The sequence below is a fragment of the Strongylocentrotus purpuratus genome, unplaced genomic scaffold (assembly GCF_000002235.5).
Source record: "Strongylocentrotus purpuratus isolate Spur 01 unplaced genomic scaffold, Spur_5.0 spur5_contig_837, whole genome shotgun sequence".
Taxonomy (NCBI): domain Eukaryota; kingdom Metazoa; phylum Echinodermata; class Echinoidea; order Camarodonta; family Strongylocentrotidae; genus Strongylocentrotus; species Strongylocentrotus purpuratus.
Genome location: NW_022145543.1, coordinates 228609 through 289556, shown reverse-complemented (window position 1 = coordinate 289556; position 60948 = coordinate 228609). Strand labels below are relative to the sequence as shown.

The window sequence follows — 60948 nt, the reverse complement described above, 5'->3', positions numbered from 1 at the left end:
CACAATTAACCTATATACTGGCAGGTTTTACAACACATGATCCTCTACAACAAGTGCTCTGCATTCAAAATTTTATTTAGACTTTAACCGTAGACCAAATCCTAACTTTAAACCTAACCTAAATTCCCAATTACAACACGAACCCTAACCTTAGAGGAAGTAGAGCCAAGAGTAATTGTTGGTGGAGCGTATATCTGAGCTCTCCAGGAAGCCAACAAACATCACAACTGCACACATTCAACAGCACGTCTAACAAATTTATCCGAGATATTTATGGTATCATCTATTTGGAGCCAGAAGGACGTTTACTCTGTGTTAAAGTATATGAGTTATTGCCCTTTTGGCTCAAACAGATGATATGTGTGGTATGATATGTCACATAAAAAAAAAAATGTTAAAAAACACTTCTTTCCAGTTTATGAAACTACAAGAGATCTCGGTATTCATCACACCAATTTCAACAATCTACAAGGCAGGCAAAAACTAATGTCGAAATAATCATTTAAAATTGTAATCTTCTTTTAATAATAATTATAACATGTAAGTTTTTTTTCAGAGGCATTAACAAACAATGTTATAACATAAGATAATTCAGAATTTGAGATTTTGATACAGTTTAAAACTTCTGAACATGGTAGAAACATTCTAGGATGATTTTATGTGTTGCCTTGTTTCTGAAAAATTTATTTCCTCTAATATTGCATTATCCACAAGTGGGTAGGAATTTTTTTAAGAATTACTGCTTTTTCATCGATCCATTCATAATTCATGAGATTATACAATTTCACAAATAGGAGAAAATCTGGAGACACCAACCTCCACCCTAAAAGCTAGAAATAATATTGTGGAATACCATGCCAAGGTACATGTACATGTAGAAAGGAAATAAGAGTAATACAAAAGACACTTTGTCTACCGCTGAAAGCACAACTGCACAATGATCCCAAACCTGCAAGACCTTTCCTGATGCTCAGTATTAATCCATCTTACATGTTCATCTATAATTGTAAGTAAGATCTTCAAAAGTATTTTGTAACATTTACTGTTGTCCTAGCTCTCTATTGGCTACAAGTGCAGAGACATTAACAGATAACATTATAGCATAAGATAATTCACAATTTGAGATTTTGATACAGTTTACATGGTAGAAAGATTCTTGGACGATTGGATGAAAGCACAACTGCACAATGATCGCAAATATGCAAGACTTCTCTTGATACTCAGTATAAATCCATCTTACATTTTCATCTATAATTTTAAGGTAAGATCTTCAAAAATATACCATGGGATTTAATGTTGTCCTAGCTCTCTATTGGACACAAGGGCAATGCTGTGCTTAATAATTCAGTGCAAGGACAACAGCACTAAGGCATCAAGAAATGTATTAGGTGTGTTGGAAATATATCTTATTTTTAGTATTGTTCATGAGTCATAACTACAAGTTGACACAGTGCAGAAGTGGAACATTTGTAGCACACAATGGATTTCCTTCATATGGTAAAGATATCTTGATTTCCAATGACATCATCAAAACAATAAAATGAGACCACTCTTTCATACATGCAGAGCGCACACAATGTTCAATAAAATTTGTACACCTCTCATCAAACTTTGTAAATTGTATGGGCTGACTTGCAGATTAGCATCATCATAAAGTCAAAGCAATGAGGAATATTTAGAAGGGGAAGGTGTAAAGATCTTAACCCACTGAGTATGGTTTAGTTTAGGTACCACCAACACTTTTCATAGCTATCTGAGGCTCAGTATTGAACAAGTTAAAATCCATATACAATGGAGGAAATGTTCACATCCGCAGGATACAGTCATGCGCATGTTAGAGCAATACATACTTCCTGTATGCTTTACAGCATTTTCAACTTGACAGCACATAGAGCAATTCCTGCCTGCGTGAACTCTCTACGCTTCGCACACCTCATAGACAAAATAATCAAAGATTTCATACATACAAAAAAGATGATTCCATTTCTTCAGACATGTACATAAATCCTAATTTCTCGTCCATTTTCATTGTGTCCTTCAATAATTTGATCAGTATTCATCATGTGATTTCATGTAGACTGGCTTAGCCTGCTTGCGTAGCCTAACTTGGGCTTTCTTGTCTTTGCTCATAGAGGGAGGCAGTCCACCATAAGGAATGTTCACAGGCCTGGGGTATGGTGTCCTGTAATGCAAAGCTAGGAGAAAGATGAATGAAAAGAAATTTGAAGAAAAAAATGAATAGTCAAGTGAATCAGTCATTCAAAAGGAAAAGCAGCAAGATAAATTTGCATGTTGATTCTTAAGAGTATGTAAGTGAGTCTGAAAATAGATATTGGTAACAACAATACAGTTTTATATGACAAGTTTTATACGAAAGTTTTATATGATTGAGAAGCAGACAACTATTGAGATATGGGACTTGGAAGAAAGTGGGAGCTGGAGAGAGAGAGAGAGAGATAGAGGGGGGGGGGGGGAGAGAAAGAGAAAGAGAGAGAGAGAGAGAGAGAGAGGGGAATTCAGAATTCAGATAGTGAAATAAATAAGGGTGTGTGTGTGTCGCGGGAGTCGGATGTACACTGCAAATGCTTCCTGGAAACTGCCTACATCAACATCCTGGGATGTCTTTATCTGGAATTTCTTCATGAATTTAGGAATTTCACCCTTCCTTCTCATGGCAGATTGAATTTTGTGTTCTTTTGGACCAATTCTGTCAACTGAAATCTAAGCTAGATTTTGCCACTCATTCCATTAAGAGTGCCATCGAAATCTGTAGTCCCACAGCAAGACTCTGATGTCTACAGCTTTCACATGGGCTACAGTCATACATGTACAGACATGTACAGGGAACCACCTAGCTTCTAGTTCTACACTGTACAACTGGCAACCATGGTCAATACTGTAATGTATGATTATTATTACATTCCTTTCTCCACTATGAGTTGATTGCATTAACATGCCCAAGAAACCTAAATTTCCATGTGCTTCATGTGGGGAAAATGTGTCTTGGAAGTCAAGGGCATTCAGTGTGAAGGTGAATATAAACAGTTGTTCCATGCCGAGTGTTTTAACTTTAACTCTACAGCCTACAGTGCCCTAGGCACCAGCTCAATTGTGTGGATCTGCAACATCTGTGGAGTACACAATATCAGCAGGTCAGATCTACTCCTTCCCAGTGCCTTCAGTAGCAACCTCAGCAGCCAAAATCTGTCATTTGAACCACACTGACATTGAAACATGCACTACAAATCCTGACAGCAAGGATGAAGGCGAAAGTGATGACTCACTATGCCTTGGATCACCAAAGTTCTCCCCCTCACCCAGAACATCAAAAAAGAAACCCAACAACCCAACAAAGCCAAAGGCAAAAGTCTTAACAATACTCAACGTAAACTGCCAGAGTATTCGCGGTAAGAAGCAGTCATTCGCAATTCTTATACATCAACACAATCCAGATGTAGTAATAGGGACAGAATCCTGGCTGACAGAAGACAAACGCAGTACTAGTGAAGTGATCCCCACTGATTACTACAACATTGAAAGAAGGGATAGACCCAACGATCCCCATGGCGGTGTATTTCTTGCGATCAGGAAGGATCTTTTGGCATCCAGAGAAATTGAACTAGAAACTGACTGCGAGCTCATTTGGTGCAAGATCAGCATGCCAGGAGCCAAGACTCTCCATGTTGCTGCCTTCTACAGGCCCCATGAGGGAGATGAAGAGAGCCTTACAGAGCTAGAAAGATCCTTGTCAAGACTGAGCCCCACCCGCTCTGTTGTAATAGGCGGTGATTTCAACTTACCGGGATGGGATTGGAGAAACCAACAAGTCGGCAATTGCAGATATCCCAATCTCCACCGCAGCCTGGGATCTCTCCTTGATGACCACGGTCTCACCCAAGTAGTTACTGAACCAACCAGATACTAGAACACACTTGACTTACTCCTTGTCAGCAATCCGACTGTAGTCAGTGAGGTTACCGTTGTCCCAGGAGTGTCTGACCATGATTGCCCTCTCGTCAAGCTAGATGTGAGACTAACCTTACCTGATGCAGAGGAAAGTATTACTCTACAGCAAAGCTCAGTGGGAGAAGTTTGGTGAGAGCATGGAAGCAGTCAGAGATGAGATAGAAGCTAAACTACCATATGCCTCTGTGAATGAACTATGGCTCATCTTCAAGACTGGCATCGAGAAGGGCATCAATGACTTCATTCCTCAAAAGCTGACTCCACACAAAGCCAACTTACCATGGGTGACAAGTAGCATCAGACGACTCATCAAGAAACGTGACAGACTGAGCAACGAGTGCAAACACCTCCGGAAGAGAGAGGGCCTCGTTCCATATGCTCTGGAAGAGCAGCTCCGTGATCTCAAAAGAACACTCCAATTCGCACTCAGGAAAGCTTACTGGAACTATGTCGAGTCCATCTTTACTGTTGAAGATGATGACGAAGGACCAGGGAAGTAAAACTGCATGAAGAGATTCTGGCAATTCATCAAGAATAACAGAACTGACAGTGCTGGAATTGCAGAACTCAAATCTGACGGCGTGCTATTCAGTGAACCTGCTGAGAAAGCTGATGCCCTGAATAGACAGTTCAAGAAGGTTTTTACACAGGAAATTCCAATTCCTCCTCATCTGTTGCCAGATACTTCTGAACACAAATCGATGCATGACATAGTGATAATCGTGAAGGGTATCGAGATGATGCTTAAGAAACTCAAACCACATAAAGCGTCAGGGCCCGATGGGATCACCCCACGCATCCTGAAGCAGCTATCCAGAGTCATCGCTCCCATCTTACGCATCATCTACAGACTCTCGTATGACACCGGCAAGATACCAGATGACTGGCACAAAGCAAGTGAGGTGCCTGTCTACAAGAAAGGCGACAGAACCGATCCTAGCAACTATCGCCCAATCTCTCTCACATGTATCTGCTGCAAGATGATGGAGCACATCCTTGCAAGTAGCATCATGAGGCATGGCGATGAAAAGGACATCCTCCACCCCCTCCAACATGGGTTCCGACCAAAGAGATCCTGCGAGCAACAACTACTGGGATTCGTTAGTGACCTCCACAAGAACATGGAGCTAGGTCTGCAAACTGATGTCCTTGTCATGGACTTCAGCAAAGCCTTTGACAAGGTCGGTCACCAGAGACTAATGCACAAGCTGGACCACTATGGAGTGAGAGGCAAAAGCACCAGGTGGATCACCAACTTTCATCACAATCGGACCCAGCAAGTTGTTCTAGAAGGCCATGCATCACCTGAGGTCGACGTCGACTCAGGAGTACCTCAAGGCTCTGTCCTCGGACCCTCTCTATTCCTGTACTACATCAACGGCCTACCAGACAAGCTCACCTCTCCAGTATGTCTCTTCGCAGACGACGCCATCATCTACCTAGCGATCAAGGGCAGACAAGACCCTCTTGAACTACAGGAGGACCTTAATAGGCTTGCTGAATGGTTCTCTGAATGGATGATGGAGCTCAATACGGACAAGTGCAAGACCATCACAGTGTCCAGGAAGAAGAGCCAGATACGACACCAGTACATCCTGAACAACACACCACTGGAAGCAGTCTCATCAACCAAGTACCTTGGCATCACAAGCACATCTGACTTGAAATGGGACAAACACATGACAAGCATATGCCAGAAAGCAAACAACACCCTTGCCTTCCTCAGACGAAATCTCCGGATCAACTCACCAAAACTGAAGAGTACTGCCTACAAAGCTCTAGTAAGACCACTCATTGAGTACAGTTCTACAGTTTGGGATCCCTCCTCTGCAAACCCCATCCATCAAATAGAAATGGTACAAAGATGGGCCGCTAGATTCACCCTCAATCGGTACAACACCTCTAGCGTGACCTCCATGCTCCAACAACTTGACTGGATCACACTCAAGCAACGCAGAGAAAATTACAGACTAATGATGATGTACAAGCTCCACAACAACCTGGTAGCACTCGACAAAGCATCCTACATCAACCCTGTCACAAGACCCTCCAGGACTGCCCATGCACATAGCTACCAAGTCCCCGTTCAAGAACTGAGCAACATAAGCAGTCCTTCTTCCCCAGGACTGTGAGGAGTTGGAACAACCTGCCATCAGAAACAGTATGTGCCTCATCCGTCAATGCCTTCCGTCAATGCCTGACGGGAGACAGCAACTAAGTCCAGGAAATTTTTACTTGCACCATGTAAATAGCATTGCACCATGCACCTTGCTCTCGTATTAAGCACACACACACTCATCAGTCTTCAAGAATCTTCAACTGTGAAGGAGGTAGACTTAACCCAAAGAAGAAGAAGAACAAACATAGAGATATACACAAAGACAAAGATACTTTAGAGTTTGACAATTGTAAAGGAAACAAAAGAGGCTGGAGGAAGGCTGAAATGCTTATTCCCTCAGGCCAGTTGCACCTACCCATGGTTAGTCTGGACTCTCCTTCTTGAATGCAAAGTTTGATCTCCTCAACATCTGTCAGCTGTTAATCAAAGGAAAAGAATTACAAAAAAAAAACATTACTACTTATATATCAATAACATATGATGTAGATTTTGCCAAATTCATTTTTTACATTGAGTGTTTTTTTTTTTTTTTTAATAATAATAATAATCCGGTTTTTTACATAGCGCTCAATGAATAAGTTTTGACTCATCTTCAGCTCAATCTTTACTGGGTTAGTTATGGGCTTATTGGAGAGGGTGTGCAAATTTGTCTATTGTGTAGGACTGCTTATGGTTATGCCACAGTGGGTTTTAACTTAAAAAAAAAAAAAGGGGGGGGGGGAGGGTTTCAATACAATGCTGTTTTCATCACTGATTTCAATGAAAAATGCTAAATAAATCTATAACATACAATAAGTACACTGCCACCTGGTGCAATGAGGTTACACATGATCAGGAATTAATTCATCAAATATTTGTGTGTGTGTGTAAATTTAGGTACTATACGTCTACTGGTAATGTGATTCAGCTTCTAGAATTTTAAAAGACCTGATTGTGATCAAATGTGGCTAAGACAAGTACATAGGAGCATCAATAGATCTTAAAGGGAAGGGAAAGGGCAATTGTATAATTAACAGTACATTTAACTACCAGTTACCCCCCTCCATTCTCCCTGACAAAAAACTATTAAAGGCAGAGACATGATTCCTTGTAATCCCATACTTGTCTATTTTTCCTGAAGAGTTCTTTGGTTTCAGTCTTGATGTATTCCCTCTCGGATTTGGTGTCACTGAGTACTCCAGAGCTGGCCTCCCATTTCAGAGCTGTTCTCAGTAAGCTTTTATACAGGGATAGAGATTGGGATCTCAAACTGATGGCAGCCATTTTGGTAGACTTAATTCTCAAAGAGCTTGGGTCATATTGGATTCTCTTTTGACTTTGCGATTTTGCTAAAAAGTTAAAGAAAAAATCAAGGAAATCATGATTAAACTACATGCACCACACACACTTCATGTGTAAACAGAATTTAACATCTGTTATAATACTTTAACATGACCTACGGTAGTTTAATTGTTTCTGGGCTTTTCGTGAAATAGGAAACCACCATTCACTCCATCCAAGTCATGTACAGTACTTGAGGCTTCAGCTCAGCTCTTCATTTTGTCACACACATTATAGTCCCACTCCATAGCTAGACTCTACACACAATTAAGTGTGTGCAGGCAAATGATTCATTTCCAACACCACGATACAGCCCATTTCTGTCACAAAATTAAGGCAACCCCTCCAAATCCTGAACATCTTTAATAAAAAACAAGCGTTCAACAAAACTTAGACAAGCTCTCTCTCTAAAAAAAAAAACCTGTTCATTGTTTTTAATCAGTCTTACAATACCATGATATGAATACAGTACAATTTGATATCACCATGATTACAGGAGGTCAAAATCAGACTTTTGAAGTATAGTTATAGACCCATACAGCTCCAATTACTGATTACCTGACAGTGAATTTCAAAGTTCCTAAAGCCAAACATGTAGGTCTATGTCATGACTCATGTCAAACAGCCAATGCAACCCAAACAAATTGAAAACAAGTTAGTTTCACCAAATTAGAGTTAGGCCTATAGTATAGACTTGATCCCGACATGACTTAGACCCTACGTCATTTAATGAAATTATGAGCTCTGCTGACCAGTGTAAAAATCATAAATTCATAATTGTAAAACATCTCATCAAAGTTGACATATTACCAGATGAAGAATAATGCATCAGATCATCAGCGCCACAGCACAGTACAGGCACAGCTCAGTTCGCATTCGTCGCCTTGAGCTTCACCTATCCAGCTAACTAGCTAGCTTCAGCCAGCCATCAGCTCCGGCGTACGTAGCATGCCAGCGAGCAGAAAGCGCGCGCGCGGCGTTTACTTTTTATAACCGAGAAATGGCGACCGCAGGGATGACTGTTGAAGATGAGACAGAGATGGAATTGGCCCAAAAGGGCCACATTAAAGAAGAATTTACTGAATTTAAAACAGTGAAAAACTTGTTTCAGAGCCTTCCCAACATATACAATGATCAGATTGGTGTGGAGTTAGCTCTGGAGCAGTTTACTGGTAAGTCTTTTCAAAAGGAAAATATAAGCTTATGTGAACCAACACGGAATTTAGTATGTGGGAGCGTACTGTAATCCTGGGTGTAGTAGAGCCAGAGGAGGGGGTAGAGGAGAGGCTGGGGGGGGGGGGGGGGAGGTGCGCCGGTGCGGGGTTCAAGCTGGCTAAATAATGTCATGAAACTTCGAAAGGGAGCCCACTGCCATGGTAAAAAAAGCAATGTACCTAACATTTCCTGTGACAAGAATTTTTGGTAATTCTTAAGATTCTGCCCTAGTCGAGGCTAGATCCTCTAACAGTTAGGGACCTACTCTAGATCTAGACCTACTTGAGTCAAAATTCCACTTTCCAGAACATCTTAAAATTTGGAAAATGTAAAATGACTAAAAAAGATACTCAAATGATCAAATATACCTTTTGGATGCAGACAAACTTGTCCAAGGTCAACATTAAAGCTCATGTCTAATTTAAGGCATTGTTTCCAGACAATACCATCCTTTTTCTAACCTTCTTCGAGGTATCGCGATATACCTTGGAGTCATACCTTGGAAGTAGGCATAAAGTTATACAAAACTTATTTGCCCCTTGGTGTCTGTTAGTGAGTTACTTTTGAATTTGGCGTATAGATATAGATTTCTTGCTTGCTTACTTACTTGCTTAGCTTACTTGCTTAATGCGGTGGTCACATCCCGCCGTACTTGCAAGTGCGTGCTGTCTACGTGCAAAAACGTGGGCAAAATTTGGGTATCCGTACGTGATGAGTACCGCCTCCGTACGGATTTGGGAGCACGCAGACACCCCGTAGCACTTTTAGTGCATGAGGAACTTTCGCTGCGTTCGGGGTGCGTTCGGGCTACCGATTCACCCCAGTGCGTGTGACGTGCGTGCCCGGTACTGCCAACGAGCGCACAACGCACTGACTCCGTGCGTCTTTTAAAGGCGCACGTAATAAGTGCGTGGTCCGTGCTTACTCGCCACTTCCCCAGTTCATCTATCCAATGAGGACGCAGAACTCGCGTGGACCGTACCGAGTAAGCACTTACAACGCACGTTGTTCGCACTGATTTATGCAGTATATAGTCTCTTCGGTGGAATGGGCGACATCTTGAGGCAGCAACAGCTGGAACTTCTTGAGAACATCGAAATGTCGTCCTATATAAACACAGAGTTCATCGCACGTGCACGCACTTACAACATGCGAGTGAGTAAGGACACCGTACGTGAGCAGCACTTGTAAGTACGGCCTCCGTACGATTACGTGGCAACCGCACGGAAACCGTACGTTGTAAGCACGCTGTAAGCACGTACAACGCACTTACCACGTGCGTAACGTACGATGCACGCAACCGTTCACGGCCAGGCGTGGCGTGCGGGCCACGTACTTACACAGTGCGTGTGACGCGCGTTGCCGGTACTCCCTCCCTGCCTTTTCCACTCCCTACGTTTTCAGAAAAATGTGGCGGCCGTGGCCTCACCAAAAACCGTACGGACTAAAAACACGCACGGTGGGATGTGACCAACGCTTAAGTCGGGTCAACTGCCTGAGCTGTGATGGCCTTCCACACATTCCTGTCCAGCATGGCTGCTTTTACCTCTGACAGTTCAAGTCCCGTATCCTTCTTGAGTAGGTCTGTATAGTTAAGATGAGGTCTTCCAGGTTTCTTCTTCCTGTGTTTAGGTTTCCAGAGTAAAAGCTGAGATATTGGTTCATTGATGTTCCTACAGCTGTGGCCTGCAAAACATAGCCTTCTTTCCCTGATCTTTTCTGATACTTTTGGTAGATTCCCGTACAGCTCCTTATTTGTCATATGCTGACTCCAGTGCATGTTGAATGCTGTCCTAAGAAGTCTGGTGTAGCAACCATCTAATTCTTTTGCAAACTTTGTTGTAACTGCCCATGCTTCGCAGCCGTATAGCAGCACAGAAACAAACTATGGACGTTGCCCAGGTAACAGGCAATAGGTAATGACAAATATGCCCGTTGCCCCAGGTAAAGGGCATAGTTAAATTTTTCTGAGATCCTACCGTAAATCTCTTTGTATAAGGTGCAACTGTGTATAAGGCGCACCCCTACTTTGAAGACAAAACAAAAAACAAATAAAAAAATTGGGGGAAAAAAAATTCTGGAATTTAAAAAATAATTCTGTCATCTTTAGTTTTAACATTTTCTAAAGACAAAATAAATATTTATCTCTTATTTTTAACACCGCATGTTTTTTTTAAAGCGGAAAATTACTTGGAAATGACAACAAGTTTCGATACTGATAGCTGTTGCAAGGCAAGTTCAGACTAGTCAGACAAAATGCGCAGTGCACTTCGTTAGGCGAGGCGTCAAAAATAAATATACCAGCCAGCGGCAGCTAACTGCACTTGTGCGTCCTGGCTGCATTTTTTTAAATTAGCTCAGCCGGCTACCGCTGGCGGTAGGACCCTCAATTAACTCATGATGTCATCATAATGGTCTCCGAACAAAAGCATGCGCCGGCTGCCGCCTTTCGAATGGAAACCGAGCCTCAGATCCCAGCCTGGCGCAAGCCGGCTGGGCTAATAAGTGAAAAATAATTGCCCCAGCCAGGCTTCGGCCGTAATTGCAGCCTCGATGCGCCAATACGTGAGGCGGCAGCCTGCTGGTATCGATATTTTTGACGCCTCGCCTTAGCTGTAATGCATGCCCAAACGAACACAAACAAATAGGCTATACGTGATCGTAACAAGAAATCATTCAAAACTATGAAAGCACAATTGGAAAGACAACTGCTCAAAATTACCATCATCAGATACATAACTTGGACAAAGAATTCAATAGTCATCCAAGAAATGCCACGGAAATTGTGATAATCGAGGAGTAACTGGGTACATTTTTATCGAAAGGGGCCTGTTGCTTGTTATACTGCTTTTTACCGTAGAGGCCAGTACAGTAACTAGCTAGCTGTGCTGGCAACAACAACCCTATGCGGCAAAGTGCTTTGCAACCCATATTTATAACGGCAGTTCGGATTGATTCAGGATGAGCTAGAATATGATTGGTAAAAATTAAATACTTAAGTTTTCAGGTGGATTAATTTAAGAGGTGCGCAAAACTGCAATTTCTTACATACATGTATTTCATTATTTTTTTCGGAGCATTTTGAGGACTCAAAATATCCTGTACCTGTGTATAAGGCGCACCCCGACTTTTGATTTTTGCCGACAGAAAAAAAGTGCGCCTTATACACAGAGATTTACGGTAGTTGGTTTACATGTAAAAAGTTCTACATGCGAGCATGGATACCATACAGTAAAATTCAAACAACTTTCCAGTGAAGATTAACATACAGTTTCTCAGATTATCTGTGATATTTTAACCAATCTTTAATCAAGAAAAGGATAATACGGCCAGAATTCTTTGTAGACTATATTGTGAAAATGGTATATAAAAGATATATGGACTGCTTTCCTGTACCTGTTTTTATACCGGTTCTGAGGGACATTGCATCCTGCTACAGTGTATGACCCCTTGAGCCTATATAGAAACATCTATGTCTCTCAAAGCGGTCAATATATCTATATTATCACTAATAGCCTAGTGTCACCACCAAAATTTGTATTTTATTGTAAAATATCAAATATAAATCACCATTACGTTCAATTCACATTTGAATAAGAATAACAAAACCATGCATATAAAATTCAAATGTAACTTTGTAAAGGACTTAAAAACTGTAAGGAACAACTTTGCAGAAAGTACCTCTCAATCTTTTATGCCGAGCTGTTCATAAAGTTAAATTGCTGCCATCAGACTGGAAACTCAAATATGGTGCAGCGTTTAAGTGGAGAGAGACCTTCTACTTTTTAACTTTCACCTAATCTGCTTTGTCAGGTTTTTCTGCTTTTTTCAAAAGCAACTTGTTATAAAGATTGATTATAAAGATTTGATTACCCTGATGATCACATATGATTACTTGCTTACCGGTACAGTGATTGTGGATGAGTACCAGGAGCAGCCTCATCTGCTGGACCCTTACCTGGAGGAGATGGTCCTGGACTTCCTCTCCATCGGTAGAGACATGAACCTTGACAGGAAGCTCTCCCATCTTGCCTTCAAGTTCCTCTATCTTCTCACGAAGGTGAACTATCATTATTTATTTATTTATTTATTTATAAGTCTTGTTTTAGTAGGGTGGCTCCATCAGTAGTTAGTTGAATACTGTTTTCCGTGGAGGCCCTACATCAATAGACCGTGGAGACCCTACTATCAATAAACTACAGTCAAACCTTTCTTAGTGGCCACCTCTCTATAAAGGCCGTCTGTCTATAGTGGTCATCAATAATACATGTACCTCCCTCTAGAAGGAAATGTGTTTTGAAGAACCTGGCTTAAAGTGCCACCTGTCTTTCGTGGTAATTTTTGTGTTTTCCTTGGGTAATAATAGGCAAGTTTGACTGTATGAAACTGGCATAACAACCCTCTGGTCCTACACAAATAAATCTAGGGTTATGGTCATGTAGATGTATTAAGTGCTGTATAAACCCAGAATATTATTATTATTAATGCAGACATTATTATTTAAACTTAAGACCAATGGTTAAAAGGACCAATTAGATGTAGTATCAACTCAAAATATCCTGTAACAAAATAAATATCTTCAAGATACAGGAGAGAGGTGTCTGTTTTGAAACACTTTATCTTTGATTTCATAGAATCGTCATGGAAGTCACAAAGTAAAATACATATGTAGTTCATCACTTTGCCTGCATTATGTCATCCACTATCTGTATTAGTTTATCTATGACTACCTCTATTTCCATGTGAGACTCTCTTGTTGTGAGTTTTCCCTTTTTTCTTTTAAGTGAGGCATTTTCTGTGTCAATGAGACAAGACTTTACTCATCACATATGTATTGTCAATCCTTAGTATGTGTATCAATCCTAATTTCCTCAGGATAATTCAAGTGATTTATTTTCATAGCAAGACTACATGTATGACTCCTTCCCAAGAATGTATTATTGACCACTGTGCACATGAAATGACCTTTGTTTCCAGGCTCGTGGACCTAAGGTCATCGTTAGACTGCTACCCCATGAGGTCGTGGATCTGGAACCCACCCTTGCTCTCCTGAGTGCTCAAGATCCTAACGATCACGAGGTATGAACAAATTATCAATTTGTGTTTATTTTATCTTTGCTTGAGAAATGTTAAGCCATCTTGTACATGCTGTATCCTGTCATGTCAATTGGTTTCACATTGATGAATGGAAAATATTAACTGCCATATATATGAGAGAGAGAGAGAAAACAACATTGAGTTTCTGTTCATTTTTCATGGAGTAGAATGTAATGTATTGTACCGGTATTGTAATTGAAATGTAATTTAATGTACATAAACATGAATTATGTACAGTATATTCATGTAGTTATAGAGAGATGGAAAGAATCATGCGCTATATATATAAGTCAAATATTATTTCTAATTTTATTATTTCATCTTGATGCAATAGGCCCTCTGTAGTACTGGTAAACGGAAATGAGTGTGTGCTATACACTGTTATATTAAAGTTGAATATTCTTTCCATTTATTATTTCATCTTGATCTAATAGGCTCTCTTCAGGAAACGAATATTAGTCAGAATTTAAATAATCTGGTGAGCTCATGCATACATGTATTGTCAGTTGTAAAAGGGAATGAGTTAACGCCCCTCAGGAGACAATATGACTCGGTCAAGTTGTCGACTCTCTGGTATCCCTGCATTTACAAAATGTCCCTTGTTCAAGTCAGAGCCATTTATCTAGACAGTAACATGTAACCTAGATGTAAGCTGTCAGATTATCATTAAACATTTGTAAAATCCATGTACACAAACACACACATACATACAAATGACATTCATATCTGTCCAGTTGACTCTGCATTTAACTCAAAGTTGCACAAGTTGAATTTTCAATTTTTTGGACCAGACTTTGCAAAACATATGTTATATATACTTCCTATTTGTCAAATTTGCATATTAAAGTCAAGCTACTTTTTGCAATCCCAACAGATTCGACTTACGCAGAGTTAACTGTAGATAGTTCTAATGTAAGACCCTTTTCAAGATAAATCTATTAAAACACTTTGCGCTCTATGTAATGTATTACTACCGGTATACTGTTTTGCTTCTCTACTTTATCCATCACAGACTTGGGAGTCTCGCTACATGCTACTGCTCTGGATGTCCATGATATGCATGATACCATTTGATATGTCCAGACTGGACAGTGGTGTGGCCGGAGCAGGTGACCAGCAGACTAAAAGTCTACCCACCATGGACAGGATACTCAATGTAGCTAAGGTCTGTATGGGTATAAACACCTTGACCCTTCCTGTGTTGAAGGTGTATAATCCAATGTCCTTAAAATCTAGTTTTTTGTTTTGGTTTGTATAATTTTAACTTGTAAAAAAGGGGAAGAAAACCAGCTTAAAGTAATCTAGAATTGTTAATGAAAAAATAGAAGCTTGGGCCAGCAAAATGTTAAAAGTAAACTCCTTTTAAATTACATAAATTGAAATTTGCACCTCTTCTTTAAATATAATAGAGAAAATTTGTTTTCTGTCATTATTCAATTATTGGGCATTTTTAAGTAAAAAATTGTAATTTATTTGTACTTTTGAACACTCCTTGTATGTCTAGTTTGATTCTCTGCATAATAGTTTTCCATCATTACCAGACCTTAGGACTATATTTAAGCTAAGTGTTGATGGCCTGATGATTTTGCCTTTTATTTCATTATTTTATTTAAATGATTTTAAGAAAGACAGGGAAGAGAAAAATTACACTTTCTTGATTTCCTTTACTGCTTCTTTAGATTTATCTTGGGATGAGCGACAAATGCAGAGATGCAGCTGCCTTCATGGTATCAAGGTAATTTATCATAACAATTTCTGTGTTTCCTTTATACTATGATGGTGATTTCAGAATGAGAATTTGCTGCCAGTAAAACGGTATCACTGTTTTATAATGTTTTATAATGTTTTATAATGTTTTATAATGTTTTATAATGTTTTATAATGTTATAATGTTTTGGTCATCTGTCAAACTGAGATCAAGAAAATTTAGAACTGAAGCCATTAAAAATGAACATTTTCTTTGACATGTGATAGGGACTTTATGTATTTCATAATGAAACCTGGCCTTTGCCTCTGCCCTATTATTCAACTCGACTAACCAGGGTCCCATTGCATTAGACCTAGCACTGATGATAATGCTGCTATTAATGGTATCTTCCTTGGAAACCTTAATTTGGTTGGCTGTTGAGTGATGTTGCCATGGTAGTTAATATTGGTGCCAAAGTTGCCATCCGTGGTAAGTTTTATATAACAGGTCACAAGCTATATTTCAAAATCTGAAGAGTTTTGTACTATTTATAGTTGCACCATGCTGCTCAAGATCACATTTGTGCAATCTTGAATTAGTGCTACTTCAGGGCCCTCTTGCACAAAACTTTAACCATTGATGGCAACTACCATGGTAACAGGGCTCAACAGCCAATCAAAATCAAGGTTTCCATGGTAATAACCATTGATGGCAAAGTTACCATCACTGTTAAGTTTTGTGCAACAGGGCCCTGATGTGGTTATTCTCATTATATGATTGGCAAAGGAGCAAAAGTATGCATTCTTGCTTAACGAAAGAAGGTGTGTTCTATGGCTTTCTACTATTGTCATTAATTGATGTAGGTTTCTTACAAGACATGATGTTAAACAGATGAGGTTACCTGAGTTTCTGGACTGGTGTCTGCAGACTGTCACAGAGGAAGGAAAAAGTAAGTTTTCAGTTATGAAAATAATAATAACAACAATGGAATTTTGTGTAGCACTCAATGGAATTGGACATTAATAAAAAAGAAATATGAAAGTCAATATCGTGTCTACATAATTGAGTGGGCCATATCATCCCGGATGTGGTGCATCAATCATTTGATCCTCTGTTTTATACAAAGAAAAACCTTGCCAATGCAGGCCTGTTTAATACTTGTGTAATTAATATGTACATGTGTGTGTTGAGAAAATTTGCTGTAAGATGTCATATCTACCTATCCTGGGGGTGTTTCACGAAGATTCTAAGTTCAAATTATCTATAAGTTGGACTTAACAATTATGAAAAACCATAATCATCTTTGGAAATATTTTTTGATTTAAAAAGTTATTTTAAAAGGCATGAAATGTTGTTCAAATCATTCATATTTTCTGTCAAGGAGATATCATGTTCTTGATGTGGAATTTATGAAAAGTCTAAAATACTTTTTGGAACTTTTTAAGGCTACAAATGGCTCTCTGTAATGTTTAAGTCCAACTTAGAGTTAAGTTCGACTTTTGTGAAACACCCCCCTGATGTTGTATTGAAAGATGCTGATAGGTCACATTTTTTGTCTTACATTCTTTACTTGCAGAAGAAACCATTACATCAATATTCAAAATGGCTGGAGTCTTGTCTGTCCTGGTAAGAAATACAGTGTATTAAACTTGGTTTGATACATCCATGAAATATTAATATTTTCATCATATAAGCCATCACATATAGCACTTGTACTAATGACCCCAAATATCCACAGAACCTTTACACATGGAGATGTTCCACTTGCATTTTAGTATAACCACTGCCAAAGTGATGGAGGTGCTTAATGAATATGGTACCTTTTGTTTGCCCTCTTGAAAAGAATATTTTCACCTGACCATTAATGAATAATTATTACATTACTTTCATGAACACGTAGCCTGTCATTTTACAAGAACACACATGTGCCAAACCAACCATATTAACGTTCGCATCCTACTGGGTACCCATTACACACCTGGCCGGAGAATGGCAAATGTGGATAAATGTCTTGCCAACTGGCACTATTGCCATTCTAGGGCACAAACCGATGACCTATGATTTCTAGTCCAAGTGTTTAAACAACTCCACTTCGACACCTTTACCTATATGTTGTAAGATATCTGGCTTTTGGATCCATGTTGTTCTGTAGAAGAAAAACAAATAGTGTGTGTGTCATGATGAACTCTGTTATTTTTCTCTTTACAGGCTCAATTGTTCAAGCTTGGCAAGAGAAGTGACATCCTTCAATATGGTAAGTTGCAAGTTTTCTCAGGTTTTTCTTAATTTATAAATATATTTATATTGAGAACACATGTACATGTATATCCACCCTTACGTTTTCACTTTCTTACTAGAAGCCATATCTCTATCCATCTAAAAGTATTTCTTTGAAGCTCGTACTTAATTAGTGTAAATTTTCAAATAAAAATCAAGCTGAAAAGGTGCAAAATTCTGTGCTTTTTTTGTTGTTCTTGTTGTAAGCAAAGTAATAAATATGATACAATCTGTTAGAAATTCAAGATCAAATCAGGCTAGAAGCTTAACATGTGACCACTTTTTAATTTTGACATATATAGAGTCAATACATATTTTTTCTTAGAGGGAAACAGTACAGGTTAACACTGTAGACATATGTCCTGTAGAAAGGTGGCCATTAGCCATATGGTTAGCCCTCTGTCTTCATTTAAAAATCAACTCGTGATGGATCCTGCTTTAAAATCAAGTCACATCTTTGGATAGTGATGTTAAATTAAGGGTCTGTCCCTGGAGGGTTCAGATGTAAATATTGATTGTAACATGTTTGTAACTACCCAATTAAGAAATTTGAACACACAGGTGCACCTAGCCACACAGACACAAATTAAAGTAATTGTGCTGTTGCTTCTATTTTGTCTCCAGCTCCAGTTGTTTTGCGAGTGTCGATGGAGTGTGAGCTAAGCAGTCATAACAACACACAGATAAGGAAGCTGTCTATGAAACTGGTGCAGAGACTAGGCCTCACTTTTCTTCCTTCCAGAGTCATGAAATGGAGGTTAGAATCTTTCTTTAATTTCAGTAACTAAATTGGTGATTCTAAAACCAAAGCGATTTTGAAAGATATTTAGAATCTTTCCAAGCAAGGTTCAGGATGATTGGCCCACTGCACTTGTACAAGAAGATTATTATTGTTGTTGGTTATACTCCTTTTGCAAACATTGAATCCAACAGGGGACAGAATAGCCATTATCTAGCAATCGTTGCGAATATTTACCAAAAATAATGGATAAAATACCCAATGTTCTTGTGTATATATATTTTCATACAATAAGAATAATATGAGAGTATCAGTAACATGTTTCTTTCTTTTTTACAACCAAAACTATACCGTACTAGTTTTCCAATTTCAAGTTGAATATACATTTGTGCATTTACATTAGGAGATAACTGATGTCATGATGGCTGTATACAGTAGTTTGTCTGATAGGTTATATCATGTATGAACAAGACGTTTTCTATTCAAGTATGCATTGATTTTTAATGATGGTGACTATGTGTACAGATACCAAAGAGGGAGTCGATCTCTGGCTGAAAACCTGCAGCCTGCCTCAGCTCCTGCTGGCATAGCATCAAAGACGACAGTAAGCAAGGAGGATGATTATGATGATGAGAACTATGACATTCCAGAGGAGACTGAAGATGTAATAGGTGAGTGACCTTTCTTAAAATAGTGAAATATTTTAATGTGCGATGTCTTTCAAATTTGACACTACGAGCACGATTTTGAGAAATATGATGGACCAGTAATTGTGGGTATACATATATATAAAGTAGTTCAATTAAAACGAAAACATAAGTAAACACAATTTTACCATATTTCAGGACATGATTGTGAAATAATAGAATATAAACATAATTTTCAACCTAAAAGCAAGGTTACATTTGCTTAACATACAGGTATGAATTGAAACGAAAATCAGATACAGTTCTCAATTGACTATTACATGTATTATAGGATATAGCCAAGCAAGAGCTTGCAAGAAATCCAACAGATATGAATGTATATGTACAGTTTAATGTCCTTTCTGCTCGTGCTACTTAAAAGTTGAATTATGACATTTTAATTGATGGAAATTCCTAAATTTGTATCAATCAATTATTCATTTTATCGCTCTAAAATTTCTGGTTTCGGCACTCTTATAGATCAAAGCAGATTTTGTTTTTGTTCCTTCTCTGGATTTGTTTAACTTTTCTGCTTTGTGAGACATTATGCATCATTACTTACATGTATGTAAAAAAACATCATTTTAAATATTCATTTGCGAGATTGGTCAAAGCTCAGGTGTAGAGTCAGAGACCTCTCACTATAGACTTCAAACCCGTGATTACAACATAATGTTTGTTGTGAGAGAAAACATTAGAGAAAGATATATCCTATTTTTGGGTGTTATGTAGTGTTTTCTTTTAATTTACTGTATCTGTGGCTCTGTGCCTTAGTCTATCCTTATCCCCTGTTCAATTTTGTACAAACTATTTTGTTGTTTTACTTCTCTCAGAACAACTTCTGACCGGATTGAAGGATAAAGATACAATTGTCAGGTGGTCTGCTGCTAAAGGGTATGTATCTACTTTTATTTTTTTCAAAGAATGTAGTTTTGATAACTTTGAGAGCAAGTATTTTGAATGGAAAATGTTTATCCTTCATTTCTAAAGAAGCATAGTTTAATGAATGTGAGCTATAGAAATTCATCCTGTTCGGTTGAAATTATTAATCAGCAATCTTCAAATGAATCTGTAGCCATTGGGTTACATCTGTTTTTAACCCTCACCACACAATATGAGATAGTCAGGGATTAAAGTTTGTGATATTCAGAGGCGATTCTTAAAACAAAAGTAATTGTATAGGGTCATTGTGTATAAACTCTGTTTGGTTTTATGTCTTTCAGGATCGGTCGTCTTACAGGGAGACTGCCCCAAGAGCTAGCAGATCAGGTCGTAGGATCAGCTTTAGAGTTAATCAGGTATGTCCACATAGATCGTCACCCTTTCTTTTAGGGCTCTCACAGTTATGGAAAAAACCTGGAAAGTCATGGAAAAAAAAATGTTTTAGAAAGTCATGGAAAATGAAGGAAAACAAATCTTCAAAATTCATGACAAGTCATGGATATTGATTATGGGTGTGAGCCATGTGTGGTTATGGTAGTTTTCCATGAAATAATATATACCAGTGCGTAGTATTCCTACGCCGCATGGATGCTGCACCCCATACCATAATGGTACTTATCAGGTCATGGAAAAAAAAGCAAAAAATGGGTCATGAATTTGGTTTCCTTGTATACATCAAATCTTGCGTATCCCTTTTCCAAACTTTTGAAAGCAAAAAATTGGTCATTGATCCATGATTTCATGCAATATTTGTAAACTACAGTCAAAGGGTCTCAAACCTAAAACCTAAAACTAACCTAATTTTCTTTTTCTTTCAGTAACATGCATGGAACATTATGACCCATCAACGATTCAATTTTAAATATCCAATGAGCAATAAAGTTTAGGAGTTCTAAAGAGACAATTTTGTATGAACTATGTAAGGTAGCTTTAAAATGTATCAGCACAAAAATATAAAAAGGCCCAAGGGTGAACAAAATGTTATAATTTGAATAATGACATCTTTTGGTAGTATGAAGTCCAATTACGAATTAAAGAAAGAAGAGATATTGACTACTCCTGTTTTTTTAGAACTAAGGTTCTATCACAAAGCCATAACATTATCGATTTCAACAGTTATGTATTTTGTTTTCTTTCTGGACACGTCTCTTCGTGACACAATATTTTGGTATTAAGCTACCTTTAATAATGCAGCTTTAAACTGTATGCCTGCAAAAGAGATATGCTTCATCCCTTACTTCATACTGTAAATGGACATTTGACAGTATATCACAGATTAAATATCTTTTGTACATTCTGTTTGTGAATCCTATTAATTGTAAACCAGCAAACAAAGAAATACATTTTAATTTCAGTATGAGAGAGTCTGATGGAGCGTGGCATGGTAGCTGTCTAGCCTTGGCTGAGCTCGGCAGGCGAGGGCTGCTTCTACCAGCTAGATTACCAGAAGGTATGTAGACTTTGATTATACCCTCTGCATACAGTATTATCTCGGGTGAAATGCCATTTGGTCTATAACCAGTTTGTCTACTGCCCAATTCCTTTCCTCATGGGCTAATAATCATGTTGTCTACTTATCATTTGGTCTAATGACCATTAAGGCTAACAATCATTTAGTCTTTTATTCATGAAGTCTAATCTCCAATAAGCCTTCTACCTATTTGGTATATTATTTATTAAGTCTAATAGCCAGTTAGTCTAATTCCCAGTTTGTATAATTCAAATGGATGATAATGTTGTGTTATAATAATAATAAATGATAAAAACGTTACTTATAAATACCACTGAAGTCTCTAAGCGCTATTCTCCCAGGGTAGCCTAATCAGTATTAATTATCATACCCCAGGATTACCAGGTACCTCATTAATATGCCTGGGTTGAGAGGGACAAATGTGGGTCGACTACCTTGCCCAAAGATGTAAGCACCAAGCAAGGTTTGAACCCAGGACCTTTCATATGAGAGTCAAGACCCTTCATCAATATCCTAAAGATAGCAAAGAGGAATTAACTGGGGTTTATTCTCAGAACAGGAATGGTCAGAAATAGATTTACAAGATGGAGAGATATCTCCTTGACCTCAACATTGAATCAACATCCTTCTGTTTCTCGGGGGCGTTTCAGAAAACTTGTCATCAGTGACAAATGACAGTTTTTGTTATAAGCTACTGAAATCCTTGCTTCTGATTGGTTATCAGCAGATTTTTCACTGATTTTTGTCATTTGTCATTGAAAAAAAGCTTTGTGAAATCCCCCCTGCAGACTTAGCATACTTCCTATCGTTATTTTCATCAAGTTCCCTTTGCTCTCTCTCTCTTTCTCTGCCATCCTTCAGTCATCCCTGTTGTAAGGAAAGCTCTCGCCTATGATGTCAAGAAAGGGTCTTTCAGTGTAGGTAAGTTGGTGCTATAGACATACACACGTGCTTACAGGAAATATGGATGTTTATACCATGTTACTTTTTAAACAGATTTGATTTTGTGACATTTCATGTTGTCATAAAACACATAGTATTGTAAACGCATATATATTTATATATTTGGATTGGCTTGAGGGTAAAGTATAATGAGTGAGCTTTGAGCACATTTATGTAGTCCATATTCAAGTGCAGTATTGTAAAAGGAAACAAATGTACTTTTTGCACACAAATGAAAAGCCAATGTCCTTCATATTTTGTACTCATAGTCCTCTGTTTGTTTTTAATTTTGATCCAAAGTTGAAGGAGGGGGGTAAATATACATGTATATGCTTTTAAAAAAAAGCAAGTGAGGATATTTGGTAGCTTTTGTGATAATTTGAATTGCTTGTGTGTGTGTCTCCCTCTCTTCCTAGGGGCCCATGTGAGGGATTCAGCTTGCTATGTCTGCTGGTCCTTTGCTAGGGCCTGTGACCCTGACGTCATCACACCATATGTCAATGAGATTGCTGTAGCTCTTTCTAGTTTAACTCCTTTGTCTCCTTCTCTCTCTGTCTTCCTAGGTGCCCATGTGAGGGATTCAGCTTGCTATGTCTGCTGGTCCTTTGCTAGGGCATATGACCCTGACGTCATCACACCATACGTCAATGAGATTGCTGCTGCTTTGCTCATCACAACTGTCTTTGATCGAGAAGTCAACTGCCGGAGAGCAGCATCAGTAAGGAAGAAACAAAATCATTAAAAAAAGTATTCTTGCATGCCAAAACATACTGATCATGATCTATTTTTATGTTTATTATGAGGGGAATAGTTCCTTTGAAGAGAAAAACAAATTCATAACATTTGTTTACATTTATCTGCAGAAAACTATTGGCCAGTGTTTCTTGATAACATGGTAGTCACAAAATGATTTGCAAATTTGAGATTTCTTTATCTAATGATTGTAAAAATTTCATCTGATTATTTGCCAAATCTATTCTAAACTTCAATTCATCTGTTTCTGATATTTCTGCTTTTCTAGACCAAAAGAAACTTTTACAAAGGTATACTTTTCTTTTATAAACATGTTAAAAAATGTATGAACTAGTGATAAAATGTATGAACTAGTTATAATATGTATGAATTAGTTATAAAATGTATGAACTAGTTATGAAATGTATGAACTAGTTATGAAATATATGAACTAGTTATAAAGTGAATGAACTAGTTTAAAAAATGTATGAACTAGATATAAAATGTGTGAACTAGTTATAAAATGTATGAACTAGTTATAAAATCTTTTCTTCCAATAGGCTGCATTCCAGGAGAATGTGGGACGGCAAGGAACGTTTCCTCATGGTATCGACATTGTCACAACAGCAGACTACTTTGCAGTTGGAAACCGCACCAATACATACCTCAATATCAGGTATGATAATGACAGCAATAACATCAAGAACACTTTCAAGCAAATTGAAAAAACACAAAAAGAAGCTGTTTAGCATTTATTTAAGGATGCCAGTTTTCAGGGAATAGCCTGAATTCAGGCACTGGCAAGTTATTTTCAGACCATAGTTTAGGCTTTTTTTGGTACAAAATAGCTCACTCTAGGTTATTTTCAGGCCCCCTCATCGATTCTAGCTGGCATCTCTGTTTATTTCATGAATTTGTGTAAAAACATACTTATTATTTTATGGAAGCCCTTCAGAATTTACTGTTGTAAATGAGATTTTCCTGCGATGAAGTCTCTTTTATTTCCATTTTTTTGTTTTGTTTTTAAATCAGAACTCTTAAAAAAGTTTTTCAGACCTCTTTTAAAGATTTCCAAAGCAACACCACTCATCACTTCTATAAATCTTGTTTTTTCTTCAATGTTAAAAAACGAGTGGTTGATTTGGGCCTAAATCTATTTTAATGAGTTGCTAATTTTTTGTTTTCCTTCTTTTCCTCTTACAGTTCATATCTAGCAGATTTTGAGGAATACACCTTGCCTCTTATTGACCATCTGTACAAAGTCAAGGTCGGACATTGGGACGGGTAAGTTCACAGTTTATTTGAATATTGGCTAGAAGAATTAAATCATAGAGATAATTAAGTATCGTAAAGCCGAATCCCCCTAAGACAAACTGGAAATATTTTGGGATTGGTCAAACATTGGGATATGTAAGTATTTAATCCTTTTGAATACATTCATAGAGAAGATTGAGTGTCATAAAGTTCAAAGTTTATTCACTCAATAATAACAAATATGGACATTTTCATCATTCAAGTATACAGTGAACTCAAACAAAAACATTCAATACAAAACAAATTACTCACAATGTATAAAGTATATAAACACAGAGTACAGAGTAGAAAATAAAATACAAGATAGAAAGCAAGTCGAGTGAGGACCGGCGTTAAAGATATTTTCTTTCTTATAAGATGGGCCTTAGATTCAAGCAAATCTTTTATAAAAGATACTACCCATTACCCACTAGAAACAGATTGTTCCAGTATTAAGGATCATGCATTGAGAGAAGTCAGTAGTCCAAGGGGTAAACATTTTTACATGGTTATGATTAATGAATCATTCATATGAGCAGTATTCCCCATTCTCACAGCTCCTCTGAATAGAATGTCAGCTATCAGTGCTCTAAATTGCTAATAGAGGGCTTTCGCACACAGGACGGAAGGCAAAGACGACGGTTACGCGAGCGAAAAAACAATCTACGCTTGTGCGAACCAGAGTTTTCTCTGTCTTGTTGATTTATACGACCGTACGTGGCCATTATAGCGTTCGTTCCCGAAACACGACGGAAGAGGTGTATCCCCGTAATTTTCCTGTCGTCTTTGCTTCTGTCGTGTTTGCGAAAGCGCTCAATTGTTGCCTGGAGGGATTCCTAATTTGTGTTTTGAAAGGTTGGCAGGTATGGTTGATATCACATTATGCACATTTTCATTTGTCACAACACAGTGCAATACGTGAACTGACCTCACAAGCATTACATGAACTTACCAAGAAGGCACCTGAGTACATGGCAAAAACAGGTGAGTGTCAAAGCAAAACAGTCCTTGTAGTAGGGAAGTTAAGAGTGGCTGCTTTCAACAATGAACGTAAAGTAATTGAAATATTTTTTGAACAGCTGATGTTGAAGTTAAATTGTTTAGATAGTTTAGAAATGCATCATTTTCTTCAAATCCTTGACATGATGTCAGTTTCTCTTTCCATTTTTACTTTCCAAATGAAATACAATAAACATGAACCTACTTCCTTTTTTAGTAACAAACTTGTTAATTTGATTACTCATTATTCCTAAGTATCATTTGAGGGGTCCACAATTGTACCAGCATTGCTTTTTAGTGGACCCCTCTGTTCACAATATGTACTCCTAAATTGTTGTAAATGTTTATAATCGATTTGTAATGATATGTTGGAAAAATAAACAAATTGAATTCAAATTGAATTGAATCGCATTAAATTCATTAAAAAAGACCCCCTAGTCTCCTTCATGAAAAGGCCTCATCAATGTAACATATATTGTTTCAACCATCACTTAACCGATTTGACAGATTTTAAAGGTCATTCACTTTTAATTTAAAATCTTGCTGAATATCACTCAAACAATACTATTTCAAAATTGAGCTTGTCCATTCAAGCACTAGTATTAAAGACACTTTACCTTCTCTTAATGACAGTATTGCCTGACTTGATACCCAAGGCTACTGGCATTGATCTCAACACCAGACACGGTTCACTTCTCGCTGTAGCTGAAGTGACACACGCTCTCTACGAATACGCTGAAAAGGAGTCAAGGTGAGAAAAGTTATTTAATTATCAAGATTTCATATTTTAATTCTGAAGTGTGACGTTGACTGCTAGATGGGAAATGGAATATTGCAGTATCGGATGTTAGCAACAGAATTGTTACTATTATGTTCATTGTGTATGTTTGTGTTAGAATGAAAATGCAATAAAATGGGGGGGCTGTACATGTACACATAGTCTCCTTACCTTGAATATGTATATATTGTAGATTTGTTTATACAAAATAGTGTAGAAGTCTACCATCCTATCAATTACTGTTATTTATCCTTGATATGTTCTATTCTCTTGTTCTCCAATTCAGGTCTTTGGTGGACATCATAGGTTCTTCAAGTGTGGAAGGATTAAAAGCAATCACAAAAAAGGTAATTTATTATTTTCCTCTGAGGTATTCTTTTTTACTCTCATTTATTTGCGAGGGAGCCCTTTTCAGTTTGAACTATGAATGTTGTTCTTGTAATTGCTCAAGCTTTTATTGTTCCCATATGCACACACAGAGAAGTTATTACCCAGAGAATAGGAAAAAAAACAGAAGACAATCGTGAAATGAATATTGGGTTCAGACGACACAGTTCATGTTCAGCTTTGGTCTGTGAAGCAGGTATTGATGTAAAAGTGATTGTGATAATTCCTTAAAGTTAATGCTGATGTAAATCTTAATTAAATTAAAGAGCGCACATAAATTATAGACAAGCATTTACCCCTTCAAATATTTAGGTGCCCTCTGAAAGCACATTTAATTAAGTCCTTATTTCTCCTTGTGTTTCCTTGATATAGATGGAGGAAGGAAGGATGTTTCGTGGTATGACGGGTGAAATCCTGCGTCCAGCTGTCTGCACCCTCATCGGCAAACTCTCCCTGTCAAAGTTACCTTTCCATGGAGATCCCATTATTGGTAAGTTCACTCAAAGGGACTTTCCCCAAAGTATTTTCACTTATGTGTGCTACGTATTCTCGATGACAGAGGAGGTGAACAAGTCACTGTCTGTCTGACTTTCTTCTAGATTTATCAACCAATATTCTTTGAGAAGTTGAGGACTTGAGTGAATGTTGCAGACTATGGATTCTTTCATTTTTGTCTCGCCTGCGTAGCAAAAAGCGAGACATAGGCGCCGCTTTAGGTATTCATATTATATCTGTTGCAATAGTTATTGTGCTACATTTAGTAAATGCTTCAAGTCTTCATTATTTGTACAGTTAGTGAATGTAAAATTACATATTATGGAAAGGTCTATTAAGCAAAGTTATCCCCCTGTATATTCTTTTTGATTGCTTGTTGAATCCAGACCAGTGGCAGACGTTGCTAGATGACAACATTGTGAGGTTACAGAGGACCGAGAGAGATATCCACAGTAAATCAGTAGCAGCAGAGAGGATGCTATGTCAGGAGTACTATCAGGATGCCAATGGCCAGGCAATGCCTGGTATCCAAGGTAACAGCATCTGATGTTGGTCCAACCATGGGGATGGGGCCTTGTTTTACTAGTTAAAGCCCCACTGTACTACTTATAGCTACTTGTACTCTCTATATAGCAAACAATGACTAATTGGTGCATGTTGGTCCCCCATGATCCCCTGTTTCTAATGTTAATTGAGAGCTTATTTGATGAGATAATCACCTGTCAGTGACCTTGCAGGGAGGTCTAGTCCCCCTGGCCAAACTAGTGCAGATGGGTTTAAATGAACTGCAAGGATATACATGTAAGATTGTGAAAATTGCGTTGTGTCATCTACTTTTTCTATCTTCCATTATTTTATTTTTTTATTTTTCATTTCTGTACAATTCAGTGGGGCACAGTGCCTCCAACAGAGTTCAAAAGCAACGTTGAGGGGAAACCTATCATATCATATCATTAACATTCCTTTTCATTTGTTGCAATGTAAAGTATCAGCTTAGTGAATTTCAGAATGTACATCCTGTCTTTTGAGGAAAATGGCCCAAATTAGGAACCACTATTAACTGTGTCTTGAAAGTTCTCTGTTTTATTTTAATGACAGATAAAGTGATAGACCTGTACATCAAAGGTTTGGAAGACCCCAATGAGATGGGTAGGATGGGAGCAGCCTTGGTCCTTGGTGAACTCCCCAGGTTCATGGTCAGAGGAAAGCTGCATCAGGTAACAATTAGAGAAGAAATCTTATACCATCCCTAATTATTCCATAATATATTGTCAGAGTCAAGTAAATCATTATACATATTGATATGCAATATATCATAGTAAATAATTACAAACAAAAAAAATCAACTGTATTTGTAGAAACCTAATAAATCTTACCAGTATTCACACCACTATGCAAACCTCAACCATCGTAGGAACATCTCATGAGGTTCAGCCAAGTTATGATCATGATCTTGTAGTGTCATTCACCATGTGTTAGATCCTTGAAGGTCTCATCAAGTGTTGAATATGACCTTGTATTGTCATTCACCATGTCTTTAGATCCTTGAAGGTCTCATCAAGTGTTGATCATGACCTTGCATTGTCATTCACCATGTCTGTAGGTTATTGAAGGTCTCATCAAGGGTTGAATATGACCTTATATTGTCATTCACCATGTCTTTAGATCCTTGAAGGTCTCATCAAATGTTGATCATGACCTTGCATTGTCATTCACCATGTCTGTAGGTTATTGAAGGTCTCATCAAGTGTTGATCATGACCTTGTATTGTCATTCACCATGTGTGTAGATTATTGAAGGTCTCATCAAGTGTTGATCATGACCTTGCATTGTCATTCACCATGTGTGTAGATTATTGAAGGTCTCATCAAGTGTTGATCATGACCTTGTATTGTCATTCACCATGTCTTTAGATCCTTGAAGGTCTCATCAAATGTTGATCGTGACCTTGTATTGTCATTCACCATGTCTTTAGATCCTTGAAGGTCTTATCAAGGCCAGTATCTCAACCAAAGATGTGGATGCTATCCATGCAGAGTCCAGGAGAGATGCCATCCGTTCCATTGCCAGGTAAGCTCCTTGGAGATCATTCACTTTTCCATCACTTTAAATTAAAATGTAACATTTCAGTAGCTTACAACAATTAATGTATCTTGTTATTGATAAGTTGTTTAATGAAACAGGGCCAAGGTCAAAAGCAACAATTTTGTTTAAAAGTCAGGGTCCATGAGTAAAGAATTATGTTTTGTGGCAATGTAGACAACATTTTAACTTCTTTATCCTCTTTATAGTACCTCCAACGATCTTCTTTTTCTTCATAGGTTATTTAAAACAGTTGACATCAATCCAGCTGGAAACCCCCATGAAGAAGTGTGTGAGTCCAACCTTCCATCCACATACAACTGTTTGCTGCAATCATTGACGGACTATACCACTGACAGCAGGGGTGATGTGGGTGCATGGTAAGTGCAGTACTTTGTTGTCTGAAAGAGTAAAGTAATTTATAGCTGTCATGACCATGTACATGTACAGTTTGGTTGAACAAGAACTAGGTTATGTACTGAAGGTGTATGATAGTTATTATGATGAAAGCCAGTATCAACTCATAGTTTATCAAAGGGTTAATGCTTGCGTGTTTTTCACCAGACAGTTTTATTACAATGAAAAATGAATAGAAATTGCACAACTTGCTTTTTATTTAAGTGTAATTTTCATTTTTTATAATCCAAGCTGTACAACTTTTATGTGGTTTTACAAGAAAGCTTGATGTTCTGGAAGTATTACCTTATATTAGTTACAACTTTGTGTCCATATTTTTATCATGTGCAGTATAGACATCTGCAATTGATCTATATCGCCTGTGCTCGAAATGTTGATATGTTGCCTTGTAGAGTGTGATGATTACGAATGTACTGAATTAAATTGCAGTACAAAAATGAGAGTGTGCTAGTTTCTCCTTTGATCTTCACCAGGGTCCGTGAAGCAGGCATGAAGAGTCTTTATGATGTCACCAGTCTTCTGAGTAAGAATCAACCAACTATGCTCACACCAGATATGTAAGTCTTCACAATTACAGAAATGTTTGAAGTGTGAAGCCTCCCCCTTCCACTCAACTTGAGAAGCACATGTAGCATATCTCTTTTGTGGGTTGGTCATAAATGCCCCTTCCATCAAAAGCTTTTGAAGTTTTTTCTATTGAGGGAACATTTATGTATTCAGCTACTGCCTTCCCTAACTGTTAAACGCATTTTAGTGTTGATGAGATAAACATCCTTTTGATTATAATCTCTGAAATTTAAGATATTTAGAAGCCTGATTAAATGAGGGGAAAAATGCAGAATTATCCCCCCCCCTTGCGTTTTAGTATATCAAAGGCAATCAAAAATCCTTAGCAAATCAACATACATAGTTATGAAATTGCTTTACTATTTTATACACAATTGTATATTCTATATCTGTAGCACTCTGTAACACTATAAACCTTCAGCCTTACAGTGTATGTAAATATTACCAGTTTCTGGACACACCGATGATACTGAACATGACTAAAAAATATACCATTTTAAAATTGTGATTAATCCAGTATAAAAGGAAAATAGTGATTTCCTTGAAGATTTTAGGGAGTAAGTTAGAATATTTGTTACACTGTAGTGAAGCTATAGTATCATGACCATTTCAGCCACTTGATTGTTGATTTTGATGACAGAAAATCTCTATAAAAAAATCTTGAGAAGTTTTATATTCTCTTTTGCCCCCCTCTCTTTGTCTCTTTCTCTCTCTTTCTGTTGCTCTTTTTTTCCTTCTATTTCTCTCTTTAAAAAAATACTCTCTCTTCTCTTCTCTCACTCTCTCTGTGTCTCTCTCCCCTTCTCTCTCTCTCTCTCTCTCCCCTCTCTCTCTCTCTCTCTCCCTCCCCCTCTCTCTCTCTCTCCCTCTCTCTCTCTCTCTCCCTCCCTCCCTCCCTCTCTATCTCACCCTAACTCTCTTGGACCAGAATCTGTAAGGTAGTCCAGTGCCTGGCCCAGCAAGCCTCAGAGAAGATTGACAGGACCAGGCTCTGTGCTGGGGAAGCTTTCCTAGGTCTACTCCACCAGTCCGACCCTGTCATTCCACACATACCTGATAGGGAGGAGCTCATCAAGGTCTTCCCAAAGTAAGTTTAAACCTCATTTGCTGTTTTTGGTAAGCCCATTTTCTTCGATTTTAAATGAATAGATACATAGTAGCGATTTTAGTCTGTCATCTATTCTACTCTTAGGAAGAGTACGCAATAAATGCCAGATGTGTTTACACTGCTCTGTACCTAGCGCCATGAGTGTCCCTGAACGGTGTGTGCGCTCTATATTAAAGTTTACAATATTATTTAATACTCGGCAGCTGCGAAGCTTCTTTTCTCCTTGAGTGGAATGTTAATCACATGAGAGGTAAGACTATAATATATATGCCTGTCATGGCACATAAATTAAGATGACATATTACTCAAGACATGCATGTACTTGAGTAGTATGAGAGAAGAAATGTTATTGAAATCTGATAGGACTACAGTAAATACAATATACTTTTGTATGAATCTTTGCCCATCCCTGTGTTTTTTACCACTTCAGCAGGTTCCGAATTCCGCTTCATTTTTGCTAAAAAATTGTTGTAGGTTTTTTACCAGAGTTCAAGATTGTTGTTTAGTTTTGAGAAGTGGATTCTTCAGTTTCACTCTCATGGCACCTTAGGCAAATAGATTTAGCACTTGGGAATTCTTAGTAGGGAGATTTGATGGGATCATGAGCATCAAAAATTTGCCGTTCGTGCAGGCTAAATATTTGCTTGTCTGTCTTCTATTGCACTCTTACGAAGAGAAGAGTGCAGAGTAAATGCCAGATGCTCTGTTTAACAAAAATTCACGTTAACACTTGTACAGCTGCATGTGATCACATGACATTGACAAAGCAGCATTCAATAGCTTTTGATGGAATCATGAGCATCGAAAGGTTGTTGTATGTGCAGGCTAAATATTGGCTAGTCTGTCATCTATTGTACTCTTAGGAAGAGTACACAGTAAATGCTAGATGTGTGTACTGCTCTGTTTTTTGTAAATTCATGTAATTATATGTACAGCTGCACATGATCTCATGACAATACACCATGTCAACAGGACCATTTGTAAATGCTGATGCAATGCTGATGCAAGATGAAAGATGAAATGGTCGACGAAATGGCAAAAACAAATTTCAATGATGACGTTTAGACATTTGAAGGATTAAAAAACTTAGCTTAAGAACACCTGAATGTAAAAATTTCTTATGACTTTAATGGGAGCGAGAAAATCATAATAACAGATGAGTGGAAGTTACTGTAAAATCCAGTTTATCTAATGATTTTTGTTCATGATATATTATTTCAAATGTATTCGCTAAGGGTCTCCAAAGAATTCTTACAGAAATATGCCTTTGGGGAGAAAAAAATTCATACTTTCTTATTTTTTATCCAATATATATCTAGTTTTCACAGATGTTTCTTTATGGTTCTTCTGTTTTCACTCAGGGTCAAGTCCCTTTTAAGATTGATACAGATTAGACTAACTTTTAATCGGATATGTGAAGAAAATGCACGAGACATTGACTAAGTTTAAATATTTTATGATTTTATTTGAATTTATTTAAACAGGTGTACAGACAAAAGCAATGGATTCATGTATTACATTTTATATATTTCATTTCATTTCATTAATTTATTTCCACTTCAAGATAAAAACAATACTGTGCATCCCCCAAAAAACTATACACTTTTGAAATGGCTGCTGAATAAAAAAAATATGAATCAGGGGGGAAAAGTTTGATATGTATGGAAAGCTCATAAACTAAACTTTCATATGACACCAAAAAGTCTGAAAATAATTCATGCTTGGGTGAGCATTGCTCATTTTTGTAAAGGGTATGAAAATTAGGTTGCGCAGGAATTAGCCTTCCAATTTGTGAGAGGTAAATCCTTTGGAGCTTACAATATTGAGGGTGATTTGCTGAGTGAATTTCATGGTTTATTAAACCAAACTTTTATGCATGAGTGAACAGGAATTGCATTTTTTATTGTAGCATTGTAACTTTCCCTGGTAGACTCAGTACAATGCTACAATAAAAAAATTGTTTTCAATTTAATTAATTTTCCATCTTTAAAAAAAGAACAACTATAACATAGTATTGACACATTGTATTAAAATAACAATATAAACATAAACATGGAGGGATACCCTTAATAAGCAGGTTGCTTGTAGGCAGGGCCCCGGTATACAATATAAAATTTATAACTTTGTTAGAGAAATATCTAAACATTTGAGAAAATTATAAAACAGCAAAATTAAATATAAGGTAGGAAATTGTGATCATCTTAACAGCTACTATAAATAGACAGATACAGGTACACGTCCACACACAGACATACAAACACCCTAGCATACACACACACACACACATAACCAAATGCCGACTGTTAAAGTGACTCGGTAACATTGTTGAAGGTTGATGAAAAAAATTGCTTAATTTTTGTATAAAATGTTACTTACTATATTCCTTGTACTATACTAACCCTCTGACATGCAAAAAATCCTGAACAAATTCTCAAACCACAAAGATATCTATGGTTTTCTCTGAAGGCGTCGATGTGAGGCACCCTCTAACAGTGATTAACAGTAAATTCTCCCAACCATTTTTGAATTTTCCCAACCGTTTTTCCATGACAAAAATACATAAAACAGGCTATAAAAATCTGTCAACACTTAACTGGCTGGAGTGGAATGTAGAGCCATTTTATTGCTTTGTGACGATTTACATTCACCTAAAATGTAATTAAATTGTCCTTGTCTTTATGCTGAACAGGCTTTGACAAGTAGCAGAATAGAAGTAGAATAATATAGTTGGGAGAATTAAGGAATCGATAAGATCAGTTTTTCCCAATTTGTACCATGAATAATGATCCGTTTTCACTCAAATTTTCAGATTATCTTTAATTTTACATCTAGCATTGAAGTCACTACCTTAGCACCACTATCTCTCATCTGAACAATGTTACAAAGTCCCTTTAAGAGAAGATAAGATAGATGAGATAGAGTAAAATATCATAGGGAAGGAATACATAGAGAGAAAGAGAAAGAGATAGAGGGAGAGAGAGAGGCGGGGGGGGGGGGGGGGAGTCGGTATTACAGAAGAAAATGATTAGAATGAGTAGGCATCGTAGAGAAATTAATTCAGATGGTGAAAAGAAAAGAGAAAGAGAAAAATGTAGGACTGGAGAGAGCTCAAGAAATAGGAGAAGAAAATTCGAATTAATTAATACATTTTATATATCTACTTAGCACGTATTAATATTGGTGAGATATAATCTTTTAATAGAAAATTTGAATTTTGAAAGAGTTGAGCTTTGCTGAATAATGCAAGTATAATGATAGAAATAATGGCTTCTTGTATACAAGCATATCATACCCATTTACACCTGGGTGAAGAGTGGGAAATGTAGATCACACAAGTGCCGGGCTGGGTTTCAAATCCAGTACCTTGTGATTTGCAGTCAGGGGACTTATCCTCTAATACAACACCTCTACATTTATGATGCACAAGCTATAATGGTACTAACATAATACATGTACATTATTTTTTAGACGATGAAAAACAGCCTCATATAATTCTTTTCGAGATTCCAATAAGAAAACAGATAATATAATAATTAGAAAAATGCTGCTGAAGGTAATTCAAAGTTTTGGGAAAATTGGATGGATAGTAGTTCTTAAAATCATGATATATTTGGATGCCCCTGTTGATGTATTATAAGCACTAGAAAATTTAGCCCCTAAAACACCATTGCTTTCAATCAAATTGAAATCAAAATTTGCTGGCCCTCCCAGTAAATTTCAAATATTTCAAATAGCGCCTAAGGCCATTCCATGGTACCTGTGACTATGAAAATCTTGGAATATGCAGTTCTGATATATAATTTCCAAACGGGAATAGCAAATCGATCGATTGTAGTCAAGAAACATTGTTTTAAAGCAAAAGTAATATCAGTCTTGAGAGGGAGCTATAGAACATAAAGAGTTTAATTATTTACAATTTCAGCATTAAAGACTCGATTTCAACCGCGACAAAGATCATTGAATATTGTAAAATCGCGTATATATGCTTCCAATTTCAATTGAACCAAATTCATGACCCCATACCAAAACTTTCTATTACCTTTAATATTTGTTTAGGCGCCAAATCTACAATTACGATACCTCTTAATCATTTATAGTAAAGAAGAAAGACGCATTTGATTTAGATCTACCAGGAGGTTTAGAGTTGATTTTCCCTTCAAATGTCTTATAAGTTATGATGGGAAGGTTGGACTAATGATTGGTATTTCCTCAGATAACGTTTTGTGTTTGAAAATCTTGAGCTGCAAATTCCTGGAAGGGCTGATGACAATATGGTACATGTGGTTCTTGATTCAAAGTCTCCGTTTCTAATTCTTGAGCATCATCACTATAGCACTTTATTGATAATGAAGGACCGTATGACTCATCATTACTATTGTTATTGCATTTCTGCCTCCACTTATAGAGCAAAATTGCATTCAATATAATAAGTATGACCACACAAGTTGCCATACCGGTAATAGAAGATATAAGTATTGTTTTCAACGTATCTTTTGTCATTTCGTTGGCATTCTTGTATGTCGTGTTTGATGATAGGGGATAGTTGGAAGAGTTAAAAGACTGACTTTTCTTGACCATATCTGAGGTTCTGTAAGTAGAAGTTGTTGATGTTTTTGTTGATATGGGTGGACATGGTTCACTGCTAATGGTACCATCTACATGTAGATACAATGCAGTATCATTACATTCACATCTTTCTTTGTATTCATCCAAAGTAGAAGAACAACAAAATGCTGGCTGTGATTTTCTGATAAGAATGGTCTGTTTCAATAATCTATCAGTTTCAATGGTGTCAGTTAGGTGTGGCATCCATAAACCATCCTGATAGCATTCAATCTTTCCTGATAGACTCCCAACATTAGCTGTACAGTCTATCGAAACCCAGTCTCCTCCCTTACCATAACTCAAAACACATGATGCCTCACCAGGAGGATAATCAACCTGTAGCCAAACTCTGGTTGTGTATTCATCACGTAGTAGTCCGTCCTTGTAGATAGTCGAAAGATATGTACCTACATCACTTTTCATGAGATTACTTATTGTAAGATCCAGAGAACAGTTTCCATTTTTTATTCTGTTTTGCACTTTGAATCTATGGACCTGATCATCAGGCAATGACAGTGATGACCCAACTGTAGAGCGATAAAATGGGACTCCGTTCGAATGCTGTAATGTGACTTCTGTACTGTCACATGGGTATGGGAAATGTAAGGTTGCTTCTTGCCCCTGCATTAAGTATACTGCCTTACCGGTAACTTGGTATCCATTTAAAAGAAGTATTGTAAATGAAAGGATGAGTTTTGCCAGAGTGCATTTTGATTTAAATACAACCTTTTCCCAAAAATTTAACATGGTTATTTGTGATTACTAGTAAATACAGATTCCTTAGTTTACAAACAAAAAGTTAAAAATAAATATGTAGAATGAAAAAAGGTGATTGACAGAACTGGTTTCGTAAAAATATTGAAGTTGATATGACAATCCTCAAGATGACAACCTCCACGTGATCCAACCTGTTTCGAGTAATGTCATCAAAGCAATGTTTGCAGCACCTTAGTACTCTACAAGATTGAAGACCATGTCCATCATAGATATGTCCACAGATGTCCACAGATGACCGCAGGTGTGACTTGGTTGACTGCTGTTACAATGTCACCAACTGGAGAAACGTAGTACATGACAAATCCCTTTCCAGGAAAAGAATCTTGGCCAAGATTACTGGATTTTGACATAGGCATTCAATGAATATATACCTGTATGATAAGTTGATTTATCACAAAGCAGGTATGTTCCATATTTTCTGATCAGTTCACAAAATTCACTGCATCTCAAAATTTGACTATTGTGTTCACTGGAGTAGCATATTCACTTATTTTCTGTTGGTTTTATCTTTCATTGGAACCATCATATTCCACAAAACTGGATCTATTTAGCTTTGTGGATTCTCCATTTCAGCTCCAAATCCAAGATGTAACTCTGAAACTCCTTCCTGGGAGAACTACACATTTACAGATGACCCTGGCAAAAAAAGTAAAAACATAATAAAAATCAGAAATATTTGCAAACATTGGGAGTGAGTGGTTCATATTTTTACATTATGTATGTTATAATTGAGTCACAGTAATAACTTTTTTGCAAATTGCTAAGTTGTCTTGCTTTGAAGTGGCTGTCATCGATTTGCAGGAATGTACAGCAAGGAATTTTTTTTGCCCATTTTCCATTTGGTATTTAAAAAGTTCATTCTAGTCTCAAGAGATGGGATTTGCTTCTTATATATTAAAGTAGAAGTGTCGTAGCCGAGTGGTTTAAGGCTTTAAAATTGACTCAAAATTGTCGTGAGTTTGATACACAGCACTAATGTCCTTTGGCAAGGCATTAATCTACATTTGCCACTCAATACCCAAGAGAAAAATGGGGACCTGGCAGGATGAAGAAAGCCTTTGTGTTAATAATTGCCTATGCCCTCACGGCAACCATATGATAGGAATACTCCCCAGGGAGTGGAGATGGTGCACAATGTGTGTGAATGAATCCGATGACCGGGTTAATGATATCTGTAAAGCTCTTAAAGACGATATTCTATATTAAGCGCTATATAAATCCAGATTATTATTATTATAAGGCAACTGTACTTACCTTGTATGTTAATAAGGAAGTGGAGTCAAACAGCTTTGGATGTGGTAAATAATCCCTTATGCCAAGCTCCATGTACATTAGTTGTCCAATTGAGTACTGTTACTTCTACTTCGGGAGATGTGCTTTTGATGATGTGTTCATGAGCTTACATGGAGATTTGATTGTTAGGTTAAAAAGATAGAAAAAGGGAATAATATTGGAAAGCTACCCAATCACACAACTGCATGTGGGAAGCACAAGTACCAAATATTAGCCTAACTATTCAAACATACTGGCAAACATACGGTACATGAAGAAAAGATGGACGTCGCCCTTTGCATGCTGAATTTTGGCGCCATAAAAAATATTCATTATTACTATTATAAGTAGTGAAAGTAGTGGGGTTTAAATATTTTTCATTATTACTGTAGATAATCTCATCAAGATAATCTGAATCAGGTATCTTTGTAAAGAAACCACTTGAAAGACACGTTCCGCCCATTGTACCCTCACTATTGACCTATTGACATCAAAGTCTGAGATACTTGAGACGACACGTCCATGGAAAATGTACAGCATACTAAAATCAACACACCTTCAATCAGCTGAAAGTAAATACCCAACCTCTTGTAGCAAACATTCTTGGTTTTTAAAATCCAGAACAAGACATCAATATTACTTTCTAGTAAAGGGAGTCTCCCAGGAGAATGATAGATGATCATTTGGAAGTAAACATGTTATTGGGTTCAAGTTAAATTTGAATGTGGGTTACCTGTAGAAGAGGATTTGTAGATATTTACACTGAAATTATATTTGCTCCTTGTGTTCAAACAAAGCTTGGAGGAGGATCGAGAATACACTCATGTGAACAATAGGTCATGCTTTCAAGCCTTAATCACGTTATATAGAAATCTTTTGAAATTTTGTCTTTATTTATGAACTGTATCGAGCTTTATATAGTCCATGTTACTATTAGAATCATCATAATTTGAATTGTGTGTGTGGGTGCGTGTATGTGTATGTGAGAGAGGGGGTAGGCGGGGGAGCGAAGATGATAATTTGCCTTCATTCTCCTCACAGAATTTTTTGTGTAATAGTAGGTGTCCTTCAAGGGTTTGGATGACATGGTTTGATCAAAGGCCTCTCAGATTCCATACATGAAGACTCCCCCTTTGATACCCTGTTTTCTCCTTATCGTAGTACTTAGTGTCTTTTTTTTCAATTTCAAAAAAAGTGATTTGAGTACTATATGTTTTGTCCTATTGCTGGCTTTCCTCGATAGGAAGGTATGGGTTTAAGTTATGTCCATTAACTGCTGTCATTCTTGATGATATGTGAAATGTTTGCTCAGTTAAATGAATGAAACCCCCATAAAGGGAATAGTTTGAGTGACCCTAATAAAACATTTCACTTTGTAAACATCTTCATTCATATGAGTCGAACTACCTTTGAAAAAAGATCTATATTGCAACAATTTGTAAATATATGCACCAGAAACTCAGCATACATCCAATATTATTTCCAAAGAAGGATGAGATACATTGGTACCTTCGTAGTCATCTCTCTCTATCGTGTACCAGTGTCAATTTTCAAAGTGTACCTGTCTTGATCACATCTCATCAGATATTTTTGAATTTAAAGTTGAGGGAGCTATACAAGTGCCAAACCTATTCAGGCACACTGTCACCGATAATCATTTCAGTGTGTATTTTTTGTTTGTTTAGGGAAGACATCAAGGGACTGAACTGGGCAGCGCCCTCTGACTGTTTTGCCAAGGTGACTCAGCTCCTCAAACTACCAACCTTCCAGTACCATGTTCTTCTGGGTTTGACTGTGAGTGTGGGAGGCCTAACAGAGTCACTGGTAAGCTGAACACTTGTTTTGATGTTAAAAGTGTGTATTGATTGTTGAAATGTTGCACGTACACATACTGTGCATGTTTGGTTTAAGATCAATACGTCTGGGTGATGTTTGCTAATATGTCTCCTTTTTTGGCTCCTTTTACCTGTATGTCTTCCTCCATCTGTCTTCTTTATTTGTTACCTTATTCTGTCTCTGTTTATCTCTCGCACTTCATCTCGTTCATCTGCCTTTTAAAAATATGTTTACTTGTCTGGGTTTTTTTTTCTCTCCTTCATTTCTTTCTCTCTCTCTCTCTCTCTCTCTTTCTCTCATGATAGTCTGTCTATCACTTCCTTCCCATCATGCTTTTTGTTCGCCTCTATTTTTCTCTACTCTTTTGCTCTCACACTCACTTTTTATCGTTTGTCTCGCGTTCATTACTCTGTCTCTGTACACCCATCTCTCTAAATCTATCTGTGCATACTCATTAAGAATATTATGTGATATTTTATTTTCACTTCTATGTTTCATGTGTGTAGAAGAAGTATCCTGCCTGATCTTATCTGTCCTTTATCATTACCCGTAAATGTCCATGTATAAGACACACCCATACTTTGGGGGCAATTTTTTTTTGCTGACTCCGTAGGCAGCAAGCTAGAACAACCTTTATTTTACTGCGAGGTGCAGTTGAAGGCGCCGATTTGTTCTTGTGAACTTGTCACAAATAATAGTAACAATGTCATTTCAAAACTAAAGATGACAGAAAAATTTTCCTCTCTAAGTCCCAACAGAAATCCGGCCATACAGGTAGTGTTGTTGTTGTTCGATCCTACAGTTCGATGCTGTGCCATCACTATAACCCAGGTGACAAATAGTGACAGTACATTCCTGTTGCAACTTTGTAACTTGGATTACATATTTTATAATCTAGAACAGTTTTACTCTGCCACTTCAAATAACTTCCTACAGTATCTTACTGTGACTGTATTGGTGCGAGTGGTGAGTCAACACACTTTGTATGACTGAGCTGGGAGACATTGCCAGGCACAGTTCAGGTGGAGGGGGCATAAATCGATACTTGTTTTTGTTTTTTGTTTTTGTGTATAAGACGCACCCCAGCGTCTTATACATGGAGATTTACGGTATGTGCAGTTTAGCTGATGACTTGACTAAATTCACTGATAACCTACTCAAGAACTTTACCGGCTTTCTTACCATCTATCCCTCTGTCAGTCTATTCACCCCCCCTCCTCTCTTTCTCTCCCTTCTCTCTTTCTCTCCCTTCTCTCTTTCTCTCTTTCTCTCTCTCTCCTCTTCACTCTCTCTCTCCCCTTTACTCTCTACCTCAAATATGATTTTCTGTAATGTTTTGGTTTCATGTTTTGGTTAAGAAGAAGCACTCTACCCAATCCCTTCTATCCTTCTTCAGGACGTGCAGCTCAACTGAAGACCTTACTAGATCCACTGAAAACTTCAAGATTATCACTGACTTCTCTCTATCACTCTATCCCCCTCCCCTCTCTCCTTCCCCTCTCTCCTTCATTCTCTACCTTAATTATATCCCACCTGTTTGTGTAATGTCTCAATTCTTATATTTTTTTGTTTAGGTCAAGCACTCTGCCCAGTCTCTTCTGTCCTTTATCAAGACATGCAGCTCAACTGAAGACCTGACTAGATTCACCGACAACCTACTCAAGATATTCACTGACTATCAGAAAGTGGACAGGTGAGTGGACCAGATTTAAGCCCTGTTTCATAAAACTGGCTATCAATAACAACTGCAAAATTTCTAAGACAAATTTGCTCTCAGTCAATCAAATGCAACAATTTTAGTAGCTTACAACAGTCATTGTAACCTGTTATTGATAACAGGTTTTATGAAACGGACAGGTTCGAGCCCTGGCACAGCACTACTGTCCTTTGACAATACATTGATCTATATTTGCCACTCTTCAGTGACATGTTGAAATTGCTTAGTTAGCTGGAAGTGCCTTCTTGATTAAGAAGTAGGAATGTGTATTTTGTACATCTATTGATGTTGAAAATGATGGTTAAGACAATGGGCATTCACATGAATCTTTTAAGTTAATTTCATTGCTCATATTGCCATCCAATTACTATTCAATACAGAATCATGCACCATTTGCATTTTACAACTATTTATTTGTTGAAAATGTTTTCACAGAGTTTCTGTACCGTTGATGAAGATGATCAACCTCCTGCTATCCAGTGGAAGCTTTGAAACCTTCGTGGAGGACCCTAGGTAAGGATATATACATGTAGAGCTAGCTTATCTGTAGAGTCGGTGTGGTCTAGTGGTTAGGTCACTGATGCTGATCAGTGAAGTTTAGGTGTCATGCTGGAGTTGCTGATTGGCCACCATAGTTTCTTGTATTGTCCACTAAACATTCATTTTCTGAATTAATACTGCACCCCAAATATGCATGTACATGTTAATGGTTTGCAATGATAAGACAGTCAGTGGTATTCTAATATCTTGTATTTACAAGCATATCTGCTATATGATGTCTTAGAGAAAGGAAACAAGAGATTTTACAGATGACAACTTTAGTACGGAAAACACTAGACCTCTCCTAGAAATTTGTGTAGCATATAATGTAGTAAAGGTGGTTGATCGTTTGGGCATTCAGATGATATAGATGGTTTGTTCGTAATTATTATTAGGATTATTACCATTATTATTATAGTTATTAACTATTGTCAATATTGTTGTTGTTGCTATTATGATCAATACTATCTCACTATCTTTCTCCAGTCATTCGTTTCCACTGAACCTCCTGCAACTGGTAAAGAAGGAGGTTGCCAAGACAGGCGATGCCCAAAAGCTTCTCACAAGCATAGAAGTGTGAGTCACATCACTGATAATTTGATATATTTTTGTTCCTTTTTCTTGCATTATGATACTAGTAATCAATGAGTGAACATGAAATGTATAATACCAAATTTTAAAATAAATTGTCACTAAAATCATACATTTCAGTAGGGAAATTGTTTACCAGTTTTTGCTGTCCCTTTGATTAACATGTTTTTAAAAATAATCACAATCCAGTAGTATTGTCATTGCAACTTACACACTAAAATTCTTTGATTTTAAATTAATAGTATCGGACCCATAGCACACCCCTGTGGAACACCTCCATGTGCATTAAGCCCACAAATGCCCATCATGGACTTCTGATAGATTGAAAGTACTATTTTAAACAACTAGTTTTTATTCATTTCAGGTTCTGTGGTATGATTCAGTTTGTTGGTGAACCTAGGAAGAAGAGCCTTATTCAACTCATGGTATTCCTCTGTCATAAGTACCCAAAGGTAATCACATCTTCAAAATTCTCGCGACCGCATATAGCAATATACATTCCCATAAAGCATTGTGCCTCTGGTACATCTGCAATTTTGCTGCAACACAAGCGGCTTATTTTCCCAAGCCGTGATTGTGTGGTTGTCAGTAATTACAGCGGGGTCACTTTTTTGAAGACACCAAAGGTCTACATATTTAATAAATTTACATCATAGAGATTTAGGCAAAACTACATTTTGTCATTCTTAGTCATATTGACAACGAAATGTGAGTCCAATACTGTGTGGCCTTATTTGGAAGTTCTTGTGACTACAACATCTTGGCAAATTTGCCAGTAAAAATAGAGTGCCACTTTTGTTTGCTTGTTTCCAGCTATATGGGGTAGGGAGAATTATAACTTGCATAGTAAAATATTATCTGGTTCGATAAAATAATGGATTCCTTGTGTGTGTTGTATTGAGTTCATTAAATAAGTGGGTGCATGTGTATCAAATAATAGTCTTCTCCTGCCTTGCAAGATTACTGATAGTGACCCATGGTTTAATACTGAAAAAGTGATATTTTTTAAAACCTAAATTGCACCGAGCAATCCTTTTGATTTGCTTTTGAATCTGAAGAGAGTTTAAACAATGTTTTTTTTCTTTATTCTACTCATTTGTATATTTTAAAATGTAAGCGATTTTCATTGAAAGCTTAGATTTATATTGGATAGATTTACACACAATTTACACACTAACAGATGATTACCAGTATTTACCATTATGTGCAGTTTGTACATTTTAGCAATGTTGGTTACATTTTCACACAATTCAAACATTTTCTTTCTACTGTGCTGTAGATATTTAATACAGTCACACCTGTCTATTAAGGCCACCCAAGGGAAACACAGAAATTGATCATTCTAGACAGGTGGCCTTTGTTGACAGGTTCTACAACACATTTCTCCTCCTAGAGGGAGGCAATATGAGTGACCACTATAACCCTGTGGCTTTTTTTAGAGAGTTGCCACTAATTAAGACAGGTCAGACTGTAGAACCTTTACCCTTGTATGAACCCAGATGAAATGTCCAGCTTTCTCATTCCTACGTTCCTAGATAAGAGGGACCACTGCTAACACACTCTATGAGACGTTGATGGTCTATGATGACATCGTGGACGAGGAGAAGCAGGAGGAGGTCATGACAATACTCATGGAAACAAACTGGTCAGTATCAATTCAGGAGTCCACTCCAGTGTCTATTCCACTGTATGAAAGCCCCACTGCCCTAGTTTGGCCAGGAGGGATTAGACCTCCCTGCATGGTAACTGACTGGTGGTTATCTCATCAAATCAGCTCTCAATTAACATAAGAAAAAAGGATCATGGGGTACCAATGGTCACCAATTAGGCATGTTTGCTATATAGAGGACAAAAGTAGCTATATGTAGTGCAGTGGGGCTTTAAGGATCAAGTGTGTCAGTAACATACTGTTAGGGAGGCTATAATGGATGGATGGGTTAAATGAGAAAAACACTTATGTCAGAAGTTTATTGGAACCAGACTCGCTTCATTACTCGATATGAGCATTTGAAAAGCCCCTGTCCTCTTTGATAATTAGTCATGATGTTGTGGGCTTTAATCCCAGCAATTTTAACTTTTGTAGACAAGCAGAAGTTCATCTACTTTTTCAAAGCCTCTAATTTATCCACAAATCTCTCTCACTGTGAAAGAGAGTGCTTGCTTGCAAATTATTCATTATAATCAGTCTTGAACTAGTGGGATTTATCATTTATAGATATATTTGATCTACAGTGTCTCTACTTATCTAAGACTGGTGTGCTTTATCTTACACTTCAGCTACACAAGGCAATGTTAATGGTGGTATGTTGATTTGATTACTATATTACCTGTATACTGCCTGTCAGATGTGAATAGAGGACATACCACATCAAAAGCATTATTCACTTTTGTGAACCTTTCTGTCTTTATTCCATGTATTGAAAGTATACTTTTTGTGTGTTTTGTTCCCAACAGGCAAGAATCGCAGGCCAAATGTAGACCAGTCAGGAACCACATCTGTGACCTGCTGGAAGTGCCCCAACCTGTTCTGAAGGTACGCTTTACATGCCTTGAGAATGAAAGACTTCTTAACCAAATAAACAGAATAAAGTTAACCGATAAAATTAACCGATAATTTGGTCGCATTTAGGGGGAAAGATGTCAAGCTTCTGATTTGTCTCATTTAATTTTAAGGCATATCCACAATTATTTGTCCAAAAAAAAAAAATTGTTTTGGGCTTTTCCTGATACCAATCTATTCTTATTCATGCTCTCTATGAAAATCATTTGTAAACGAGGAATTATATCAATTAGAAGAAAAATATACTAGAACATTTAATTAATACCAATAAAAAAAAAAATGATATGAATGTTTTAATGATATAAACATAATAACAAAAACAATTCTGAGATTTTGTTTTTGGAACATTACTAGTACATTTTGGTAATTATTGGTTTATTATAATCTTTGTTGATGTCACATAATCTCACTTATAATTGTTATCATACTACTTGTAGTATTATTGTTAGTGCTATAAGTATTCCTTAATTTTTTTATTTTCTTGATTATTTTTCTGTTATCACAGAACCCTCAGGCTGGTAAAGCTAAGAAGCAAGAGGATGCTAATGACCAGATGGACAGTTATCAAGGTACTTGGTTCATTTAGTTTCAAACGTTCTTTATTTCAATTAATCTGTGTATTGTTTCATGCTTAAAAAAATGCTGTACAAAGTAATTTGTTCCTACCGCTAATATGAAGTTCAACAGCAGATGGTGACCTTCCTCCTACACTGCGCAGGTCAGCGTATGAGCAGATACGATTCTGGGGAAGATGACGAGGGAAGGTTTCTTCCGGCTTCCATAGAGAATGTACAGCAGTGTCAACTAATTCCTTATAATACTAAATTAGTGTTCAGGTATCATGAACTCCCCCGATGATTTGACGAGATCTATATGTACGCACCGTCATAATATATTACCTATAGCTTGTTGGTTCTGAAACTATAATTTCTATCAGACTTTCAAGTTCTCGACCCTCTGTATTTGTATGAAAATCGGAAGTGCCTTTGCCAAAAAAATTTGTTTGTATTTGTTTTTGTTTTGTTAAAGTATTTATTAAAGCAATTCTCATACATAATAATGAGACGTTTGTATAGACAAAGAAACAAAATTACTTAACTAAATATCTGCCATTTCTTATCGTGGAGATCGAGACAATATTTTGTGAAAGCAATTTGCTGAATATACCCATGGCCGGTGCTGCCCTCTATGGCCAAATACTGTAGTTGCGGTAGCGAGAATTGGGGTGTACAATGTAATCATTACTTGCAAGCGTTGTATGGGAATGGGTTAAACAATGATAATTGGTAACATGTTTGATATTGTTACTCATTCTTTTTTTTCTTCTTTTTTTATCTTGCAGATCTTGTGTCAAGATTGGGATACTGAGGAGCAGAATATCTTCTACTGATTCCCATTCGTGCTGATGAGTCATCAGAATATAATTACAATTTTTCCTGTATTTAAAATATAGGAAATATGTAAATGAGAAAAGTATTCTTGCATTTATGTAGAGTTAAATGAGCAATTTAATGCACTGAAATCTAATTGCAATGTGGCTAATATGAAAGTTTTCATATGACCTGCCCAATCTTTTATGATTAAATGAAGAAAAAATCCTATGAAAGCTAGATGACTTGTAGTGGAAGTCATCCGGTAGACAAATAGTCCATGAGACTGATGGAAACCAAGAGCCTGTGAGATTTACAATGTCGGTTTTATGAGCTTTCCAACATGTTGTCAGGTCTTTAAAACCTACCTGTTGATGTAGTGGACTATTGATTTCTAGACTGTCGGTTTTGTGGGATGTGGCCGTGGAAGCAATTTACCAGAAACAAATCAAATGTAACCGTGTCATTAGGAATAACATGTCTTTATCTTTGTCATTGTTCCAGTATTTCAAAATCTTTGTAATTATATATTGCAAGGCATTATGGTGCATTCATTTTGACAATGTAACCCAGGCCTAACCCAGGACACGTATTTTTTATTTACACGGCAGCGAGGGGAAAAAGCTCGATTAATTCCAATGAAACCGCTCGCGGGGAGTCTAGTCTGTAGTGCGTGTACAGTGATGATGTACTAAATATGACTTGTGTTGTTGTCGATGGTACTGTGTGTTGTTGGTACTTGGCCAAGGACATCGCATGTTGACGGTGTCACATATAATATAATATCATACTGCCGTCTCTGTTTATTTTTTCTATCAATTTTGTTTTCTTGTTTTCATTTTGATGTCTTTCTTCGTTTCCTTCTCTAGATCTAGAGGTCTACATGTTAAGTACAATTCCCTTTATAATACATTGCACTGCACTGCCGTACTCCGTGTGTGTGTGTGTCTTGGGTTTTTACAGACGTGTATCAATCCGATTCAGTCTAGTGTAGACTCTTCGCGAGTGGTTTCATTGGAATTAATCGAGAAATTCCCCTCGCTGCCGTGTAAATAAAAAATACGCACCTGGGACAGATAATTTGGTCTGATGCAAGTGAGTTCAGTTTAAATAGTCAGTCTTGTGCAAAATTCGTCCTGGTATTTGGCAGTGTACATGTATGTGCATGTCTCTTGGTGTAACAGTGGATTAAATGACGGGACAACATTCCATACAAGTTCAAAAGATAAGTTTTCTGGCGATCATTCTGCTGTATTTTTATTTGTATGTAATAAACTGTTATGGGCCATTTCGTTGAATCTTTTCTTCTCTGTATCATGTATGAATTGCTGAAATGTTATGCAGATCAAGTCCATATAAATGTACAAGCATGAATTGGATTAGCATTTTAGGTGAACCATGACAGTTTTGGACTTCAGATTTCATGCAATTAAATAAAAAATTATCAATATTAAATATTAAAAAGTAGACACTTTCAAGGAAATTTGTGCCTACTGTTTTTTGGAAGAACCAGGATTTGGAAATGGGAGGTGTCTGCAAAATCTTTCTCTGCATTCCAAGACCCTTAGCCAAAATACAAGGGCATACAGGTGGAAAAACACATGTGCATAAAAAACAACTTACACTGTCCATGTTTTGTTCCTTCTATATATGAAATTGCCTTCAAATGACTGTTTCTTTGTTTTGCTGTGTGTGATGTACAGATATAATTCCCTTGGAACTAATGTATACAGTTTACAAATAAACATGCTTGTGATTTGTATTCTTTCTAAAGCTTTGTTCTAAATGTACATAATTCTTTATCAAATTTATATTTATTTGATGTAAAAAGTTTCTATCAAACTATTTGTACATGCTTAATTTTCCATGCTTGAAGTTTTCTCTTTTTCATATATTGTGTTTGTTTTGATAGCCCATGCAGTGTAGATGTAGGTTATATTTTGTAACTCGTCTGCTCTAATCCACTGATAAGTTGACACAATTATAAAGTTCTTTGTTCATTGTATGCAAGTAGAGATTAAACACCTGTAATGGTATTGTTTTCAGGCTAATAATAACAACTGATAATGATAGGGACAACAATCCTTCTCTAGCAATAATAGCCTTACCATGTGAGAACTGAGAAATCTTTTTCTCCTTGTGTGCTCCATTGTTGGATTTTCATTCTTATTGTTATTTTGAATCAGGATTCACATTCTGGATTTGATCATTCCTCTGTTTGCTTTATGTAACATACAATATTAATTTTCTTAAGAAAAGATCTTTGTAAAAGCATAAAACAACTTTTTTGATTGCATTCTAATAGACAGGCAGTATAGATAATGTGGCCCAGTGATTTAATTTAAAATGATGATTACTTAAACATAGCCTTACCTGTTGGACAATATACGTATTGTTAAAAAAGGGCTGAAATATTAAATGACAAAAGTGAAGAGAACATAATTTCTCACATGTAATAAATCAAACCTGAATCTTAATTGCTTTGTGAAACTTTATTTAATTTGAAGTCAAGGCCAGAATCTGGCTCAGTCTTTAGTGGAATGTGGACCTTAAAGTGTACCAATCACCATAAAATTGTTTTGTATGTTAAGAGTTCCGTGTAGTAATATTATATTCAAAATATGAACTTCAAATAGTTTCTTTTTGTAAAGAGATTTTGCATGTTAAAATGCACTCTCAATTAACATAAAAGTGACTTGTGAGTAGGCTATTCAACACACCTCTAATTGCTCCCTTAAAATCGGGCTTGCATGAAACCCCATCAATCAATGTCAAATTCTTCCACTGTCTCAACCAACTCTATGCTTCTGGATAGTCCTGTGGTAATTCATCTTCAGGCTGCCTTTGATTCTGGAGACAATCTTTCGCTAGGTGTATCGCTCCTTTCTCTTTCTTTCATTATTTTGGCTAGCTCCTCCAGAGGAACCCGGAGAATGACCAGCTGTAGGCCTGAACATCAGCCTCTCATATCCTCCAGATATACTAATATATAAACCAAGTAGAAGATAACCGTGCTGTCTGAGTTAGGTCTCCAAAGACGAGTTCCATGAAACATTGAAATGTGCTTGGGCTATTATTGAGTCGTTTTGGCATACGTAGAATTCAAAAAGTCCCAATGATATTCTGAATGTGGTCTTCTCAATTCCCGTCTTGGAATATATTGGAAATTGGAAATACCCATTTGCCAAATCTAGGGATCAGAAATACCTTGCTCATCTTAAAGTAAAAATTTCTAAAGTCTCTTCTTTACTTGGTAGTCGGAAGGAGTCTTGGATTGTCCTGGCAGTAATTTGCCTGTTGTCAATACAGATTCAAAGAGAACCATCCTTCTTCTCCACTGGGACAAGCGGACTTGTCTTTTCTTCTCTGGGGCCTGAGCAGGTGATATGCCTTTGTAGGGCAGACGCATGGGTAGCCCCTCTGTCGTACGAATGTCATGAGGTATGACATCACAAATTCCAAGATCTATGTCTGTCTTAAATAGGAAATGTGTATGTGTATGTTTTACGTATGTTATTTTAGGGGAAAAAACCCCTTTTGAGATTTTAAAAAAAAAAAAAAAAAATTACCAATGGCTTACCTCCCCCCCCCCCCCCCCAACTGTACAAAATGTCAAATTTTCAAATTTCGAGACAAAAAAAAAAACAGAAAAAAGTATCCTCTTACCCCCCCCCCCCCCCCTCGTTTTTTCACCGGCTGGCTGAGTCGTTGCGATTATTTTGGGACTCAAAAAAAAAAAATTGGGCCCGATTTGAACCCCCCCTCCCCCCCCCCCCCCCCCCCCCCCTTGTAAAAATCCTGCGTACGCCACTCATGGTCATGCGTGATATCACTTGGTAAGTATAATTTCTTTCCTTCTCTGCAGATATATTCCTCTCCTGATTCTCCTCCGTTGACTTATTAGAATCACACGTTTCAGATAGCTCCCTAGTTTATCCCAGATCCTGCTGCTACATAATGCTAGCATAATCTTGGCAATACCGTCCTTTTCATTTACAATAATCTTCTATCTTACTTCAGTGGCCGAGTCCAGCACAGTGCCCTGTGAAATCCTGTTGACCACAGTGACGTGTAACTATAGTCTTCAGTGACTCTCCTTGACTCGCCACACACCATACACACACCATATTCATTCTAACCGTATTCAGCATAATATACAAATTATTTTTTAGGTGATTGGTACATTTTTAAGTGTGAGAAAGAAGAACCAATGTTCAATTTACAATGGGAGTTATTTTCATGTGTGTATTTCCTCAAAGCACTGACGAGAAACGGAAATCTTTGGTGTCATATTAACAAGTTAATTTTTCTAGTCAGTAATGTGTGCCATGTGACTGTAAATTTAAAGTGCAGCCTTGTCGCTCCACTGCCATTTTTTGTAATGTTAAAGAGCATATTTGTACATATTAAATGTGAGCAAAAGCTGTGTAAAATGTTATTAATATTTTATGTATTGAATTGAAAACATATTATATGATTGCATATTCCAGCCAATGAATAAGATTGCAAGCCATTCGTTTTTCCAAGATGCAGAAAATTGATGAGGTGACATGAGAGGGATATGGGGATACATTCCTCAAGTGGAATGTTAATCAAATGAGAGGTAAGAATCTATATGCCTGACATGGCATCTAAATATCAATGACCTACAACCAGTTCTACTTATGTACGTATATGCAACATTTACTTGAGTATTATGCAGTGAGAAATATTATTAAAATCTGATAGGACTACAGGAAATACAAGAAGCTGTTATACAGATGTTTGTGCATCCATGTGTACTTTGTACCACTTCAGCAGATTCAGAAATCGTTTTAATTTTTTTGCTTAAAAATACTGTTTTTTTTAATTTTAAAATACCAGAGTTGAAGATTGCTTTAATAAAGCGTTGAGATGATTGATTAGACCATGAGCATTAAAAGGAGGTTGTTTGTGCAGGCTAAATTTTGTCTAATCTGTCATCTATTGTACTCTTGGGAACAGTAATCAGTAAACGCCAGATGTGTTTATAGGCTCTGTACTTTGAAATCCATGTTAGTAAGTATATGCACGTGATCGCATGTCAATACAGCATGTCGAAGAGTACCATGTGTAAATAGTGGCGTAATGAGCAAAAAGAAAATTGGGGTCAGAACAAAATCCGCGTCACTACTAAGTAGAATACCGGTAATGCAGGGGCTGCGGAGTGTCTTCTCAAATAGGGGGGGGGGCACCAACAAAAAAGAGCACTTTCTTTAAAAAGAAAAAGGGGCACCTTCAAAGGGAAACATAAAAAACATACATCATTATACATTGGTATATACCCCTACATCGTGATTGTGATTACACTACCACGGATGACCGGATGACATCAATATTAGTTTCTTTCCTTTACGTGGTACAAGATATTGCTTAAATATAAAGCACTATACTTTGCAGTTGGATGTGATGTTCTGTATATTAATTTTCGAGTGGGCGAAGCGAGCGAGCAAAAATGTTACCATTTGTGCGGTCCCAGTGCAAAAAGTTAGATCTTAAGAAGAAGACAAAAAACAAACCCAGATGAGTATTAAGCACAATCTAATGCAGAAAGATTGAAAAGTTCTTTTATAAGTAACATATTTATAACATCTAAACAAGTAGCGTGCGAGCTCTAGAGAAAATTAAAGAAAAAGGGGTCCTAAATCGCCTTGAATTAGGAGTGTATGTTATGGAGAAAGGAAAAGTAGGCACTTTCAAAAGGAAAAAGTTCCGCCTCTGGCATAATGGGCAAAAGGGAGCAAAATCATGTAATTTCAGCATCATTTGCAAATCACTGGTATTGAATTAGAAATAAAACATGTTTGAATTTTATTTAGGGGTTCAATTAACTGCCCCCCCCCAAAATCCCCCCTCCCCATTTGCTAATGCAAGATAAAAGGCTCGCCGAAATAGCGTGAACAAGTTTCAATGATGATGTTAAGATATTTGAAGGATTAAACAAACTTAGCTCAAGAACACTTGAATGAATTAATTTCTTATGACTTGAATGGGAGCAGGAAAATCGTAGTAACAGACGAGTGGTAGTTACTGTAAAGTCCACTTTATCTAATGATATTATAGTATGATTTATTGTTTTATAATGTATTCTCTAAGGGTCTCCAAAGAATTCTTATAGAAATATTATATCTTTCCAGCAGCTGCCCCCAATCTCCCGCCCTCTTTCTATTTCTCTTTGTCTATGTCGCTCTCTCTATCGCTCCTCTCTCTTTCTCTTCTCTCAATAAACTTGCGCATCATCCATTGTTATGATGTAAATGTTGGTCATGTCATACTCGTTCTTTGTGCTGGTCCTTGGCGCTTGAGGGCAACAGCTTGGATTCACCCTCGAGCTACTGTCAAAATCCATGCATTTTATTTTTAATATTTTAAAGAATAAAATAATGATGTGGGAATCTCTTGGTAATTGATCATGTTTTTTGTGGTTTTTGTGAAGTGATACATGGAGATCTCTCCCTTTTGGTTTTGTACACATCTATCCCTCTTCTCATGTGATGGGGAAAAATATTTTGTTATCAGTGGAAATGTAATTATGTTACACATAGTACGACAGAAAAAGGCTTTTCACGGTATCTCATTGAAATGGAAAGAGATGAATATATTGAAATGACTATTTTTGTATATAAAAATTTATAATTTAGAATATAAGAGTTTTATTGTATGACATCAAGTTTTCACTCAGACGTTTCTTTATGGTTCTTTTGCTGTCACTCAGACCAAACTTTCACTCAGGGTCAAGTCCCTTTCAAGATTTATACAGATTAGAATAACTTTCAAACAGATATGTGAAGACAATATACGTGACCTAAGTTTAAGAATTTTATGATATTAATTGAGTGAGTTTAAACAGGTGTACAGACAAAAGTAATATATTCATGTATTGACCTTTTACATATTTCATTTTATGTCATTAACTTATTTCCACTTAAAGATAAAGACAATATTATACAATATTAAAAATACAAACATACCTGTATGTTATTAAATATTGGAAGTGGGAGGATCTTTGAAAGCACATAAATGGCTTGTTAAAAATGATCCTCACTAAATTTGTATTATATCCTACAAAATTCGTATGAAAATTTGAAGTGTTTTCAAGTCTTACAAAGTTAACGAAGTTGCTTTTTATAAAACAAACTCTAAGGTAAATCCAAAGCTCTTCTCTTCATATTATTCAAAATCACTGAGAAAGTAACTTGAATATTTATATTATCACCAGATATGAAACGGCTGCCCCAGAAAAAAGCATGTGTTACAAAGTTTTAAAGTTGAGTTTCACAAAGTCTCGTCCAAGTGACGAACTTGCTTTTTACGAAACAATGTCTAAGGTAAATCCAAACCTCTTCTTTTCATAATATACACAATCACTGAGAAAGTAAATTCAATATTCATATCATAACCAGAAATGAAACCAATGCTCTATACAAAATATATCAGAGGCATTCCAATAGTTGAAGATTGAAGAATGAGCTTAAGGGGGAAAATTATTTCATTTGCACTTTGCAGGCTCATACGGAAGTTGAATATGAACTCAATCTGAATTTGCCAATGTTTGTAGGTGTATGTCAAAAGTCTTCTAATGGGTTTTACATTTCTTTAGGATATTATGAAACTGGCAATAAATCTACAGATGTAATGTATGAATAAAATATTTCAAATATACTTCACTGGCATGAAATCTCAAAACTTACAGAGCAAATAATTTTTGTTGTTTAGTCCCCTTTAACACATGCAAACAAAAATTAGCAAGATCAAGGCCCCGTCTTATTAAATAGTTGATATCGATTGCAAATATGTGCATAAGGGATAGGAGACTGCAAACTTGCGGTTGATTGGACTCATTGGAGGACTTGAGATTGATTTGGATTAATCGTAACTCTTGATAAGATGGGGCCCAGATAGACAATAACAATGATAGAAAGCTGCTTGATGCAAACAGCTTTTTCATAGTGAGGGCTACTGTAGAACTGGACAAATCTATAGCATAAAACTTTCATGATTTGTAATTGATTGAATTTTTGCGAAATACACAAATTCAGTGTTGGGTCAGATATAATTCAATAATTCCATGGCATGACACTTTCCCAAGACTGAACTACCTGCATAATGTTGCAAATATTAAATGGCTGCAAAAATTTCCTGGTTTTACAGTAACTCTTTATTGTGAAGGTCACCAACTCTATCAAGACCATACTAACATACTTTTGTAGAATTGTAAAGATGGTACTCGGACTAAAACTCAAAATGTAAGAATTTAAGAATAGATTATAACTACAAGCTGACTGCCATGTACAATATATTATGAAAGCGATACCATTTCAATATTAGCATTTAAGCTATGCTCAAAATTTCTAATATGGAATTTTTTTTGACATCCTTGTTAATGATAACATAATGATATTGATTAATAATGGCTACTTGTATACAAGTATATTATACCCATTTACACCTGGGTGAAGAGTGGCAAATTTAGATCACACAAGTGCCGGACTGGGATTAAAATCCACCGTGATTTGTAGTCAGAGGACTTATCCTTTATTGAAGAATACAACACCTGTTACGACGCACAAGCTGTAATACTATTATCGTAAATACTTATACATTGGTTTTCTAGACGATGTAAAACAAACCCTTGTATTTCATTTCGAGATTCTATGATACTACCACCGTAAATACATGTATATTGGTTTTCTAGATGATGGAGAAAAAAAACCTTGTATTTCAAATCGAGATTCTATAATACTACCACCGTAAATACGTGTACATTGGTTTTCCAGACACTGGAAAAAAAAACCTTGTATTTCGTTTCGAGATTCTATGAATCTACTGCCGTAAATACTGGTACATTAGTTTTCTAGACAATGTATTAAACAAACCCTTGTATTTTATTGCAAGATTCTACAATAGTACCACCGTAAATACCGATATGTGTACATTGGTTTTTCTAGAAGATAGAAAACAAACCCTTTTATTTCATTTCTAGATTCCAATGAGAAAAAAGACAACATAATAAATAACATATGTAGTTAATATTTGTTTGAGCGTCAAAATCTATAAATGTGAATCTTCACCTAATCATTTGTGATAAAGAATGAAGTTGCATTTTATATATATTTACCAGAAGGTTTAGAGTTCTTTCTTCCTTATAATGTCTTGAAAGTTATAATTGGACGATATTTCTAATGATTTGTTTTTCCCTATACAATATTTTGTGTTTTGTGAGTTGCAAATTCCTGCATCATCATTTGATTTAATTTCTCTGTTTCGCATTTTTGAGCATAATGATAATGAACATTTCTTGAAAATGAAGAAACTTCTGACTCACCATTACTATTTTGTTTGCCATCTGGCATCTGTTGATCAATATGATAGAGGGAAATGAAATTCAATATGAACAATGTGGCCATAGTCACAATACCAGCTACTGAAATATAATATATGATTATTACTCTCCAATTTTGTGACTCATCATGACTATTGTTTCTGTTTTTCGACCACAATTCAAAGACGGAATATGTACTAAATATGATCAATATGACCAGACAAGTTCCTGAAATATAATATGTGATTATTGGTTTCAAATTTTTTGACTCATCATTACTATTGTTTTTGCGTTCCTGCCTCAATTGATAGAAGTAAATTGCATCCCATATGAACGTTATGATCCAAACAGTTACCCCAATAAAATATATGATTACTCCTATCAAGCCAGATTTGGTAATTTTGTTGGCATTCGTTGATGTCGTGTGTGATGGTAAGGGATAGTCTGAAGACTGACTTTTCTCGACCAGACCTGGGGTTCTTCTGTAAGTAGAAGTTGTTGATGTTTTTGTTGATATGGTTGGACATGGGTCATTGCTAATTGCATCATCTAGATACAACGCAGTATCATCACATTCACATATTTCTTTGTACTCAATCAAAGCGGAAGAGCAACAAAATACTGGCTGATTTGTTGTAATGTTTATCTTCTGTTTCAAAGTTGTGTCAGTTTCAGTAGGATCAGTTAGGGGAGGCATCCATACACGATCCTGATAGCATTCAATCTTTCCTGGTAGACTCCCAACATTAGCTGTACAGTCTACTGAGACCCAGTCTCCACCCTTATCTTCACTCATAACACATGATGCCTTACCAGGAGGATAGTCTACCTGCAGCCCAACCCAGGTTGTGTATTCATCACGTAGTAGTCCCTCCTTGTAGATAGTGGAAAGGTATGTCCCTGCATCACTTCTCATTAGATTACTTATTGTAAAATCCAGAGAACAGTTTCCATTTTTGTTTCTATTCTGTACTTTGAATCTATGAACCTGCTCATCAGGCAATAACAGCGTTGACCCGTCTGTAGAGCGATAAAATGGGACTCTGTGCGAATGCTGTAATGTGACTTCTGTACTGTCACATGGGTATGGGAAATGTAAGGTTGCTTCTTGCCCCTGCATTAAGTATACTGCCTTAACTTGGTATCCATTTAAAAGAAGTATTGTGAATGAAAGGATGAGTTTTGCCAGAGTGCATTTTGATTTAAATACAACCTTTTCCCCAAAATTTAACATGGTTATTTGTGATTAAATACAGATTCCTTAGTTTACCCAAAAATTTAAAAAAAAACGTGGTCAAACTTGTTTCAAGTAATGTCATCAAAGCAATGTTTGCAGCGCCTTCCTATACTCTACAAGATTGAAGACTATGTCCATCATAGATATGTCAACAGATGTCCACAGTTGACTGCTGGAGTGACTCGGTCGACTGCTGTTACAATGTCACCAACTGGAGAAGAGTCCTAAGTACTGTACATGACAAATCCCTTTTCAGGAAAAGAATCTTGGCCAAGATTACTGGATTTTGACACAGGCATTCAATGAATATATTTGATAAGTTGGTTTTATCACAAAACAGGAATGTTCCGTACTTTCTGATCAGTTCATGATAACGTTGACTGCATCTCAAAACTGATAGTTATATTCACTTGAGTAGCTTAATCACTTATTTTCTGTTGGTTTTATCTTTCATATTCTACAAGAACGGGATACAGGTCAATTGGATAGAATCAGACTGCTGTTTCCTTTTAAGCATTTATCTTTGCGGATTCTCCATTTCAGCTCCAAATAGGAGATGTAGTTCTTGATAGCAAAATAATCCCTCCTGAGAGGACTTTACATTCACAGATGATCCTGGCGAAAAAAAGGTAAAAACATTATAAAAAAAAAAAGAAATATTTGCCAATTTTGTGAGTGGGTGGTTCAAATTTGCAAATGGTTCGGATTTTTGAGTCACAGTACTAAATATTTGCAAATTGTAAATTATTCATCCCTTGAAAAAGCTGTCATTGATTTGCAAAAGTGTTTTTCCCCTCCCAGTACTTTGGAACATTACCATTTTTTGGACTCATATTTTGACATTACATGACTGCTTATATAATGTGCAGCAAGGAAAAATAATTGCCCAGTTTCCACTCAGTATTTAAAAAGTTAATTCCAGTCTCAAGAGATGTGATTTGCTTCTTATAAAGGCAAGTGTACTTACCATGTATGTTAGTGAAGTGGAGTCAAACAGCTTTAAGTCTTTATTGTAATAATCCCTATGCCAAACTACATGTAAAGTCGTTGTCCAATAGAGTACCTGTTTCTTCTACTTCAAGATGTGCTTTTGGTGATGTGTTCATAAGTTTGCATGGACACTTCATTGTTAGGTTAAAAATAGAAAAATGAGAATAATATCTGGAATCTTATCACTCAAAATCGGCATGTGCAAATTTCAAGTACCAGTTAGTTATTTATCAGTGAATTTGTTTTATTATAAATACTTGAAGTATAAGTTCGACTTTGCATCATTACTATGATAAGTAGTGGTTCTTTACAAATGTTTTTATTATGATTGTGAATGATATTATCAAGATGATCTGAATCAAGTAGCCACTTGAAAGATACATTCTGCTACTTGACCGTTCACTATTGACTCAGATTATTGATATGGCTTGTTTTAATGGCAAACTTACTTGAAGTATAACTTCGACTTTGCATTAGTATGATAAGCTGAAAGTTAATACCCAACCTGTTGTAGCAAACTCATGTTTTTTTTAAATCCAGAACAAGACATCAATAATAGAATTGATAACATACTTTTGAGTAAATAAAGTCTTCCTAGAGCAGGCGCAGATCCTGGGGGGGGGGGCCGAGCGGGCCTTGGACCCCCCCCCCCCGCAAAAAAAAAAGGAGAGAGAGAAGGAAAAGAAGGGAAAGGGAAAGAGGAGAGAAAGGGGAAAAAAAGGAGAGGAAGAAGAAAAGAAAAGAGGGAAGAAGGAGATCGGGGGGGGGGAGGACTTGCCTCCCAGGCTGTTGCCTCCCCCCTCCCCCCCCCCAATAAAAAATAAAAGAGAAGGCAGGAAAGGGAAAGAAAAAAGAAAAAGAGGAGATAAAGGGAAGGACAAAAGAGGAAGAAGAAAAGAAAAGAAGGGGGATATCAGTTGCAATTTTCCTGCTAACAAGTTGTGGATCGGGGTGGGGGAGGCCCTAGCCCCCCCCCCCCCCGTCCCCGCTAAAAAAAAGAGAGAATGAAGGTAAGGGAAAAGAGGAGAGCTAAAAGGGAACAAAAAAGAGGAAGAAAAAAAGAAAAGGGAGAAAAGAAGCGGAGATCAGTTGCGGTTAATCCCGCCAACAATGTGTTGAGCGGGGTGGGGACCAAGATGACCTTGCCCCCCCCCAGCAAACCTAAAAGAGAGAAAAGGAAGGGAAGGGAAAGAAAAGGAGAGGAAGAAGAAAAGAAAAGAGGGAAGAAGGAGATCGGGGGGGGGGGCAAAAGGACTTACCTCCCAGGCTGTTGCCTCCCCCTCCCCCCAATCAAAAAATAAAAGAGAAGGAAGGAAAGGGAAAGAAAAAAGAAAAAGAGGAGATAAAGGGAAGGACAAAAGAGGAAGAAGAAAAGAAAAGAAGGGGGATATCAGTTGCAATTTTCCCGCTAACTAGGTGTAGATCGGAGGGGGGGGGGGGGGGCTTTGGAGAAATAGAATTCAAACGTGGTTTATTTCTAATTCCGTAACGGTGGTTTACAAATAATGCTGAAATGAGATAATTTCCCGAGATTTTTCCTCACTTTATGCGTTTGTTGTAAAATGACAAATTCCTAAATTTACAGCCAGGCAAGAAAATGCTTCTTGAGATGCCTACATATTTAGGGCTGTCGCCTCGGGCGTGTTAGACTGTTCCAAAGGTACCTCGTGTGGGTAATTCTTACTAATGCCCTCACTGATGTGTATTATTTGTATATCAGTCTTTAGTGAATGTGGGCCTTAAAGTGTAACAATCACCAACAATAATTTGTTTTGAATATATTCAAAATATGAGCTTCAAATATTACTTTTGTAAAGAGATTTTGCAAGTTAAAATACTCTCTTGATTAACGTAAAAAAGGGCTCGCATGGCACCAATGTAAGACTTGGGTTCTGTGTGCGAAACTTATTGTTATTGTCATAGTCTAGCCTATGGGTCGGAGAGGGGAGGGGAGGGGCGGGGGGGGGGGGGTTGTCAGGATGCAGAATATCAATCCGGCCATACACATGCATAGGTAGTAGATAGTAGTAATACTCTAAAGAATTCTTCCAGAAAAGTAATGATTTTCCGCCCCCCCCCCAATCCAGGCCATCTCCCTCACTCTCAATTTATCTCTCTCTCTCTCTCTCTCTCTCTCTGTCTATTCTCTCTCTCTCTCTCTCTCTCTTTCTCTCAATATATTTCTCTTATTTAAGATTTAATTTATAATTTTGTGCATCATCTATTGTTATGATGTAAATGTTTGTCATGTCATTCTTGTTCTTTGTGATGGTGTTGAATGCTTGAGGGCAACAGTGCTTAGATTCACCCTTTCAGTTACTGTCAAAATCCATGCATGTTGTCTTTAATATGTTATGTTGATTTGCTAAATAAAATGATGATATGAGGAATCTCTTGGTAATGTGTGATGTGTTGCTTGAAGAACCGTCCCATTTGGTTTCTGCACATATTAATTAAGTATCCCTCTTCTCATGTGATGGGGAAAAATATGTTTAATTGGTGGACATTTAAATATGTTAAGCATAGTGTGACAGAAAAAAGGCTTTTCTATCTCGTTGAAATGAAAAAAGATGAATATAATAAAAAATAATAATATTAGACATTTATATAGCGCACATATCCACCATGCATGGTGCTTAAGGCTCTCCAACTATTACCCCGACTCTGCTAGGCAGCCGATTTCGGCGCTCACAGCATTCAAGGAATTCCTTCCTACCGGTACCCATTTAACAGCTGGGTGAAGAGTGGCAAATTAATGTATATTAATATCTTGCCAAAGGACATTAATGCCGTG

The 60948-nt window shown here is 37.0% G+C and overlaps 2 protein-coding genes across 3 annotated transcripts; one reads left to right on the top strand and one right to left on the bottom strand.

The window, feature by feature from the left end:
- Positions 1-495: 495 nt before the first annotated feature.
- LOC752444 (LYR motif containing protein 1) lies at positions 496-8351 on the bottom strand. Its single transcript, XM_030986148.1, has 4 exons — positions 8216-8351; positions 7187-7413; positions 6441-6501; positions 496-2195 (listed from the first exon to the last, which is right to left on the bottom strand). The coding sequence occupies exons 1-4, from the start codon at positions 8232-8234 to the stop codon at positions 2050-2052; spliced, it is 453 nt and encodes a 150-aa protein (XP_030842008.1). The 5' UTR covers positions 8235-8351; the 3' UTR covers positions 496-2049.
- A 22-nt stretch (positions 8352-8373) lies between these two features.
- On the top strand, positions 8374-49064 carry LOC588686 (tubulin-specific chaperone D). Of its 2 annotated transcripts, XM_030986134.1 has the most exons (36): positions 8374-8577; positions 12532-12680; positions 13598-13699; positions 14730-14882; positions 15397-15452; positions 16268-16353; positions 16981-17030; positions 17613-17658; positions 18306-18438; positions 18946-19091; positions 19940-20000; positions 20330-20404; positions 21404-21498; positions 22381-22440; positions 23025-23179; positions 23754-23869; positions 24397-24477; positions 25397-25470; positions 26119-26236; positions 26550-26610; positions 27023-27140; positions 27532-27678; positions 28244-28362; positions 29121-29215; positions 29467-29607; positions 30118-30201; positions 31140-31298; positions 39659-39797; positions 41384-41502; positions 41962-42039; positions 42553-42642; positions 43022-43109; positions 44193-44302; positions 45112-45190; positions 45723-45786; positions 46560-49064. In XM_030986134.1, exons 1-36 carry the CDS (start codon positions 8406-8408, stop codon positions 46583-46585), a joined length of 3645 nt encoding a protein of 1214 aa, XP_030841994.1. In that variant the 5' UTR covers positions 8374-8405; the 3' UTR covers positions 46586-49064. The 2 variants fall into 2 exon arrangements, with proteins under 2 accessions (XP_030841994.1, XP_030842003.1); XM_030986143.1 differs by lacking the exon at positions 42553-42642.
- Positions 49065-60948: the final 11884 nt, after the last annotated feature.

Coding starts and splice junctions, on each gene's coding strand:
- LOC588686 (XM_030986134.1), top strand. CDS start 8,406: ATGGCGACCGCAGGGATGACTGTTGAAGATGAGACAGAGATGGAATTG. Junction 26,611..27,022: donor TAAAAGCAATCACAAAAAAG/GTAATTTATTAT, acceptor TCCTTGATATAG/ATGGAGGAAGGAAGGATGTT. Junction 27,141..27,531: donor CCATGGAGATCCCATTATTG/GTAAGTTCACTC, acceptor TGTTGAATCCAG/ACCAGTGGCAGACGTTGCTA.
- LOC752444 (XM_030986148.1), bottom strand. Junction 6,502..7,186: donor TCTTCAGGAAAAATAGACAA/GTATGGGATTAC, acceptor TTTGATTAACAG/CTGACAGATGTTGAGGAGAT. Junction 2,196..6,440: donor AGAGTCCAGACTAACCATGG/GTAGGTGCAACT, acceptor TCTTTCTCCTAG/CTTTGCATTACAGGACACCA.